Here is a 72,089-nt window from a genome sequence, read left to right as displayed (position 1 = left end):
TTGGCTAAAACAGGTGCAGCATGATGTAGTTCCATTTGTGTCAGACCTTTAACAAATGGTCATTTCATTGATTAGTTGATAGAAGAAAACACATTTTATTAACAATATAACTCCTTTTCATATGTGTTTAATCAGGCCATGGGAAGTCTGCGCTGGTGTTTGTCACTGCTTGTTCGTAGGCAAAATGATTAATCCAGAAAATTCAGAATTTCTTGAATTTAATAGAGTTTTTATAATGTGTTCTATTTAAATTTCTTTCAATATAATTACAGTGCGTGTCAACAGTTCAGTAGAAATGTGCAAATACATTAACTTCCCACGATAGCTCTTGAGAACAAGACTGTTTTTTAATGATGTAATTATTTTTTCCTTCCTATTTTCACTGTTCTCTTCACGTCTATTTCCCTGCCTCCTCTGCAGTGCAAACATGAGACTGACTGTGATCGCTGCATTATGCCTGTTTCTTCTTTTCAACATTCATCTTTCCATGGCCAAGAAAAGACTAGGGCTTAATCTGTTTAAAAAGACTCCCAAAACAAAAACCAATGTGGACACCAAGTCCAAGGGTAAACAACAGTTCAACCAAGGAGATTACCCCCAGCAGCCAGACAGACCTGGAGGCAATCCTTACCAAGGAGGCTACCCCCATCAGCCGGGAAACCCAGCAGGAAGCTATCCAGCTGCTGGTTACCCTGCACAGGGCTACCCATATGGAGGAGGTTATGGAGGGTATGGTGGTCATGGAGGGTATCCAGGTGGATACATGAACTACAACCCAAACAACAAAATCCCAAGCCCTCACTATGGAGGCAGCTTTGGATATGGGGGCCACGGCGGGAGGGGCGGCTCTCCCTTTTCCCACTCAGTTCAGGGGATGGGCGTTTATCCTCAAGATAGATCCAGAGGGTTTGGGCGCAGTGCAGTGGTGGCAGCAGCTGGAGGCGCCATGGCAGGAATGGCCCTGGGCTACGGGCTGGGGAGGTTCCCTCGTCCTCACTTCAACTTCCACAGCCCCCAGGAGGAGTACTACTACAACCACTACATGTACAGGAGATATGGAGTCAGGTCTACTGATACCAATGACTATGGCAGAGACTACAGGTACAGCCAACCCCCTCAGACCTACGACAGCTTCATGGACTCGTGCATGAAGAGAACAGACCTTCTGCCAGTGGAGAATCGAAAGCCCAAACTCAACCCAGCTGCCGCAACCACCACCACAACTACTTTCACAACCACCACCACAACTACTTCCACAGCCACCACCACAGCTGCTGCACCACATACTGGCGGCAGCAACACAACAGAGAGAAACAGCAGCACCGCAGAGAACACCTCGACCTCTTCACCTTCAACTCAAAGGCCTCTTGTTGAATCTGAAGCCAAACCTGTGCCTCCAGTTCCACAGGCTCTCAGAAAAGCAGCTTCTGATGAAGATACAGTCAGCATTTTGGAGATCGGCTACCCGGCACTGATCGGACAGATGAAGGCAAGGAGGTGTGTGGAGCTCTACATGGTTTACTCTGAGAAGTACTTGAAGAAAACGACAGAGCCCGGCGTCGATGATGGGGTGCAGGGACTGGAGAAGTGCTTGCAAGGGTTTTTAGCTCTTGTCACCAGTACCATAGTGATGCTACTGAACAGCAATGTGCTAACAATGCTGCACTTTTGAATTTTTTTATGTACTTTTCCCTTCAGTTTTTGTGTTATTTTTCTCTCTGTTGAGCTATAATTGTAAAAATGCTGAATTAAATTCAAAAGTAGCCACTACAGCCCATCGATAGGTTCACTGTGTACTTTCCCAATGACCAGCAGGTGGAATCATCTGAGCTCTATGAGCAGCTGGAAGCTTTCCGGATTGACTGGAATGGATAATGGAAATAATGTTGTCTCCTTCTTCCTTCTACCATTGACATTAAAAATGAATGAAAATTTCATTTTTTAAGACAGTAGCTAAGCATCCGTTAAGTAAAGGGCTTGAAAGTCGGTTATTAGAAGACGCAGCTGCACCCCAAGGTTACCAAGTTAGATTCAAGATTCCACTTTAAAGTAAAGCAAACAATCTGAAGTCTGCTTAAATATAAATGTGTTTTATTCTATTAAGTGGTAGAATTAAAGCAACGTGTCTGACGCATCATATTGTGTTTCAGCCGTCGTGTCTATTTAAAATGATCATTGCTATTTTGCAAGGGGGACAACTCTCTGTCCCTCTGACTCTCCACCCCTGTTGGTATGTACCTACATCATCTTTTGTACACTGCTACAGAAGAAAATACTCTACAGAAACCTTCTTGCTACACTGAAATCTCTGTCAGTGTGTGACTTGTATATCTTACGAACTTTTCTTCCTATCAGCTACACACATGTTTATTCAAAGGCCGATTAAAGAGCAGTTTTTGATTTTTGGTCCACAATCAATATGATTAAAAACAAACATTTATATTTAAAAAAAGCTTAATTATGTTTATATTTTATTCCTTTGTATTTTAGCTGTAAAACACACATTCTCCACAGCAGCACTATCCTTCTATTAGATTTAATTATATATTTTTGAAAGACACTGACAGACAATGTATCTACTTTTTTTGCTTATTATTCTGCATCAAAATATACAGAGGCGGTACATCACGTAATATCTCTGCTGCAGAGATCACATGGTTTTGTTGACTACCCATCGACACCGGCTTTAATTAAAACAAACTCTCTTTATGTCTTTCTCTGTGATTAAAGTCTGACGTTAAAGTTGTTCAAAGGAGGATAGGTGTGTGTTGTAGAATGAAACAGATCAAAGCAAATTAGCTCAACTATTTTAGAGAAATTTTTGTCAGTGGAACCACACACAACAAACTTTTTCACACAGCTACAGAAGGAAAAACTCTACAGAAACCTTCTTGCTACACTGCAGCACCTGTTAATCGACATGGAGAGGATCAATAGCTCAGGAGATGAGCAACAAGAGTGCAGCATGAGCAAAATGCTCCTCCGAGCCCTCCAGGACTCGGAGACGGAGAACCAGGAGCTAGATTCTGAAAACACCTCTCTGGCGGAGTTGGAGGCTGAAAACGCCCGTCTGGCAGAGCTGGAGGCTGAAAACACCTGGCTGAAGGAGATGGAGGCTGAGAGCGCCTGTCTGGAGGACCTGGAGAAGAAAGACAGGAAAAAGAGAGAGAAGGAGGAGCAGATTGAGAAGAAAGAAAGGAAGAAGAAAGAGAAAGAGGAGAAGATGGAGAAGAAAGAAAGGAAGAAGGAGAAGAAGATGGAGAAGAAAGAAAGGAAGAAGGAGGAAAAGATGAAAAAGAAAGAAAGGAAGAAGATAGAGAAGGAGAAGAGCGAGGGGACAACGGACAGGAGGCTCCCCTGTTTTCTCTTCAACTTCGACCTCTCTTAATCTCCTCTCCCATCCTTCGTCTCCCTCTGCCCTGTCAAGCATCCCCTCTTCCCAGCTCCCCCCACTTCCTGACACCTTAACCCCCTACTCTCCTTACCCACCAGATGGGAGTTTACATCTCAAGAATTGTTCTTCTTATCAGCTACACATATGTTTATTCAAAGGTCGATTGAAGAGCAGTGTTTGTGATTGTTATGATTTATATTTTAATAAACTTTGAATAAACAGACAACCAGTACTGTGGCTGATGTTTGGTCCACAATCAAAACGATGAAAACCAAACATTTATATGTAAAATTTAAAAAAAAAATAATTTCTATTTACATTTAATTCATTAATATTTTAGCTGGAAAACACACATTTTCCACAGCAGCACCATCCTTTTATTAGATTTTAATTATATTATTTTAAAAGACACTGACAGACAATGTATTCTTGACTAAGATATGTTTACTTATTTTTTCTGCTTATTATTTTGCATCAAAATATACAGTGGCGGTACATTACGCAATAACTCCGCTGCAGAGATCACATGGTTTTGTTGACACCCCATCGACACCGGCTCTAATCACAACAAACTCTCTTTACGTCTTCCTCTGATTAAAGCATGACTTTAAAGCAGATCAAAGTAGGATAGGTGTGTGTTGTAGAATGACACAAATCAAAGCAAATTAGCTCAACTATTTCAGAGATACATTTGTCAGTGGAACCACCCACAACAAACTTTTTCACACAGCTACAGAAGGAAAAACTCTACAGAAACCTTCTTGCTACACTGCAGCACCTGTTAATCGACATGGAGAGGATCAACAGCTCAGGAGATGAGCAACAAGAGTGCAGCATGAGCAAAATGCTCCTCCGAGCCCTCCAGGACTCGGAGATGGAGAACCAGGAGCTAGCATCTGAAAACGCCCGTCTGGCGGAGCTGAAGGCTGAAAACGCCTGGCTGAAGGAGCTTGCGGAAGTAAAGGCCCTACTGAAGGCGTTGGAGGCTGAAAGGGCCATTCTGGAGGAGCTTAAGCTTGATAACCCCTGGATGAAGGAGCTTGAGGGAATAAAGGCCCTTCTAGAGGAGCTTAAGGTTTATGACCCCTGGATGAAGGAGCTTGAGGGAATAAAGGCCCATATGAAGGAGCTGGAGGCTGAAAACGCCTGGCTGAAGGGGCTGAAGGAGCTTGATGCTGAAAACGACCATCTAGAGGACCTGGAGGTAGTAAGCGCCTGTCTGAAGGAGCTGGAGGCTGAGAGTGCCTGTCTGGAGGACCTTGAGAAGAAAGACAGGAAAAAGAGAGAGAAGGAGCAGATGGAGAAGAATGAAAGGAAGAAGAAAGAGTTGGAGGAGAAGATAGAGAAGAAAGAAAGGAAGAAGGAGAAGAAGATGGAGAAGAAAGACAGAAAGAAGGAGTAGAAGATGGAAAAGAAAGAAAGGAAGAAGATAGAGAAGGAGTGCGATGGGACAACAGACAGGAGGCTCCGCTGTTTTCTCTTCAACTTCGACCTCTCCTAATCTCCTCTCCCATTCTTTGTCTCCCTCTGCCCTGTCAAGCATCCCCTCTTCCCAGCTCCCCCCACTTCCTTACACCTTAACCCCCTACTCTCCTTACCCTCCAGATGGGAGTTTACACCTCAAGAACTGTTCTTCTTATCAGCTACACACAAGTTGATTCAAAGGTCGATTGAAGAGCAGTGTTTGTGATTGTTACGATTTTTATTTTAATAAACTTTGAATAACAGACAACCAGCGCTGTGGCTGATGTATGGTCCACAATAAATATGATGAAAACTAAACATTTATATGTAAAAAAAAAAAAAAAAAAATCTATTTATATTTTATTCATTAATATTTTAGCTGTAAAACACACAATCTCCCAGCAGCGCCATCCTTTTTATTTTATTTAATTATATTATTTTGAAAGACACTGACAGACAATGTGTTTACTTGACTAAGATATGTTTTCTGCTTATTATTTTGTATCGAAATATACAGAGGCGGTACATTACGTAATAACTCCGCTGCAGAGATCACATGGTTTTGTTGACACCCCATCGACACCGGCTCTAATCACAACAAACTCTCTTTACGTCTTCCTCTGATTAAAGCATGACTTTAAAGTTGATCATAGGAGGATAGGTGTGTGTTGTAGAATGAAACAGATCAAAGCAAAGTAGCTCAACTATTTAAGAGATACATTTGTCAGTTGAACGAGACACGACCGTGAGCCAACGTCTGACACATGAAAAAACGTTTGTCCTCAGCTACAGACGAAAATACTCTACAGAAACCTTCTTGCTACACTGCAGCATCTGTTAATCGACATGGAGAGGATCAACAGCTCAGAAGATGAGCAACAAGAGTGCAGCATGAGCAAAATGCTGCAGGCCCTCCAGGACTTGCAGATGGAGAACCAGGAGCTGGCTGCTGAAAACGCCCATCTGAAGGAGGTGGAGGCTGAAAGCCCCAGTCTGGAGGAGCTGGAGGATGAAAACGCCCGTCTGAAGGAGCTGGAGGCTGAAAGCGCCAGTCTGGAGGAACAGGAGGATGTAAACTCCCGTCTGGAGGAGGTAGAGGCTGAAAACATCCGGCTGAAGGAGCTTGAGGTACTAAATGGCCGTCTGGAGGCTGAAAATGCGTTGCTGAAGGCTGAAAACGCCCGGATGAAAGACCCGGAGGCTGAAAACGCCCGTCTGGTGAAGCTAGAGGCTGAAAGTGCCTGGCCGAATAAGTTGACGGCTGAAAACGTCCACCTGAAGCAGCCAGAGGGTGAAAACGTCCACCTGGAGCAGCTAGAGGCGGAAATAGTCCACCTGAAGGAGCTGGAGGGTGAAAACCCCCTGGAGAAGCTGAGGGCTGAAAACGTTGCTCTCAAAAAGCAGATAACCATGAAAAATATTTCCTGGGGAGAAGAGAGGAGGAAGATGGTCGAGAAGTTGGAGTCTTCTACCTCAGTTCTGTTGAAGTCCAAAAACGACCTGATCAGCTTGATTCAGCTCGTGGAGGCTGAAAAAGCCAAAGAGAAGGAGCTGGAGAAGAAGCTTCAAAACATGAACATGAGCTTCAAAGTAAAAGAGGAAGAGGTCGTCTCCCTGAATGCAGATCTGAAGCTCCAGGAGGACAAGCTGCGGCACTACATCCTCGAAAATGAGCGCAGGCCCGAGGAAATAGAGGAGCTGCAAAAAAAAATGAGAGAAAGTTGGTCCACTGAGCACGAAGAGTCCCTGGGAAAAAAAATCAAGCTGGAGGACGACATAAAACTCCTGATGCAGCAGAACATCGTGCTTCAGGTACGTTACAACAACTCATTCTGATTTGAATAATATTGGATTGTTGATTTGTTTCCGATTCAGACTTTGAAAAAGAAACGAGTGAAATTTAAGTTGTCTCTGTATTTTCAGGAACAGGCCTTGAAGACAGACAGCTTCAAGGAGAGGGTCAAGAAGGAGAAAGAGGAGAAGAAAGAAAGGAAGAAGAGCGGGAAGGAGGAGAAGATGGAGAAGAGAGAGAAGGAGGAGACTGAGGGGACGAGGAGGCTCCCCTGTTTTCTCTTCAACTTCAAAACCTAATCTCCTCTCCCATACTTTGTCTTCCTCTGCCCTATCAATCATCCCCTCATCCGAACTCCCCCCACCCATTACACCTTAACCCCCCACCCTCCTTACCCTCTTCCCTCCCCTGTCCTTTTCATCCTCCTACCTGTGTGTGTTAGAAAATGAAAAAAAAAAGATCTTTCAATAACAGTGACTTTTCCTCTGTCATATCAGCTTCACACATGTTTATTCAAAGGGTCGATTGAAGAGCAGTGTTTGTGATGGTTATGATTTTTATTTGAATAAACTTTGAAAAAACAGACAACCAGCACTCTGGCTGAGTCCATAATCAAAATGATGAAAACCAAATATTTATATGTAAAAAAAAAAAGAAAGAAATATCTATTTACATTTTGTTCGTTAGTATTTTAGCTGTAAAACACACATTCTCCACAGCAGCACTATCCTTCTATTAGATTTAATTATATTATTTTGAAAGAAACTGACAAACCATGTATCTACTTAACTAATATATGTTTACTTAGTTTTTCTGCTTATTATTCTGAATCAAAATAGGCGGTACATCACGGATGTGCTTCAAGCTTCATGGTCCTTCATTTGCTCCACTGCGCCATCAAGTGGACAATAAATGGCAGGCAGAGCTCTATATATACAGGTGCATCTCAATAAATGAGAATATCATGGAAAAGTTCGTTTATTTCGATAATTAAATTCAAAAAGTAAAACTCATATATTATATAGATTAATTACATACAGAATGAAATATTTAAAGCGTTTATTTCTTTTAATTTGGATGATAATGGCTTAGAGCTAATGAAAACCCAAAATTCAGTATCTCAGAAAATTTGAATATTACGTAAGACCAATAAAACAAAGGACAGGCAGTTTCTTTTTTTTTTTGCAGACAAACGCAATATAAATTCCCAAGTCCACAAAATGTGAGGGGGAAGGGGGGGGGGTCCATTGCGGCCGGCTGGCGATGCTCTGATCGTCACCACTACGTCATCAAAACAAGCCTCAATACGCATCACAAAAATGTTCGTGTATTAATCGACACTCGTTTCGAACCTTCGACACGAGAGGACGCATCAGCTCGGCTCTCATCGTGCCGCATACCCAGAAGCCCCCGCGCGGCGTTACGTCACCTGCACCAAGAGGTGGAATCGTCTCCGTCGCTTCAGTGACGGTGAGTTGGGATGTGAGGGAAGAAGAAGAGGAGCAGCCATCAGTGTTTCTGTGAAGGAACAGGCTGTCTGTGATTCAGGTCAGAGGTTTTTGTTGTTGTTGTTGTTGTTGTTGTTGTTTGGGCACGGACACATCTGTGGTGTTGTTGTTCAGGTTTGTGCACGGGGAGAAAAAACAACCACCTTTTAGTGTAAAAATTGTCCAATTCTAGTGATTTAATGATGCTAACAGATCGAGCTAAAAATAAATCACTGACCTGGGATCTCTTTTCAGATTTCTCATCACGTGATTATTATAACATCCCCATCTCGGATGTGATAATAATAATATAATGTAATCACAGGCTGTGTAAGGCTTTAATCAATGTCTTACTTTCTCGTAGCATCGTATTTATCTCTTTATTTATGTATGCGTGTATTCATTTATTAAGGACATTGGCAGGATTTACAGGTCCTGACAGATGGAAACACAAGTTATAATTCAGATGGGGAATATGTAAACAGAATGTATGGACCGTAAATAATCTACTGTTCAAACACAGAGCCCAGTTTTTATTGTTGACAGACAATTAGGCCTTAAACAGGTTGTAAACTGACTCCAGACTTTTATACAACTGAAAAGGTTTCTCTTCCAAATTTAAAAACAAGAGCTTCAACAGGGGTTTGCTCTCACATCCACACTAACAGAATATATCTGCAGGAAAGCATAATCTTAAAGAGTTTAAAAGGAATATTTGGGGAATAATAATAATTTTAACAGAGATCAGTTTATAACTTCCCATCAGATTTTATTTCAATCCTATAGCTTCAAAATATTCCATATGACCATTATCAATATGGATATCGATACCTTTTATTGATAATAAAAACTGAAATATCTGTGTGTACATGTATGAACAGGCTTCACAGTATATTTAAAAAATGCAAGTATGTTTGGTTTTTGGATTGATGGTCTGATCAAACTGGAGATGCCACTTTGTGCTCTGGGAGTTTAAATACTCTAATTGCATAGAAATATTTTCCAAATTATACTTAAATAAAGTACTTTATGTATATAATCATTAATTTTATTTAAAAAAAGCTCCAAAACTCCCAATCTAGGACTTATATCTATCATGTAAATGATAGATGGTCGCACCACATTTGGTTGCACCACATGATATTTTTCTAGTTCAGTCAAAATTTACAGCCACAGAATATCTAAAGAAAACAAACTAGGTCAGCACAAACGGTCCCTAACAAATTTGTAAACAAAATAAATATTTTTATATTTTTATATTTTTATCTTAGAATTAGTTTTTTTTAGGTCATACCACATGATATCAAAATGTGGCAACAACATACCAGCTGTGAAAAAGGTTATTTTTTTCCAAATTTGAGAGGAGTTACAAACCTGTTGCTGCTTCCATGGGTTCTTGGCAAAACGGTTAATGATGCAACTTCCTGTCTTTATTTTGACACTTTAAAAAACAAAAATTGAAATAACTAATGGTTTTGGAAGAAAACGCAGTCGGACAGAAAATATAGGCGTCACGTTAATGACCCTTATATTATTTGTAATTACAATGATTAAAATAGTTCCTCATCACCTCAAAAATGTAATGAATATGACGCTATGGTTTATAGTTGCCATATATATTGTAAACAGGTGAACGGAGGACCTGGATTACACAATATAAAAGCAGAAATGGTCAAGTTGATCTTTTTATCAGCTCAGTGTAACTTCTGAAAAGTGCATGTCCTTGAATGCGTTTAAGTTTGAGCTGCAACTTAAGGATTTTACTCTTTGGAAAGAGGCAGACAGCTCTCATCAAATGGCACAAAACTTTGTAAATTGATAGAAATGTAAGTATTATGACATATTCCTTACCCTTTCTTCCCCTTTTTCCAATTTTCCTTTTCTCTCCCTGAATCTTCCTGCAGGGCGAAGATGAAGCTTAATCCATTATCTGTGCTGGGTCTGTCACTTATTTTGTTTCACACCCATTCTTCACTGGCTAAGAGAGGAGGCGGCAGCTTTGGGAAAGGCTTCAGCGCCAAGAAGCTCCCATCATGGAACCGAGGCAACACTAATACAGGCAGCAAGAATAATCCGGGCTCCAACAGGGGGGGATACCCCAAACAACCTGGACAAAACAATCAAGGGGGCTACCCTCCGCAGTCAGGCAGACCTGCGTACCCGGGCAGTTACCCTCGGCAGCAGGGTGGAGTGGGCTATCCAGCACGTGGCTCCCCGTATGGGGGAGGTTATGGAGGTTATCCAGGTGGATATATCAACCAAAACCCAAACAACAAAATCCTGAGCCCTCACTATGGAGGCAGCTTTGGATACGGGGGCCACGGCGGGAGGGGCGGCTCTCCCTTTTCCCGATCAGTTCAGGGGATGGGCGTTTATCCCCAAGATAGATCCAGAGGGTTTGGGCGCAGTGCGGGGGTGGCAGTAGCTGCAGGCGCCATGACAGGAATGGCCCTGGGCTACGGGATGGGGAGGTTCCCTCGTCCTCACTTCCCCTTCCACAACTCCGAGGAGGAGTACCACTACAACCACTACATGTACAGGAGATATGGTGTCAGGTCTACTGATACCAATGACTATGGCAGAGACTACAGGTACAGCCAACCCCCTCAGAGCTACGACAGCTACATGGAGTCTTGCATGAACAGAACAGACATTCTGCCGGTGAGGAATCGAAAGCCAGAACTCAACCCAGCTGCCGCAACCTCCTCCACCACAGCTGCTGTCGTCACCTCAGCACCAGACACTGTCACAGATAACAAGACATCAGACACCAACAGCACCGCGGAGGAGAACTACTCGACCCCATCACCTACCACTCCTCACCCTACTAATCAGACTGAAGCCCCCCCCGGGCCTCCAGCTTCACAGGCCGTCAGTGACGATGAAGAGGAGGACGAAGACACAGTCAGCATCATGGAGGTCGGGTACCCGGCGCTGATCAAGCAGCTGAAGGCCCGCAGGTGTTTGGAGCTGTACCTGGTTTACTCTGAAAGGTACATGAAGAGAGAGACCGGAGGGGCGGAGGGACTGGAGATGGGATATGGAGGGTCTTTAGCACTGGTCACCAGTGCTTTACTGATGCTACTGAACAGCAACATGCTGACGCTGCTGCACTGAAGCCTTCATTAGCAGGGGGTGGGGGGGGAGAGGGGGGTGGAGGATGGAAAATGATTACAATTTTAAGTTCCATGTTTGAATTTCCAAAGTGAATGTAAGAGGCTAGATCAGAGATCCACAGTTTCTTTTTCATTTCCATAAGTTTGTCACAATATCTAGAAATAAGTTTAAATGTCAAGAAATAAGTTCAAATGTCCAACCTAATGAGAGTTAAAAAAATAAAGTGCATATGCAGAATAAAGTTGAAATGTAGATAATAAACGTTTTTGTTTTTTTATTTCAAGATTAAAGTGGAACTTTTGAGAACATATCAAACTACTAACGTCAGCACACACGCCCCTAACAAGGGTTTCTTTCTCTTGTAGCTCATAAACACTTGACTCCTGCTGATTTAGATCCACTTATTTTCAGCATTTCAAATTTACTCTTGAAATGTCAAAGGAGGAAACAATACTCCTCCTCATTTCTTTCTAACAGTGCTTTTTTAACATTATTCAAATATTAACTGAGGGGCCTCGGCCTCAGAGGAGCACAGATCTTTGTCTGAATATTTATATTTCCAACTTTTTCGTATTTTTTCTAGATACACTTCCTTCCCTCCTTCTTGTCATCTTATCTACCCACAACTTTTGCCTTTCTCTAGTGTCGTCTCACATTTTTTGAATGTATTGTCACCAAGCTTGGATATCAAAATATGCACAGTAACTTTTCTAATCTTGTAAAATGATTAAACAACTATTATATGTATCGTGTGAAGTTCTAATCAGAAGCAGTTCATAGTAGAATTTTCTAATTTTCTAAAACAAGCAGGCATCACAAAAATTTTAAATACTTTTCTTAATAAGCATTATTCAAGATTTGAACATAGACGATTTTTAAGAACCTACAGTACATAAACAAATAAGCTTTTACTGTGATCTGTGGGTAAATAAATGTGACTTTACTGGTCCAATAAAAACCATGTCCCCTCTGTTGAAGTAAAACCTGTTGTCACATGGAACTTGTGAGTTTGACATGACAGAGAAAAGATGAGGCTGAAGGGAACATCCACATTTTGCTTATGAGAAGATTTCTCCTCCATTTTAGATTATTCAGCCGAGTAGAAGCGGCACCAGTGACACCAGCCTTCGATTTTTCTGTTAAAAATAAAATCTCACGTCTCTCATCATTCATCACTATAATAACAATATACACATTTTAGTTTAAACAGACAAACAGTGGATGGGGCGAGTGGTGAAAAACTCCAGTGTAGCTTTAACGTGTTGTTAAATGTGTGTATCACGTGTAACGACGTGAATATCTTCTCCCGTGAGATGCGGTTATTTTTACTCATTTGAGTTTTGTCATATGACAGCAAGCGTGATAATGAAAAGCGTTTGATGAGATGCATTTGGTGACTGATGAACTCCTGTGAAACCAAAAGTGAAATTGAGATAATCTGAGTAAATTAGTTTTTTAAACGGCTCAAACTCAAAGTGTTTCACACTTTTTAACTGTATCATAAAATGATATTTGGTGTTTAATTAATTTATCTGAATTGATTTCCTTTGAAAGCTGAAGAATGAAATAATATGATGTTTTTACTTAATTAGTGGGTCTTCTCTTACTTAACTGTGTTTTTTACCCATCAGTTGTTACCCTGGTGCAGTTTATGTTTCGTGTGATTTTGTTCGGAAGTAATTCAACATGTTTATTGATGGGAAGGTTGATTGGGTCGTTTTTAATATGGTGTGAGCCCTAAAAATGTGGACATGTACAATTCAAAATAAAAACTTTCAAAGAAATTTGGCTCTAGTTTGAATCAGTGGTTATTTGCATTGTAAAACACATAGGTAGAGATGTAAAGTGGTAAACATATACAATAGCAGACATGTAAGTACTATTAGAATCGTTCTTATCTTATTTCCACCTCTGCAACCTGTAGTTCACATGTTTTCGGGAAACTAAAAGTCTTTCAGATTTTGCCAAAGGTAGAGTCTCATCTTCATCTGACACAGACGATAGCTCTTGGTTAAGTGGGAACGATCACAGATTCATAGGTCGAGTCTGTTGTGGCAACATCTCAGAATGAAGAACATGAGGGCTGTGTCAAAGGCCCTTTGTGTTTCAGGTCTGAGCCTGAAATAAAGTGCGAACATCAACATCAGAGATGATTTCCACTGTGCTTTAGAGGCGTGACAAGGAAGAAACTCTGAGCACATGATGTGAAGTCTGCAGTCTGTTAAAATTAGACTGTTTATGGCTGAGTCACGCAGACAACCCCCTCACCCTTAAAAACAAACTAAGTAGAAGGGCATATACCTATTAGTCCCATTGAATTAAATCAAGTGGCTCCAAATTTCACAGATTCAAAGCTATCAGTTCTCTAATTGTCCTTAATCCCTGAGTCATGAATTATTCTATTGAAAATATGTAAAAATGTAAAATTAGTAAAAGTGCAAAAAAAAAAAAAAATTCTCTACCCAATCTGTTTTTTAGTTTTTACGTAATCCTGCTGAAAAACAAACAAACAACGGGACAGGAGTGACATCAGCCTCATCTGTGGAGGTAAACCATGTGGATCTAAATGTGTGTCCCCAGTGGATCATTCATATGAACACATGTCCTCGTCTCATCACAATAGACACACAAAAACAATCAACAGAAATGTTTGTTCTAAGTTATTTTTTACTTTTACAACAGTTAAACATGGGACATTTTGCGCTTTTACATAATAATCTACAAAATGGCATAAAACATGTATTTAATTAGGTCAAATATACTGTAAATATACAAATAATGAGCTGAAAATGTAACATATGCAGAGTAGACTGTGAATCAGGAGGAAACATTGTTCTGTTATTAAGAAATAGACTAAGAGATGGTGGTTAATAAATTAAGTTTACAGCTGCTCTTAAACTCTGGTCCCTGAGGTAGATTTAATCAGATTACACAACTAATCTATTCTTGTTTCACAGTTTGTTTGTGGACAATGTGTTTGCCAGAATACACAGAGTCATCACCATCACTAAAATCCTCTTCATCATCACTGCAATCATGAAAAATTAGTATAAAAAAACACTGGACACATTAAAAGGAGAAACAAGAGTGTGGGATATAATGCAGATAATTAGATTACCTCACGACTCTGACAAATATCTACAGGAAGTGGTTTGTGAGTTCACCAGTGCCGCTGCAGACGGGAGCTTGGGGTCCCAGCGACACGTTGCTGAGGTGAGAGGAGTCGAACTCCTCTTCTCGTCTGTGTGGGGGGGGGGTCACCGACGACTCAATAAAACCAACTGTCCACAGATTCTCGTAAATCAAGGGTCATATTTAATTTTAAACCAGGAACAGTCGTCTTCACTCTCAGGTCATGGGGTATCTTTGGTTAGGGGTTCCTTGTCTGTTTTGTGAAACCTGCTGTCTCCATCTCTACATGACTGCCGCCCAGTGGCCAATCAGCAGGGACATCAGGGAGCCAATCACAACGATGATGCTGTTGTAGATGGGGCCACTAGATGCGCCAACGTAGTACTCCATATCTCCAGAGCCCTCAGGGTCATAGCCAGGCCTGCGGCCATAGCCACCACCTCCGTATCGTGGGTACCCTCCATACCCTCCACCATACCCTCCACCATACCCTCCACCATATCCTCCGTAACCTCCTCCATACCCAGGGCGGCTCAAAGCAGATCCTATCATTGATCCTCCAATGGCGCCTACTGCAGCCGCCCCTGCTATTTTCCCTGCACTGGGACCACTGCTCTGCACTGGTCTGTAGGCCTGGCCACCACCACCGCCCCAGCCCCGGCTGGAGCCTCCTCTACCTCCTCTACCTCCGCCAAATCCGCCAAATCCGCCGCCTCCACGCCGGGCCTCAGAGCTGGGTAGAAGTGTGGCAAGGAGCATCAGGCACAGGGCCGCTGTAAGGGGCATCTTCTGTAGGACCAACATCACGGCTTTCTGTCAAAACAAGACAAAGGGGACAGACATCATTGGCGGGTGAACATGTTAGAGGGACTCACTGTCCTCTTCGGGGTTAGGTTTGTTGCATGTTTGAAAAGATCAGCTGACTGTGGACAGTTACGGAAGACATAGGTTTGAGTAGTTTAATGTATCACGTGTACCATGTTCTTGATGAATACAATATTAAGTTTATGAATGAACTATTAACCACAGCTGTCAGCTCAGTGAAGGACGAGGACAATCTATCTCAGTCAAACGTAGAATTAAATGGACGTACTCAAGTGCAGCAGAAGTGCTCCAGTTAAGAGCTCGAGGGAAAGCACTTAATAATATTCCAGCCCTGGTTCCCGGGCCACGCAGCGTTCAACACGTTAACTCACTGAGGAGATGTTCTCATTGCAGCTTTTGTTCCTGCTGCGTTGTATTTTTACTTCGCTGATAAATTTAGAGCAGAACAGATCACGGCTCCTAATCCAGCTTTGACAAACACATCTTACACAAGCGTCATCACTGCAGCTGACCTGGGATCAGATAGCTTTCATAATCTCTAATGCCCTTTAATTGGGATCTGCTGGATTGAGACCTACTGCTTGAGATAAACAGTTGTTTGAACTGAATAAATGTTTCAAAGAAATACTTGTATGAAATTAATATAATAAAATATGAAACCAAGGAAGTTAGAGCCGTGACATAAAAGGTACAAACGTAATATTACATCTTAGACATTAAGAAAAATATTTGTGCAAGGCCATCAGCCATAATGTATGTGCCATTTACATTTATATGCATATGAATAAATTAGTAATATAAATATAACATATTACCCTATATGGTGTCACATACATGTACCCAATATGTAGAATATAAAATGTAAACACTATACAATTATAAAAATAAACTATTAAATGTAATATAAGGACATATGTATTAGATATAATATAACATTGGGAAATAATTTCGTTAAAAATAACAAATATTACAAATGTGTGACATTTTTGGAAATATTTTGCTCTGACCTTTTAGGGGACAGAACCTTTAAAGTATTTAGGTATAAATTAATTTCATTAGGTGTAATTTAAATACAAAGGTGTACTTCTGCTTGTGCTTCTTTATTCTTCCAAAATAAGTAATGAACTTTATATCCCACTAGATTTATTTAACAGCAGTCACCAATAACTTTTCAGATTAAAGTCGTACATTTTATAAATGATGATGCATTAATATAGATTAAAGTACACAATAGTTAATGAAGCAGTTAAACTGACTGCAAAGTAAAAGCAAATTATACATTTACGTAATGAGATGTCATATATACAAATACTCATGGGTTCGGTTTGTATTCTATTATGTTTTAAATACTTCTGTACTGATACATGGTTAAAACTTAAATACAGGATTTTTATACCTCACTTAAATAAACAATTTATATATCCCCCCCCACAGACCTCAGTTTATTTCCAGTAAGCAGCATGACATCACTTTCCCTGCCATCAACAAACTGTACAGTCTAATCTGCGTCCTCTTTAAAGATGAGTTAAGCTATAATTACACTGGGTCAGGTAGTTTGACAATAATCCAGTGACTCACGTACAGCTGCAGTAACTCAGAGAAAACCAAACTTTCCATTGTGAAATGATTCACCTCGATTCACTCGGATCCGTTTCCCAGTAAAAACTGTGCTTTTCAAGAGGTGGGGCCTAATTTGTGCCGGAGAGGCTTTTAAAATAACACCACATCCAGAATAAGGAGAAAACCACCGACATAAACAAAAAAGAAATATAAGACACATTTTAAACCTGCTGGAAATCTTTGCAGAAATAAGAAACAAATGATAAGATAGAGTATGTTAGAATGAGCGATCTCACCTGTTGAGCGTCTGTGTAAAGCAGAAGTGAAGCAGTTGAGCCTCTTTCACAAAGTTTGTGGGTGTGTGTGTGTCTGCAGCTCAGACTCCTGGGACCTTCTGTGGGGGGGTTTGTTCCAGGGACGGCCTGTTATCCTCCAGACAATCTCCATCAGGTGGAGTGGATCACTTAGACCCGGCCCTGCTCATTGGCTGAGTGCATAGTAAGCTGCTGCAACGGCAACATCACACTTAAATACCTGTGTGTGTGTTTGTGTGTTTCTAATTTTGTCTTGTTTTATATAAACCCCCCCGCTGGGAACAACGTAACACAAAGCTTCGACTACGACGAATGTCTCATCTCCTCTGTCGGGGGAAATCGTTTCATTCCATCATTTTAAATTCAAACAAGATTTAAACATCATTATGTAACAAGCTTTTCACCCACTGACCTGAGCGAGAAGATCACAGACTGCATCACAGAGTGCATCTTTTCTCAGGATAACCTTTTTTTAGTTTTTTTATTAAATAACAATAGTACAAAAAAAACACTACATTTTCTACATAGTGGCTTGACCTCGGAACATTTTAAAGGCGGACGTTTCTTCATTCATTTGTAAAAGTCACAATACAAAAGCAGGCAAGTCTTGAGAGTCACTAAAAATATAACATGCACACTCTCAGAAGCACGCGCACACACACACACACGCTTGATCACATGGTCCACTGTTTGCCGTAAGATGGGATTTGATGCTCGAAACACTCAACCAATGCACAGAGAAAAGCAGACTCATGCAAAGCTCAGTCACGCGTACATTTAAAAACATTCTCTATTTTAAGATCATCACTATGATTCACAGTCTTGTGTGATTTCACTGTTGCTTTGTGCTTTTTGTGTCATTCTCATGAAGCAGAATGATGAAACCACCTGTGAATATTATTACATGTTTTTTTTACAACCAGGCTCCTGTTTCAACACCTCAGAGGATTCACCGTTTAAGAATTTTATTTTACTGTGCTTGAAATGTCATTTATTTATTTAAGGCAGTTAAGTTTGGGGAGGAAAAACCCGACCAGCCAGAAAACAAAGAGGCTCAAAAGAGTTAATTAATTAATTATTTCAAGATTATTTCTTCTTTAAAGAATCAGTTTGACTTTTTGGAAAATGTGCACATTTGATTTCTTGGAGCAAGTTTGATTAAATGACTGGTAGCACTCTCGTGTCTGTATAGTACATGTGAAGCTACATATCCAGGAGATAGCTTCGTTAGCTTAGTTTAGAAAAAAGGTAAACTAATCCACCTACCAGCACTTTTAAAAGGTCTCTGATCCTGTCATGATATTGTGCTTGTTTAATCAACACAAAAATCAAGGTGTAAAAAAAAAGATGCTTTTCCATGTTAAAGCCGGTTACATCCTTTTATACACTTTGGTTTTTGTACAGAGATGCTGACAGGTGGCTTTCGTTTCCCTTGGACGTGTCTCCCCTTGTTCCTTGTCTCTAGAAAGACGGCAGGAGCTGCAATTCTTTTCTTTGACGAAGTTGAAAAACTGTATGTTTTAACTTAAAATGATAAAAATCTGAGATGTCGGGGGCTATAAACCATAATCTACAGCGGTGAGGGAACATGCTTGTTTGGTGCAGATCACATCTTCATAATTTTTTCATTGTATTAACTGAAGTTAGTACCAGTATTGTCAGATATGTGTAAACAAGAAAAACGAATGGCTGTTTTTCCAAAAAAGCCGAACGATTCATTTAACATTAACAATAAAACTAATGTTTACAACATATATCGGCTCACATGGTATTTAATCGTCTCTGCAGTGAAACTATCAGCTGCAGGGAAATGGAATGGGTCTAGAAATTCCTTCAATCATAATATTGAACACGTTCTCAAACAGCAAGGAGCATAAGGGCCCACGGTGCGACGCGGGTCTGGACGCTGTTTTGAGGACATGAACTTGTGCTCGTGGTCCCGTCAGTTTCATATCAACTGAATCTGAATGTTCTGGCTGCAGCACGGCCTGGATCAAACCCCCAGTGATTCCCTTCCGTCTTGCACATCACACTAATTTGATCATATCTCTACCAAACTGTGTCTTTGTGCTTGGAGAAACCTTTAAAACAGGCACTTTGCTAAATCCACATAATGGGAGGTTTGTGCTTTGAATTGATTTTGCGGGATCAGCTTTCAGTCTGTGGTCACATTTTAGGCCGAACCTGCAAAGTACTTTTACTGCAAAGACACTAACTTTACTCAGGGGAAGAGGAGCGTGTTGGCCGATAGGAAGAAAAGTAGAAATATAAAACTGGTTGGATCGAAATCAAGAGGCTGCGTGAGTCCTCATGACTCTCAAGACTGTTGCTGAGATGGTCACAGTTAACATGCGCACAACACGGCATGTCAGAGTGTTGTCAGCGAGCTGAATGACTCCATGCAGAGGCCGGAATTCTGAGGAGCAGGACCATCGCTCACAGTCGTACATTGATTTCTTGTCACTTAATTCGTGGTAACAGCTGAGCGGAGGATACTGAACTCTGGGAAATGTTTTTGACAGTTTGATGTGCTGGAGGGAGTCGTCACCGCGAGCCGATCACATGCACGTCGCCCCCTCTGGAGGACAACGGATCTGCTTCTCTAGTATACAACGAAGGTAATTATATCTGCAAGTGGAAGCAGAGGACAAACAGGCAGAGAAAGAAAATCAGTGTCAGTGAAATTACACCCAATGATATTTACAGTGAGCTCATAACAGATGTTGGACAGGATGACGTTTATAGACAAGACAGAAACAACAAGTCACAAAACGATGTGGTGTGGTTGGATATTTAAGTTCTTGTACCTTCTCCTGAGTTTCTGCACCTCTCGATCCTCCTCCTCCTTCAGCTTGGTGATGAAACTCTTCAGGACAGGCATCTCAAACTTGATATACTGCGCCACCTGGTGGACAAGAAGAGCATGTCATGACAAAAGAGAAAAAACTGAGTAAAGAGATTCTGGAGACACAGAGGCAATGATTTTGTGGGTCTCGCAACATCTGGATCTCTGTTTGTCTTTCTTTAAGGTAGCGGTGACAGTGAATGTGTTGATTTACATCATATGTGACTTCTTCCCCGAGGTCGGCTTCCATGAGGAAGACTTTGCAGACCTGCTCGCATGGACCCTGCATCACCCGCAGCACCAGAGGATAATCACTGCGCTTCAGCTTCATGCGCTCTGAAAGGAATCAAAGAAATCAGGAATGAAGGGCCACTGCATCGTAAGATCACCAATGATAAATCAAGTGAGTAAGTCACGCTCACCTCCACTTGTATGGACAAGGTAGAGCGCGAAATCATCGGGGCTGTTTTCAATTTTAAACTTGTTGAGGAGGACTCGCAGCACCTGAGGCGTCCTCATGCAGCTGTTGATGCGAACATTAGTCACTGAGCCAAAAGAAGGAGTAAACACTGCTGTCTGAGGAGGTGAAAAAAACAATAAAATTAATGATTTATGAGCATTTATTTATGTACAGATACAGACGTGCATGAGTCATTCAGTATTAAGCCAAATCAATTAGTACGTCACTTGTTATTCGTCAATTATACCCTCATTTAACAGCTGTTAGCAGCACATTAACATTTCAATAAATTATGACACACTATGATGTATTTGTAAATCACCACAACTCCTCCTGTGGACACTCTAAAGTGGAGCCTGGTGTATAATCAGATAATTGTACTTTACATTATGTTTTAACAGGAGAAGATAGAATCGCTGGTGAATACTGTGCATTAACAGCTTGTTAATAACAATTTATGAATTGTTTTTATATTCTGCTTATGTCTGCTAAACTGGTGCAAACCATCACCTTATGGTTGTAGAAGTGTCCGTTGATGGAGAAGCGATGGCGTCGTATCTTCCTCTGGTCGCTCGGTGAGCGCCGCTGGCCTCGTCTCAGGACTCCGGCATCGCTCTTTGTTCGAAGGAGCTGGGCGGAGCTCTCGTTCTCCTCTGTCCAATCAACAATCATGACTTTAGATCATCAGTTATTATTCAGTGTCCCACTCAAGGTGTTTAAATTAAGGACGTCCCAGTGACGACGGTTCCTTTTACGGTTGTCACATGTCGTATTTGTTTTTGCAATCTTAAAAACAGCTGTAACACTCAGATGTTGGATATCTATACACTGAATTAAACCATATTTGTATTTCTAAAGCTGTGATCAGGACAGAATGATGGTAATTTAGTCTTGTCTAAGTTTTTATCCAAATTAATAGAATTTAACAGTTAACTCTTCTAGAGGCTGGAAAACAAACTCTGGTGAAACTTAAAAAATAAGGTTTAATTCTTCATTCACCAGAAGTTGCCATGACGATCAGTCACGGTGTGCTTATATACAGCAGTGCAGAGTTAATTAGGGATGAGGCGCAGAGCGTTTTAAAGCCGAGTTCATTTGATCTCATTGAACTGAATCCAACATTTCTTTTTTTGTCGTAAACAACTGATGAGACAACATAAAGTGACACACCCTTGATTAGTAATTCAGTTGTTTGGTCTGTGCATACTAAGAACTGAGGTGTGATGTTGTTACAGCCATTGTGGTACGATACAGGATGTTTACTGTATTAACTTTATGCCGTCAGTAAAGCCACTCACCGTCTGTCTCCTGTTCCATCTCCCCGTTGTCCTCCGGCTCGTTGTCAGGTGGCGTCACCTCCACTGTGGGCGGGTCCTGCTCTAACAACTGTTCACCATCTGTGCTGTTGGGGGAACTTTAATTAGAAAACAAAAGAGAGCAGCGAAGTGAGAGACGTGCTGTAAAAGAAAAAGAGCCAATCTGTGCAGATGCAGCAGAAAATATTGTTTACAGTATATATTTAATAATAATTGGCCGTCCATGAAACAAAAGTGAGGGAGTAGCAGTAACTGACAGTTGAGGAAACCCTACATTATTTAAAAATGACCTTTTGGTTGATGATAAATCCTGCTAATAAAATTTTGGTGCGGAGTAAAAAAAATAAAATCTGCATCTCGTGTATTTGAAATTCACGAGGGGACAGATGGGCAACGGCGGAGGTTTGCATTCTACTGAGAGTCATTCTAGTTTTGTCTGTTTTAGAATAAAAAAGAACAGATATTAAGCATTCAATCATTTACCCATTCCATAAAATGTTTAAATGGTATTTTGTGAAATTCCTATAAGTTATTTACATGCAGGCCTTTATACTGAGAAAGAGAAAAGCTTCATTTAATGAATGGGATTAAACAGCTAGAAAAGGAGCTTTGGAGTTGGGAGGCTTTTGGTTAATAATGTTCTTTTCTTTATGGATCTTTGCTAATTGGTGCTTTATTAAGTGATTTATCAAACTTTGTAATTTCAGGATTAAATCTGCAAGAATAACTAATGTCAATAAACTTTATGACACTAATTTAAGATACATAAAATGTAAAAAAGATTGTTTCCCATTAGAAAAACTAGTCATAATCTATATCTGCCCTCATTGACCTACAGCGTCTCACCACTTCCGGTCAGTGAGGTGTAACTGGATCTGTCCTCTTACCCTTGACTGTCCAGATTACACCCAGAATGCCAGGATGTGGAAGAGGGGGGCGGTCGGATTCGCTCGTGGTCATCCTGCATCTGAAGCCTGATTGGTCGACGCAGGCCCCAAAAGATATTCAGCAGTCCCTCGACAATCAGCTCCTCCTCTTCCTGATGTGAAAGGGGATAGATGCCGTGATCAATGCACACACGCACACACCCACACACACACACAAACATGTACATATATACTCACTTCTCTGTGTCGGAGCTGTAGATTTTGTCCTTCATAGTAGAGATTGTACGTCTTCAGATGGGAGAGGACGGTTGCCCTGGAGACAGAGAGGCTGAATCACTGAGGAGTAAATGCTGTTTGAAGGAACTCGTTGCTCATTTTGATCTCATGTCAATCACAGTGATCATTTAAGTACAGAAGCAGATAAATTGTGGTCGGAGCAATTCATCTTTTTCAGGAAAAATGTGAAAATCCCTTCAAAACACACAACCAAATGCATTTTAGTCTTAATTTGTATAATAACATTGTGTTGTCACTAATAAACCGTGTTATAATCTTATCATTAATCCCTGTATGTCTGTTTGCCGCCTGTTTGCAACCTGGGTCTGACTTTCAAACAACCTTGTGTTTTGGTAGCCAACTCATTAATGTTGGATACTGGAGCAAACTGGTACTGGTTGTTTTATATTGGCTGGCAAGCCTGTAGTTCTCAGGGGTGTAAAACAAAAAACCTTGGCCCCCGTTGTTTGGGCCCCTTAGAGGGCCCCCTCATGGAGTTTCCTTCTAATCTTTATTCAAGAGTGACTTCTTCTACTCTTTATTTTACTTAAAGTCCTCTCTCTCCCTCAAACAGCACCTCTTCTCCTGTTCAATACAGTTTGTCTTCACTCAAATATACTGTTGCAGATCTTTAAATAAGTCTGTCCTCCACCTGCTCGTCTACACACATGAAACGTCTGCTCTCAGATTCCTGCTCTCGTTCTTTACAATGTTTTGTGAATTAACCTCGATGTCAAGTTGCAGGATTTGTGGGGGCTCTGCCTCATGCTGGTAAATTAGTTCCGGTGAGTTATACCCCTGAAAGTATTAACATAGTATAACTACTACGATCGATGAATCAGTCAATCAGTAAATAGATGTTTGCTTGGACATAAATAGACATGTTTTAAAACAAGGGAAATGATTTGATGATTAAGTTTATCCACTTTTTAAGACGTGTTTACAGGTGTTACATGTGTTCATATGACAAACAGCCTGGTAATTAATCCTTACTTGCTGATGAACTTGTTCTCTCCAATCTGAACCCCGTCCTGTGTGTCATTCATTTTCAGCGAGCATGAGAGGAGCTGAGAGACAAAGACGCGACACAGAGAGTTAATCACTTTCGTCCGTCTGATTCAGTCTCATGACTCCTCATGACCAGCACAGACGCAGAGAGAGCAACAGGGAGAGGAGCAAAGGGGCTGCAGGAAGAGGAGGAGGAAGAGGAGGAGGAAGAGGTAAAGCTCCAGAGAGCAAAACAAAAACAGCAGCAGATCATATCTACTTTCCTGTCAACGATTTCCTTCAAGATATAGACAGCTGATATCAAACTACTGCTATGTTTCTGGTGTGATGGACTCAGACGGCTGCTGTCCTCAATTTATTTAATATAATACATTTAGTCTTCACTCTTTTATTCATGTCTTCCTCTCTCTGTCACACAAAAACACTTGGAAACACAAAACACACACACATGCAGCTGTTATTAATGGCACGTTGCCAACCTCCCCCTCTGCCAAGTGTGTGTGTGTGTGTGTGTGTGTGTGTGTGTGTGTGTGTGTGTGTGTGTGTGTGTGTGTGTGTGTGTGTGTGTGTGTGTGTGTGTGTGTGTGTGTGTGTGTGTGTGTGTGTGTGTGTGTGTGTGTGTGTGTGTGTGTGTGTGTGTGTGTGTGTGTGTGTAGCCTCCTGAAAGAGATGCACAGTTCTAGGACACATGGGCCACCTGCTGCACCAAATCATTTCAGCTTCTACCCCACCTTTCCCCCCCAATGTCATCTTAGATTGGCTCCACCTCCACCCCCCCCAGTATGAATCATTGATCCTGATAAGTCTGCCTGATCCTCCTCCAACATGATGCTCATGTTTGTGAAATGTCTAAATCTTGGAACTAAAAGTTTTTTGCCATTATAGACTCATTCTTCCCTTATGGTGACAAAATCAAGTGGCAGACTTCTCCAGGTTGTGCAATCCATCGTCAATCAATAATCGTTAAATCATTTTCACGCAGAAGTTGAGTTTCCTCCTCACAGTAAATAACTCTGAGCTCAACATCAGTTCTTTATGCTCCTTGTGTTCGATCAGACACCTCATTCATAATGTATGGAAATAGATTGAGGAGGAAATCAATGGCTGCTACGAACAGTGAACAAGACATAAACGTCTCTAAGAAACAGAAAGGTTTTGGTTTGGGGTTGTGGCCTAAAACAACCACTGGTGCTGAGCTGTACATTTTGACTCCATATTATTCTGTAATAACACAGTCAGCAACTTTACACCCGCTAATAACACGTCGGTTACTGTCTGCAGCAAGAGGAGCAGGGATCTTACCGTAGTGTGGACGGAGGTACGTTGAGTCACCAGAGAGATGGAGCTGGAGATGTGGAGAGAGAAAGAAATCAGACGATCAGACACTGTCCCCGGCAGTTGTCCCCCTGGTGTGGATTTCAAGCGTCCACCAGGCCCCTTTCTTGTGAGTGTGACGGCGAGCAGACAGGGAAGTGGTGGGGGCGTTTAAAGGAAGTGCTCCCCTTCCGTTAAATCGCTTCCTCATTTGCTCAGTCAGTCACACAGGAAACTGACACTCGCCCTCACACGGCACAAAACTTCCTCAATTCAAGCAGCGCAGATGAGTTATCATGCGCACGCAGAGTTGACAAACTGTACATGAGCACGCGTGGAGAATCTGCTAAGACCCTTACACACACAGTCATCTTGAAAACATATCTGACGCACACCTACCAGCCGAGTGTATACAAAGATGCTGATAAATACCCGAAGGCTGTCAATCTCTGAAACAAAGTGAGCTCAGTTATTGTGAAACTAATTAAATATTAAACACCAATCAGCCCAGTCCCCTGCAGGCTCTATTAATATTTCAGCAACTATTTTTATGCCTGTAAAGCGCTGAACAGTCACCGCTGATCTACACAAAGGAAATCATTAGCCTTTAATCCTGTGGTCGTGGTCAAGGGCAGTCAAGTTCACAGTCTCATTAACAGGTGATGCCAGCGCTGGTGTGACACGGACATTTCAACCAAATGATCCGACTGATCGAACTAGAATGGAGCCTTCAGGAATAAAGATGGATTCAAACAGTCAACGCTCTAAAGCTGTTGCTCGACCGTCAGTCACCATTGAATAAAACATATAAACATAAACACAATAAACATGACATATTCAGGGTTTGGAACGTTCGTATTTTAGAATTTATCCACAGGGGATTTTAATGGTTTTATTTAGATCAAGACCTCAGAGTTTTCAAACCACAGTAAACCACTGGGAAACGTTTCTGATGATGTGATGTGACACTAGATGTTATCTGGGGATTGTGTTTATTGTAACGCTGTGACAAAGCCTCGTCCTTCCCAGACTGTGACGGCTACGTGACATTTAGGTTGGACCAGAATTACCTTTTTAAATGTTTCTTAAAGTATATGTATCAAAATATGTGAGCAAGTTTAAGAAATGCAGCCAAAAACCATAATTACACACACGCATAAATCAGTCCCCCTAAATCAGCCTGATTTTATTCATTAAACCCATGAATTATTCCCTGTGAAATTATTGAAAACACCAAAGCTGCCCTACTCACAATGGTTAAGAAAACAAAAAGCAGAAACTATCCTACTGACTCAAGATTAGGAATCTAATGAAGCCAAGTGTTGATACTCTTAAGATGCAACTGATTATTTTAATCATGAATTCATTTACAGATTTATGAATCTCATAAACCTGTGAGAGGCCAAAGAATGCGTATATATACCTTGATATTCTGAAACCAGTGAGAACTGCTCTCTGTTGCAACCACACGGACTCGTCTCTGTGGAAATGATCTTTACGACATGAGGCCGTCTTAGATTTTAGTTTAGCAGCCGTCAGCAGAATCTAAAGGAAGCCAGACAGATCCACAGACTCCCCTGTGCCTCGTTACAGGATCAGCCAATCACCCGCCTCCATCTCGCCCTCTATCTCTGCATCTTTATTCCCCTTCTTCTGCTCCCTTGTTTCCTCACCACGGTGAATTGGTGAATTCTTTCCTCTTTGCCTGATCTTCAGCTTTCTCCTCCGTCTCCTTCCCTCGCTCTTGTGAGGCCATCCACCAACATGCTATTAAAACTCATGACCACAACTTCCTGACTTTACTCCACCCCCCTCCACTCTCTCTCTCTCTCTCTTTCAGTGACACACATGCAAGCTTGTGTTCTGCCCCCCCATCCGTTTGCCTGTGAACCTCCTCTGTTAATGTCTTTGCCGGAGACAGATGATGAATGGCTCCTCTCCTCCTCCTGTTCCCATTCAAACCCTCCACCACCGGCACCAGCTCCTCGTCTTCAGCCTCCGCTCTGCCACCGCCGTCGCTCTATTGTCACCATCGTCATAGCAACCCCAAAAACATCTGAGGATCAGCAACTATCCCGCAACACTGAGCCAAAAATAGTTCATGTGTGTTTGTCTCTCCTGCTCATACTCGGGTTGTCAAACATGAAGCCAGGCTGCATCTATATCTAAATATGGTTTCCATGTTCTCCAGATCCAGCTGGAGCTGCTGCTGCCTCTTATCTGTGGACTCGTTTCCATAACCACGGAATCTATCGAGCAAAACTGTCAAAAAATCCAATGACTGCAGGTTTTAAAATAGAAATATATACACGTTTTGGTTTTCTTAGCTGAATATCTAGAGGTTTATGACTGTGCATGTGACAATGGGCTCTATTTAGGCTACCTGACCAAACCGTCAACTGAGAACATGATTTGGAGAAGAACTAGAATGGCATTAAAAGAGTAAAAAACAGTCCCCTTGTGAATCCACATTTAAAAATCGCTAAATGCAAGTTTTTTATTTGGATCTGCAGCAAATTCCACCCACTCCTCAATATCAGTCCCTGGAAGAATTCATCTAGATGCAAGAATCTCCAAGGAAAACGGTGTAAATGTTGAAAAATCTCACTGTTAAAGAAAGTGGAAAAACTAAAATCCTGGATTCGCCCCTTGACCTGGATCCACTCTGATATTTAATGGGTTCTTCCCTGACCTATATCGGGTCCAACAAACAAAACCTCCTCAGCAGTTAGTTTAGTTAGGAGCCGGCCTAGTTGACTAGTATCATCAGTGAGAAGTTAAAGCTATAGTTCACTGGGTTCACGCATGTTAAACCAATGCAGTCTGGCACAACAGCTGTGCAACAAATCAAAATGGGTAAAAGAGGAGCTCATTAAATTTGACACGGACCTGAACAAAGGGGCAAATGAAGGGTTTTTTAAATTCTCTTTCTTTAACAGTCCGAGATAGGGTTGTTTCTTTCATTCTTTTTCACCCATTGGCCAATAATTCATGGATCTTGATGAAAAGAATCTGGCTTGTTCAGGCCATTTGTTGTGGCTTGGTTGAGTTTAAGGGGAATGTTGGGCCCTGAGAGGAGAGGATGTTTTCATTGGCATCGGTTTGTTTAATACAAGATTAAATTCACTTGATGAATGAAATCAGACATATTTAGGGAACTGGTGTGTTCAGTTTGGATTGACTCTAAGGTGCAGGGAACATTACATCCTCCATAGACACTGGATTTATAGAACTACAATACCAGCTGAGTAGATCGAATTACAGGCCGAAACATTGGGTATTGACTTTTTGTCAGTGGGTCTGTCCTCCCTCTGTCTGTCTGTGGGTCTGTCCTCCCTGTGTCTGTGGGTCTGTCCTCCCTGTGTCTGTGGGTCTGTCCTCCCTGTGTCTGTGGGTCTGTCCTCCCTGTGTCTGTCTGTGGGTCTGTCCTCCCTGTGTCTGTCTGTGGGTATGTCCTCTCTGTGTCTGTCTGTGGGTCTGTCCTCACTGTCTGTCTGTCAGTGGGTCTGTCCTCCCCGTGTCTGTCTGTGGGTCTGTCCTCCCTCTGTCTGTCTGTGGGTCTGTCCTCCCTCTGTCTGTCTGTGGGTCTGTCCTCCCTGTGTCTGTGGGTCTGTCCTCTCTGTGTCTGTCTGTGGGTCTGTCCTCACTGTCTGTCTGTCAGTGGGTCTGTCCTCCCCGTGTCTCTCTGTGGGTCTGTCCTCCCTCTGTCTGTCTGTGGGTCTGTCCTCCCTGTGTCTGTGGGTCTGTCCTCTCTGTGTCTGTCTGTGGGTCTGTCCTCACTGTCTGTCTGTCAGTGGGTCTGTCCTCCCCGTGTCTGTCTGTGGGTCTGTCCTCCCTGTCTGTCTGTCGGTCTGTCCTCCCTGTCTGTCTGTCCTCTCTGTGTCTGTCTGTGGGTCTGTCCTCCATGTGTCTGTCCTCCCTCTGTCTGTGGGTCTGTCCTCCCCGTATCTGTCTGTCGGTCTGTCCTCCCTGTCTGTCTGTCGGTCTGTCCTCTCTGTGTCTGTCTGTGGGTCTGTCCTCCATGTGTCTGTCCTCCCTCTGTCTGTGGGTCTGTCCTCCCTGTATCTGTCTGTGGGTCTGTCCTCCCTGTGTCTGTGGGTCTGTCCTCCCTGCGTCTGTAGGTCTGTCCTCTCTGTGTCTGTGGGTCTGTCCTCCCTGTGTGTGGGTCTGTCCTCCCTGTATCTGTCTGTGGTTCTGTCCTCCCTGTGTCTGTCTCTGGGTCTGTCCTCCCTGTGTCTGTCTGTGGTTCTGTCCTCCCTGTGTCTGTGGGTTTGTCCTCTCTGTGTCTGTAGGTCTGTCCTCCCTATCTGTGGGTTTGCCCTCTCTGTGTCTGTAGGTCTGTCCTCTCTGTGTCTGTGGGTCTGTCCTCCCTGTATCTGTCAGTGAACAGATCTACTGCTCGTTACGTAACGTGTTGGACTGAAGCACAGACCGTCAGTCATGATGTGATCCGCTCTCATGTTGTGCTCATGATTCAGATGGATCCTCACATCCAGTGACGTGGATCTACTGCATGTGAAACAACTACACACACATGTGAAACAACTACACACACATGTGTCATATCGAACACATCACCCAGTGTAAATATTAATCAGGGATGTTTTTGGGTGTGAGGACGTTTTAGTCTTTTTTCGGTTTCAACACTCAGGAAAACAAACTACACCCCCACCAGTCCACCCAGTCCTCTCAGTCCACATCCTCACGACCACACTCACTCAGCTGCAGCGGGGCTCCGCTCGGATTCCTGCCGACTTTCGGGCTCCTCTGCCGGGCTTCACCGGACCCAGGGACGCGGGCTCTGCGGTTCTCCTCCTCGGTGTCTCTGCCCTTCCTTCCCGGTCCTTCGCATTCAGTCCTCCGGTCACAGTAACTCCTCTTCTCCTCTTCTCCTCTTCTCCCCGTTGGAAACACTCGGCCGGGCGCGTGCTCGTCCCCTCGCGAGCTGAGAGAATCCGGGAGGAGAGCGCGAGACGAACATCTGTTGTCGCGCGTGAGCTCGACGCACGGCGGCGTCGCGGAAGGGGCGGGGGGGGGCTGAGGGGGGTGGATGGCCGAGAGCCAATCAGAGAGCGACCCCGACGCCCCTTTGTTCACACTGAATGAAAACATGACAATAGAAGAGCCGGAGAATACTACGACTCTAGTACTTATACACAATGACCCTAGTACTTATACTATGACTGCAGTACTTATACACACACTAACACACTATGACTCGTACTTATACACACACTAACACGTTGGGACTCTAGTACTTATACACTATGACTCTTAATACTAGTACACATACTAATACTATGACTATCAGGAATACAATGATTCTAGTACTAATATACTATGACTCTAGTGCCAATGCACTAGAGTCTTATACACTTATACAGTACGACTCCATCACTAATACACATACTAATAGTGACTCTAGTACTAATACACACTAATAGTGTGCCTCTAGTACTAGTATACACTAGCAGTGAATCTAGTACTAATACACACTAATACACAATGACTCTAGAAATTATACACTTACTAACAGTATGACTCTAGTACTAATACACACTTACACATTGTGACTAGCACTAATACACTGACTCTAATACTAGTATGCACACTAATACACTGATTAATATTAATACACATACTAACACAATTAATCTAATATTAATACACCTTCTAACACGATGAATCTAATATTAATACACTGACTCTAATACTAACACTATAATTAATAGTAACACATACTAATACACTGAGATTCTACTAATAATCCACATTGACTCTAGGTCTAAGATCGAATAGATGCTATAGATGTTCTCAGATCTGACCTAAAGCGTATTCCTCATCTTATCAGGAACTTTCTAGGAAATGCTGATGGAAACTGACGCCTGTTTATGTAACACTTTTCACTTATTTGTAGAAACTACGATTTCCCAATTTGTCATAAATAGTACGACACTGCGTTGACCTCACAGAAAATAAATACATTTCAGTCGAGGAAACGTGTTTTAGACAGAGACTAAGACTTTTACTTTCCCCTTCATTCACCTTGGGTTAAAAACAACAAAAAATAAAGACAGTAGACTGCATTCATTCTGTAACATCATATTAAATAGTTTTAGGAACAAAGGATAAAACATTTTCTTGCTACAATTAGTTTACACAATTTAGTTTAGCAAACTTTACTCCATTAAATATACATTTCTTTTTGTTGTGGTTTTTACATCTATTTAAAGTTTGTCAGCTCAGTCTATTATATATACTGGTAATGTGTTAACATGGACAAAGCAATGTTAGAGTAAAAAAATACAATATGAAAAGGTTCTAACAAACAAACTAGACGATTCCTCCGAACCACAGATTTTAAAAGATCAAAACAAATTTACTCTTTAAATAAACAGAACAAAATGGTGCGTTTTACAGCTTGATTCAAGATTAAAAGTTATGTTTGTTTCTTACAAATATTCACCTGTAAAAACATAAAAATGATGTATAAAAGAACAGAAACATTAAAAAAGAGAAAACACTTGACACAATAGTATATTCTTAATGTAGCATCCCCTTCAAAATAAGAGGGACTGATGTCTGTGTTACACACCTGATGACCACCTTCTCAAGAGCCGTCTGCTGGTTAAACCGACTTCTCTGTTACTAAAGCTTGAAAAGCATCAAGGAGTCGTGACTGGCCACATGAAATCATAGGTCTTTGTAATGTAACTGAGCAATTTCTGTAATGATTGCGAAACACATATGCTTGTGAATAACATTTTGAAAAAGACAGAATGTAACATGACCGGAGGGTTAAATCAAGAGGAAGTTGTGTTGAGGCACAAAATCATCCAATGATCATCTTGGTATAGAGAAATAAGGCAGGTTCACACAGCTGCCAAAGACCGACAGGCTCTCAATAAAATGGCCAGCCGGTGTCTTCTCCTACATCCAGAAACGACAGTAAGAACTCCCAGGGACAAACTAGGTACACTAAACATGAGGTCACCAATATGTTTTCACTGCCGGACTTGAGACTTTAAACAAGTGTGTGTGTGTGTGTGTGTGTGTGTGTTTGTGTGTGTGTGATGTCGGTGAGATAAATTAGTGCTGGTTACACAAACATGATATGAAAGGAAACAAAGTCACGTGTTGTCCATGTGCTAATGTGTGCACATCATTTACAAGAGAATTGATAACAGGGCCGTCAGACCACCGGCCATCTGATCCCTCACATAGAGAGGAGGTGCAGGAGGTGGGGTCGGCTCTTCGACGTCTATGTGATCCTCATCGCCCCTGGAACAAGGTTAGACAGCGTGGGCAAGGATTTCAAATACACCTGCTGCTGTGGTAACGTTTAACACGTCTCATCTACAGCTGTCCAGCTGCCAGCCGACATTTACACGATGAGGTTTCAGATTTACAGGTTCCACACATATCGACGATCAGGAACTAGCCAAGCCTGATTTAAGACTCATCAGCATTTAGGTTTCTCCAGGATTTGGTAACGTCACTGACGTCAGTCTGCCCAGAATGAGAACACGTGTGGTGATACCGACATCAAAACAAATTCCTATTTTAATCTGTGACCTTAATAGGACTTTTAGCTGCAGCATCACTGTAAACACTTTCATCTGACTTCACTGCAACTGCATTCTGATAAGGAAAGCTGAAAATTGTGCTCACAATGATATTTAGTCAGGGTTGTCATTGTCTATTTGATCATTCCAGGCAGACACTAGACATTAGTGAGATCACACAAAATTGTCAAATCCTGAGTGTACCAGAAAGAGAGATGGGGGCTTAAATGTGGCTAAAGCTAACAATGCTATCAGAGACTAAGGCCCTAAATGTTCAGAACAAAACAGTTGAGTCCTCAGGTAACCAAACACAAAAGGTTCACACTGATGATGAAGGTGTATAAGGACATAAGAGGGTTTGAGGTCAGTGGGAATGAGTCACTCTGACCCCGATCATCTTGGCACCATTACATGTGCAAACAGTACGTGTAGTAAAAAGGCCCTGACTCTGAAATTTGAATAAACCATCCAGTTTGCAAGCGTTGAGTCTCTCTTTATATCAACAAGGTGATATAAATGGAATGAAATGGAAGCAGCATACTTTTTTAAAATTTTACAGTGGAGTCTGACTTTATGAAAGGTGGTTTCTCAAAGCACCGATCTCAGTCGAGGTGTCGGGAGGAGCAGTAAGTCATCAAACCTACTATTTTTCTTTCTTTCTTTTTAAACAGAGCATTAACTAGTGTAATAATAAATATATTTTCAACATTGTACAAGAGGAAAATAAACCTGCTTCAAGCAATCGTTAGACATCCACTTTTTTCTCATAAATAAATAAATAGCTTTGACGGACGAGATGAAAAGCTGAGAAGAGATTTCAAGCAACATTTGTTTTCTCGAAAATTAGTAAATTTGGTATATTGTTTAAGAACAATAAGAAGCTGTAATAAAGAGTTTTAACAATTTGGCTTAGTAAAAATCGCAATTAGACTAGGCTACTAATATTTAGTAGTCGATTTTCAGCTGTTATTTTATTCCTACATTTAGTCAAATTATTTGAGACTTGTTCTTCACTCTGGGGGTCGACAATGTTCCGGCTGCTGATGCTCTCACACAGTCTGAAATACAGGAGACATGAAGATCAGCAGTGAGCTAACTAAAGCGAGATGAGTGGGAGGGGTACGGAGCCCGAGGGGAGGAGGAATGTACACTATTAAAAAAAAAATTATATATATTATTAATGACATCAGTAACAGTCATGATTGGCTGCTTCAAATACACACAATGCACAATGTGTGCCTGGATTTAGAACAAAATAAATGAACTCTCCAAACTTCTGATCTCAAAATCACCACCCTAACTTCTGAGTACAATTATGTAAGGGCTCACTGAATGCGATGATGGAAAAACTACATGGGTGTGGATAGTGGCAGCGGGGGGGCGAGTTTATATTTCTGGTGCAGTTTTTGTAAACCCTACATTAACACACATTACTGTTAAACCAAGGACACGTGCCTGAAGTGAAGATATTACATTTTGAGGCCACGTGTCTGTTACTGTGGCTTTTGCGCAGGCATTATAAAAAGCTTGTTTCAAAATTTGCGTGCAAAGATTTGAAAAAAGCTAATTCAGGGTTATGAGATACAAATAATTTGTTTCTTCCAAACTGAAGTATAGAAAAACTCCAAATTGAGAGTCCGTTGATTCGCGGTTGTTCAGGTAAACTAAGTGTTTTGGTCTCGTTACTAAATTATGCATAATACTGATGCAGTAAGCTGGAAGGTTGGGGGATTTTTTGCCCGGTCCCGGGAGATCATGTGAATATCTGCACTTATATCTTTTTAATAAGTGAATTTCTTATGAGATGAGACGAGCTGATCAATGGGTCTCTGAGGAGTTTTACTGAAGAAATGGGGGAGCGAGTTGTGGAGTGACATTCTACATTTGAACTCAGGAGGCAGATAGTGCAAATAAAATAAAGTCACAATCACTTTGCATGAGTAAGGGCACCTGACTAAAAACTTCACTCGGTCTGCATGACCCCCCCCGACGTGCATTGCTGCACTTGGTTTTTGGTGAGGCTGTTGGTGGATGTGCATGCCTGTGTCTCTAATGCTGTTGCATAATGAGTCTTGAGGCAAATGATTTGTAACAGTAATTTTGCATAATCCTTAATTGACATAATCAAATCTACCGTCGCCGCTCAGTAGAATAACGTGTCAGAAACTGACATGGCCAGTAGTAGTTAGCAGTGATAACGAGTCAGTGAATCCACAAACATTCAGCTTTGATTGTTTGACAGCCATCGCTCTCGTTCTGGATTAAAGTGCCGATCCATCTCATGCTGCATATTGTGGACATATGCACAAACACCAAATCATCTGTGTGGTGATGACGTCTGGTAACATGCTTTGATTTGCTGTAGCGAGCTTTAGAAACAGCGTGGTGGGAAGCAGAAAAAGACAGACACAAGATAAAGAAAACACATAATGACGAAGGGGTCGGTGCGTCACATTTTCTTCCACCAAATCCTGCACAGCTTCCGTCCTCCACTCTCCCATCAGTTTATCCCAGTGTATCATCCCTTGCTTTCCATTGACCATAAGCCTGTTGGCTATACCCGACTCTCTCCTGGTGGCGCGCCTCCCTCCCCTCCCATTCCTCCTCCCTTCACCGCATCTCCATGTCCCATTCTGTTCCTGCAGGATTCCTGTAGCCTCCCCCACTGGTAGCCTGTGAATGTAGGGCTGATGGGGATGTACTTGAAGACTGGGTGTCTGCGAATGAAGTCCATTCCAAATGGCAAGTCATAAGATTTCATCCCTTCCAGTTCTGCTGTGCTGAGACCAGAGCCAAGCTTCAGCTTCTTGACGCCTCGTTCTTCAAGGGTACCTGACGAGACAAGAGGAGTGAATAAACAAAACCATGAAGGACAACATGAGTTAGAATCTTTTTTTTTATCCTTTTAAAGACACAAAGATACAAAAAGTCATAGATCCATTGTAACGGTTAATCTAGCCATGTGTCTGCCCATTCGTCCTCCAGGTTAAAGCTTGAGCCTTGCTTTAACTACCATTATAGTTAAAGCAAGGCTGTAAGAGTGCTGTAAGAATTTACAGCACAATTTAAATGTTTTTTTATGGTTTTAAATCATCAGTTTGACAAAGAGAAAGACAGAGGATTGAACACCTTACCAGGGATAGTGTTGTCCAAAACGAAGGCAACTGAGCCTCCAACAAACATGGCCGTGGTGAGCAGCACGTTCAGCACCTGGTCAATCTCAACAATGCCTGAGGAAGACAAAGAAAAGAGGATAATTCACGATGTGTACATTACTTGTGTGGGTTCAATCATAACAGAGAAGGTTGGGTCAGTATTGCTCATCCTTGTGTTCATAGTTTTAAACGATTAGGATAACCACAAGTCTTCGGTCTAACTTTAACAAGATAAATCTTTTCAAAGGATGGTGAGAGCTGCAGCTGGAGGTGATGGCGGTGATACAAGGTGATACATAAAAAGAACAACATCTAATATGTATTAACTGAATATATCAAACAAAGGTTACCCACAGAAATTGCACAAATATGAATTATTTGTAGGGAGCAGTAAACTCTCATTATCATAACAAATTCACTGAAAGGGTGGAGAACGTTGTGCACAAGCTAACTTTCCATTAACTGTTATCGATGTAAATGTAACGATGAATCTTCATGTTGATATTGACCCTTAATTTGTCGGGAGTCCCTCCCCCCCCCGCTCACCTGTGACCAGAGGGTTCTTTTTAAGGTAGCTCGGCAGCATCAGGCCGAAGAAAATGGAGAAGCCCAGGACAAAGAGGTTCCTGGAGGAGTTGAGGTCCACAAACTGCAGGTTGGAGAGTCCGACTGCAGTGATCATACCGAACAAGGTGCAGAACAGAGCTCCCAGGACAGGGTCAGGCAGAGAGGCAAACAGGGCGCTGAATTTACCCACCATGCCCAGCAGCAACATCATGGCAGCTCCGTACTGGATCACACGCCTGCTGCCCACCTGGAGGGGGGGAAGACAGTCTGTGAGCCCAATGCTGCATTGACACATTAAAGTGGAGGGGATTGAATATTAAGAGCTGAGATCAAACCATCTATTTTACAGTGTATGACAATTGTTCTGGCAATCAATAAAGATGCTTATTGTTTCAGATATAGATGGGTATGAGCAAAGGAGAATGCAAAGAGAGGCAGAAACAACAAAAAAGCTAAATAACGATTAACGGATAAAGAAAAAACATAGAGTGCAGGCGCCTGATACCTTTGTGATTCCCAGGACACCAATATTTGGACTGGAGGAGGTGGAACCATTTCCGGTGCCAAAAAGCCCATCGAGCACACAGGAAACACCCTCCATGAATATGCCCCTACAGAGACAGAGGAAAACAGACCAATTACAGTATCTGAAACAGTAAATTACTCGTTCTTTGCTTCCTGAGTAATAGAGCGAAATAAGGAACTAAAGAAACCGAGGAGTTACCTGTTGATGGCATGGACGGGAGGTGGAGGAGCGCAAGAGAGTCGAGCGCAGGCATAGTAATCTCCAATCGACTCGATGATGCTGGCCACCACAGCGCTCATCATACCGATCACCCCTGCCACGGTTACAGTTGGAAAACCCCACTGGACTGTGGAGGTGAGAGCAGAGAGAAACTGCATTTAAACAGAAACTATGTTTAATAGGATTTTGACTCATTGTTTCTGGCTGGGCTTTAGCTGCGGTCCATGTTTATAATGTTAATACAGTTGAAACACATACAATCAAAGAGCTTACAGAAACCGGCCCCTACTCATTCTGTCAATATAGAATATGCATGTTGTATATGGGCCTGAATAAGCGTTTGAAACGTGTCTTTTAATTGTTTTAATTTCTGTCAGAGCAAACCAAAACCTCAAACACTTACAGGGATATGGGATCTTAAACCACGGAGCGGCCTGGATGATTCCTTGTCGTGCATCTGTGCGGGCGTAGTAACCGTACTTGTCCTTCTCTGGCGGGAAAACGTCAGTCACGGTGAAAATGAAGCACAACAGCCATGACACCAGGATGGCCATGATGATCTGAGGAGAAAGACAAAGGGAATTTGTTTTTAATTTTGCCAGTTCCAATCCTGCTTTTCTGTGTCACTGGTTCAGAAATCTCTAGCAATTCAAATATTTGCATACTAATATATTTTTCTTTCTATTAAATACATTTTTTGGAACCTTTGAGTGGGGCTTTTTTTGCCAAACCCCAACCCGGGATCCATACTGTACTCTGACATGTAGAAAAATAATATATATGAAGACTTTCAGTCTGGGTTTAGAACCAATCACAGCACAGAGACAGCCCTGGCAAAAGTCACTAATGACCTTCTAATAGCTTCAGATCAGGGACTTGTGTCTGTCCTCGTTCTGTTAGATCTCAGTGCAGCATTTGACACAATTGACCATCAAATTTACAGAGACTAAAACAGTTAATTAACATTAATGGAACCGCCCTAAACTGTTTAAACCAATTCGTACAAATTAATGATGAGTCATCTGTGCGCACCAAAGTTAACCATGGTGTTCCACAGGGCTCTGTGCTCAGCCCGATTTTATTCTCATTATATATGCTTCCACTAGGAAACATTATCAGGACACACTCGGTAAATTTTCACTGCTAAGCGGATGACACCCAGTTATATTTGTCAATAAAACCTGATCAAAGTAATCAATTAACTAAACTTCGAGCATGTCTCAAGGACATGACCCGCAATTTTCTCTTATTAAACTCAGATAAAACTGAGGTTATAATACTCGGCCCCAAACACCTTAGAGAAACATTATCTAATGATATAGCTGCGCTAGATGACATTGCCCTTGCTTCCAATGAAACAGTCAGGAACTTGGGAGTGATCTTCGATCCTGATTTGTCCTTTAATAGTCACTTAAAACAAATTTCTAGGACCGCCTTTTTCCACTAATATCCGCGTAATATCTCAAAAATCAGACATGTCCTTTCGCAAAAAGATGCAGAAAAACTAGTCCACGCCTTTGTTACATCGAGACTGGACTGCAGCTGGTCCAAAATGCCACAGCACGTGTCCTGACGAGAACCAAGAAAAGAGAGCACATTTCTCCAGTAAAAAAAACTTTATCCCGATGATGTTTTCCTACACTTGACATCTATTGCACTTCTGTCCGTCCTGGGAGAGGGATCCCTCACATGTGGCTCTCTCTGAGGTGTCTACATATTTTTACCTGTTAAAAGGGTTTTTAGTAGTTTTTCGTTACTCTTGTTGAGGGTTTTGGACAGAGGATGTCACACTATGTTAAAGCCCTATGAGACGAATTGTGATTTGTGAATGTGGGCTATACAAATAAAATTTGATTGATTGATTGATTGATATACCATGTCTGCATATTTCATTCAACACTCTGTAGCCTTCATTTCATTAGGACTATAATTTTTTAATTCTTACTAATCTTTCAGCAGATTTTATCTTCCAGAGAAGTGAATTTTAAAAGTCACAGGAAGCCTTTTGAGGAGACGTATACAAGTCAGAGTCGCTTGCAACTTTGATGTGAATTTAAGAGTTTTTATCATTTTATTAATCTACCAGCAGAGGGCAGGAGAAGACTGATTCACACTGTACATGGAGGATCGCAGAGTGATAACCTCTTCACCTCCTACATAGGATAGATTAGATTCTGCTGAGATGTGACAAGAGGGAGAGTTGAAAAGAAACCAAGGTAAATTAATTAAGAGAAGAGAAGAAGTGGAGCCCAGATAGACTTGGTACAAAAGGCAACAATCTGAGATACATTTACTTTCATGTTTTAAGTCGTGTACTTACGGGGAACATTTTGAAGACTTGAAGTTTATAGGTCGTCCAGCCTTTCTTGGCTTTGTAGACTGGGAGAGGGAACTGAACATTTCTGGCATATTGAGAGAAGAGCAGCACCAAGAAGATAGTCCTGCAAACAGAAAAGCTCTTGAGTTACTAGCGGACTTTCTCATATTTTACATTCTGCCTCCACCTGCTGCAACACCCCTCACCTGAATCCTGACGAGACTGTTGTGAATGTTTTATACATATATTAAAGGTGGTCCCCTTCCATTTTCGTCTCACTATGGCCCCCACAGCCAATCAATTATCCCAACTGCCTGAGAATGAGCAAATCAGTGACAATTACAGGCTCATATCCTCTGTCCCTGCAGCTACAGTGTAAACAACCGTGAAACAGCATGTCACACCACCTGAATGTCACCGCGTTGATGAAGATCTTTGTTTATCACTTAACCCTCTTTATCTTTATATTCAAGGTGATACATACTTTTTTGGAGTAGAATAGGCTTTCTTTCTATCACACACTTACTCATATCTGCTCATTCTTGGGAAGCAAAGATATTCTGTGTAAAATGAAGATCTAGAAAGATAATTTTGCTGATGAAGTCACGATAAATGAGTTGCCTGAAAGAGCTCCACGCTACTGTGGAAAAACTCTTCGTACAAAAGCTTTACACTGTATATACCAGTCAAATTACATTAATATTTTTCTATATAATTTCTTATTATTCCTGATTGCATGTTGCTTGTTACTTGCCGATGTCTTTTTGACTCTTGCTGGTGTAATACTGCAAATTTCCCTGTTGTAGAACTAAAATTGATATCTTATCTTGAGGTGAAACTACACCCAAAATATCAGAGAACAATGGTGTTGCAGTGTGAATTCAATCAGTCTCAGGGGTTTTGTGGTTCTTTCACCCTTAATAGAGCCAAATGCACTGCTGCATTGTTGAAACACAAATGTACATTTCTTCTCACGAGAGTCTGCACTTACAGCATAGCAACGCCCCAGTGTTTCCCAGCCCTCTCGCCTGCGGCCTGGAAACCAGACAGGCCGATGAGGGTCACAGTGGGGGTGATGGTCAGGGGCCCGATGTACTTCAGCAGGAGCCCGGGAAGACCCAGTGCTCCAATACACACTTCAATTAGAGAGGACACGATGATGGCCCCCTGGATCTGACAGAGTGAAGGAAAGACAATGATAGTTTTAGGAACTATAGGAAAGAAAAACATTGAGGAGGTACCCACTTAAATAACGGAGGAGTTTAAAATGTTTTTTAATCTTTATTGTTATCAGTAACTCTGTGAAAGCGTGCAGGCTGAGGGGGACTCTGACAAAAGCAACTGTGGGTAGATTGTTACTGAACACTTACAATAAATTGGCATGATTATAATGCTGGATTTCAGAGAAAAAGAGCGGTAGCAGTAAACCATGCAACAACGTGCACGAATGACAAGATTGTTCGGACCATCCACTACACAGATCATGAGACTAAATGTGTTAGCACTGATCAATCACATTGTGGTTTAGCTTTGAAGAAATTAATATGATTTCCCAGGGGAACTCCTGTACAACTTTCATTTTCCGCATTATCCAAGTAATAAGTGGAACAAAACGTCTAAATTAAAAAATAAAGATAAGACATTTTATTTGTATCATAGTTGGAGGAGAAAGGGTTAAAGAATCGCCAGATATCGAGTTGTCATTTGATGCTTCTTAGTGTTAATCCCATTTGTCCTGCCTTATTTCCGTCTCCCTGTTCTCCATCACTTTTATCACCTGCACGTTCCTGCTGCCGGCGGCTCATCGATGTTCCATTCAACAATTTGATTCGGTCTGATTGAATTTAGTCTCGTTCACATGTCGCACAAAGAACAGTTACTCTACCGGCTGACGCAAATAGGAAAGGTTAATAGAAATGAACAGCTCGTCACACAAACAAAAGCCTGCAGCCATACACGGAGCAGTGACGTTAAATTGTTATCTTGAAAAGGATCTTTCCGACTACGGTTTGTGTATATATATATATAGAATGCAACAGCTTATTAAAGGGCATATTTGTTTTATGCCAAATCTACTTCTAATATGGCATATTTCATTATAATTTTTGCAAATAGACAATACTAACTTAATATATCTATTTATTTTTAGCAAGGCTGAGTTAATTTGTCCTTTGTTGCCTCACCTCTCGTATCCTGGGGTGCCAGATTTCCTCTGTGTTGAGGAGCTGTGTGCTGTTAAACATGGGAACATCTAGTGGTAGAAAAGGCGAGAGGTTAGAAAATAAGAATATGACCTGTGAATCATAACTCTTCCCATCCTTGCAATAAAATCTTTGATACCATGCATTTGGAGAAGGGAATACAAAAATGTAGCAATCCCCAGTTTCCATTACTTTGTTATAACAGATGTGGATGTCTGTGAGAGAGTGAAGCAAAGAGGAGTCACCTGTGCTGTTACACTTCCACTTGTCCAGCGACAGGATGGCTCTGGCTGGTGCGAGGAAGGCAAAAGCGCTGGCTTGGAACAAAGGCAACCTAAACACAGGGAAAGCATCGTTAGAAATGACGTTTATCGAGCCCAAATAATCAATCAGCACAACAGGGGGAGTAAGAATTAAGCAGCAAATAAAAGGGATTTTCTGTGTAGGACCACCAGGGGTCAGCACAGTTTTCTTACTAGAAAATGTTCCCATCTATCTTCATATCATTGTGTGCATTTTGTCAGTTAAATAAAGGTCAGGGATTTCCCTGCTTCTCCCATTTTCTTCTTTTCACTTCAAACCAGCCAAAACCACCATTTTATGATCACTCATTAATAACAAATTTGATATATTAGGTAACGGTACACTCTACAGTGTGGCTGATCTGCAATTTACAACTGTGACGAGGTGTAATGACAGTAGAGAAATATGATAAGATCCGATCATAGCTCCAACAGAATAAATGTACTGTAATGACGTCAGATTAGAGGAAATGGATTGGATCGTAATCAGCTTTTAAAAAAGGGAGGGAGGACATATTAAGAACGAGGAAGTGAGCATTTATAACGGTGAATTTTGATGGTACATAAATCAAACTTTAAAAAATGTTTTTAATCTGTGGCTATGAGAGTGTGTGCAATCATTAGTCACCTAAGTAATGTGAGTAATTACCTTTGCCTATAAGTCTGCTTTAAAAAGTTAAATATTTACAGAACAGATACTCTAGGAACAAGTTGTTTTCATGTTTAAAGAATGTAGGCGTAACACAGATAAGTGGTTTAAATCCTTGTACACAAAATAATTTGAGCGAGAACATCAAAGTGATTCCTTCGTTATATCACCGTCATAAAACACTTCTGCTGAGATACAATAAAAAAGCTTAAAGTTAAGCCAAGGTGGAGCCGGGCACTTTCATACGGCAACTTCAGTTCTTTTGAAAAGATTTGGCACTTTAGATGATTATTATACATCACGCTACTGACAATAGAAGGTGGAACCAGAGGCCTGATCTGAACATCATGGAGTCAGTCTGGGATCACGTGAAGAGAGAGAAGACACTGAAATGGATGGAAACCACAGAAGAACTGAGGCAAGTTGTCCGTGATGGCTGGAACCACCAACCTGCCTCGTACCCGGAAAAACTGTGAGTGTAATGACAACTGGTCTTTTTTTAAAAGAACTCTCGATGAATACTGATTTTAGTTAGGTTTTTATGCACCTTGTATTAAGTTAATAAATTAAAACTAATTATATCCGGGTTTTTGAAATAATTCTTATATGTTTTGCTGCCGGACACTAGTGCAGTGTATTGAAATTTCAATAAAACCCTGGAATAAAAATTTAAATAAAGTAATTGTAAAAAAGACTCACGATCAGTCAACTTTACTTTCTTAGTTGAGTTTGTTATGTCAACTGTAAGTTTCGACTGCAGGTAGCAGCTGCACAAACAAACAGGGAACACGTATGGACGATTTCATTCACACTGAACTTTTTCCTGGAAAAAACGCTGACTCACGAAACTGCTCAATGTTTACCCCCCCCCCCTCCACTATTGTTGGTTCCTGTAAATGCTCCTCACTACATTTCAACACCTCCTCAACATAGTTCAAAGCTTATTTCCAAATTAATCAGTGTTTGGCATCCAGTTCTCACATGCGAGTGTCGGAGTATTTCAAGACATTAGAATAACCAATAGTGACCTGATTTTTATTGACCTGCTGAATATACAATATCTTTACCTGCACAACATAAAAAAAAAGGATTGTGTCTTCTTGTTATTCACCAGGCAAAACTAGTCTTAGAACAAGAATCAGCTGTCTAGGAAAACAAATTATAAATTTGTCTTCCTGCTGCTGCTGTTCTTCCTGTTCATACCTGCCATTAAACATTTCCTTCCTGATAAACTTCCTCAAAAGGACTAAGTAGTTCACTGTCATTGTATCATTGAGAAATATTCAGAGGTTTATCTGAAGTTAATGAGACTTTAAACATCAAAATGTGTTAAATAAAAATGATCTGTCAAGATTAAACCATTTTAATTTAAACATGTCCATCTTTTACTACCATGTCTCCATTAAAGCTCAGATGAAAACCGAAGTTTATCTAATGAGCTCTCTGCAAATAGTGTGGATTTCTTCCCCATTATAACTTGAACTGCAGTCAGTTAAAGGAGAAATAAATGCAGCTCATCCTGCAGGCTAATGAGAGATTCGGCTGAGTAACATTATGAGTATAAGTGAGGACATTTAGGATGTTCTTGCAACACTTTTCACATTTAATCCCAATAATTTCCCACAAGTTCCCCTTTTTTATGGAAAACTCTTGAGACCATTTTTAAACCAGCCGTGATAACCAGCACTGAACCCAGTTTTCCTTGAGGCATGAGTCAAGAGCGCTGTGTCAAAAAGAACAGGAAGGGATTATGCGTTTCTGAGTTTGTCCCAATGAGGTGATTTGGCTGCTGTAGCACAATGGGAACAATAAGGAGACAGTGAGAGAGCGCAATGGAAAGATTAGGTTTATTTTCTAAAATGGAGTTTGTTGAACTGCCCCTCTTAAATCTAAATAATACCCAATGACAACATGATCTGGGTTTTATCAAAACATAGTTACGATAGTTTGGATAATATATATGACAAGAAGTAATGTTTCAGGTCAGTTGTAGTTTAATGATGGGGGGGTAAAACTGATAAAGCAGGTGATACACTGATTACGAACCACACACACACACAATATATGCAACCAATCAAATCAAAAGGCTAAAGGAATGTGAGTAAGACTGCACGGCTCGAGAAGAAGTGAGGACAGAGGGGGAAAAAAAGACCACAAGGAGGAGGGGAGAGTTTGAGCAGCAGCAGGGTGACATGAGGTGAAAACACAGATCTTAGATTGACAAATGTAATAAGTGTTTGAGAAACGAGGTCAAATGAGGTACTGCTGACTTATGACAGATCTGTGTTTAATCAATTATAGCTTCAAACTTATACAACCTGCTTGCCCAGGAATGATGCAATAGTTGGACGACAAGAAGCTCCCACTGACGGCATGCACTGGATTGATTTAGCTACCGCTTAAATCAGATTCTATCATCTACTTTTGAATTTTGTTCTAATAAATGCAACAAGAAAGTTTCAGCCACACAGGAAAACTGCAGCCATGAACATAAACACTTTTTATTTTCAACTCATGATCTTATAAAAAACATACATACAAGACAACTGCTATTGAGCAACATTTTTAAAAAGTCAGGGATATTATATAAACTGGCTTCTTTTAACGGTTAGCTACTTTCAAAACATATTCATGTTAAATTGTTAAATGTTGCGATGATGATATGACCTGCAATAAACAAATACAGGTACAACGGACAGCTCCACAGCCTGAGGTAGAAGGCGCACAGCCCGGCCACAGCGCCACCAGGTCCGAGGCAGACGTCCAGGGAGTCATACACCGCTCCACTAAGTCCACTTACAGTGATGACTTGGGCTGTTTTCATACATGTTCATACATGCTGCTCTATATCATTCGCGATGCAAACGGCGGGAAATTGTTTTGGTGCATGTGTGTCAGTGTGAAAGTAAAAGAGCGAGCTGATTAATGCAGGTGAGCTTTGAAGAAAGATTTAACTACTTTGAGAAAAGTATCGATCATTATGTGGTGATTAGTTTGGAAATTGCGGCGTCATTTAAAAATAATCAACGTTTTTACTGAAGCGAGTCAGACACATCAGTTTAGAGAGTGAGAGAGAGAAAAATTAGATGCGGCGTGTGAGCACAGTGTGTGTCCTAACACACACACCTATACATCTACACACCTACAAACACAGACCCCTCTCCAGAATGACATGCAGAGCAATGTTCAACAAGTAAAATATAGGATGTTTTTAATGCTACATAGAATAAAATTTGATGTCTTTTTCATAAGTATTCGTGTGTGTATGTGTGTGTGTGTACCTGCAGCCCAGTGTGGTCTGTAGCAGGGTGGTGATCCCCACACAGAAGAAGATGGTCCCTATGAGCTGACTGGTGGCCCACTGATCGAATCCAACGCACATCGCCTCAGCAAGGAGGAACGGCACCGCGATCGTGCCACTGAAACACGTCAAGTAGTGCTGCAGGGATAAGAAGTCAGAGTGGGTGTCTATTGTTTGACTTAGACTGTAAAATCTGCAAAGCAAAATCCATAACATTTTGAGATGTTACATCACCGTACAATTTTGCAGGGTAGGTTATGAGCTTAACAAATCATGAGAACACTAATACACACAAGCAAAATGAATAACTGCCTGGCACACTACATTCTTGTTTCCACTTCTTTAATTCTTGTGAACTTTTGACCACAGTCTTCCCCTGAGTAAACCACTTGTGGTTACTTGAATTATTAATTACCTACGCCAAGGAGGTTATGTTTCCTTTGCCATTTGTCTGTCTGTTAATCTGTCTCAGTCAGTCAGTGAGTCTGCAGGATTACTTAAAATCTACCAAACCAATTTCCAGGAAGTTTTGATCAGGTGTGGTGTGGATCCATGAGGTTGATTGGTATTCCCATATTATTTCCAGGATAATGGCATTAAAACAATATTTTACACTATGTCCAGATGTGCACTGACACTTCTGAAGATTCCTTTTTTTCTCCCTGATATTATAAGTGAAAAACACTTCAAATACCTATTTTAGTCAGGGAGACATAAATATACAGATGACAGAAAATAAATCAGTCTGAAGATTTACCTGCATGCCCAGGAACACACACAGGTACCAGGGTGGGGTGTCTTCAATGGTATAGATCATATCGTTCCTCCTTGCATCAATACTGTCTGTGCTGTCCAGCGTCTCAGACATCGAGCTCTACACATACAAAGAAACATATTTCACATCTTTCCTGACATATTTACGTTTTCCTGTGTTCTTTACTTCATGGAAAGGGCCAAAATGTATCTTGGAATATTATACTGATACAAAAATACAGCGCATCAATCGTTATGACACCGAACCATTATCACATGTTAACGTGAGAACAGCCTGTCCTGAGCAGATAAGAGAAAGGCTGAATTTGCTGAATGAAAAAGGTCATAAAAAAAACAAGGCAGTGAAAGGGAGAGAAGGAAGTGTGAAGTGAAGCACATGACATGATTTCATTCTCTCAACAAAGGAAAACGCACAGTCACAGTGACAGTGAGCAAAACTTTTTCTGTTAGGTTTACATTTATCTGAGATGATTCCATTTCACCTTAAACACGTGAAGAGGGCTGGCTGTTTCACAGTAAGGGACACACATGCACTAATTCACGCTCAGACAGATCATCAGAACAAAGAGACAAGTTTGGACCACAACACAGACCAACAAAGAGGGAGGGGGTGCGTCTTTGTGGCGTAAGGGAAGAAAAGTCAAGTCATTCAAACGGTGATGCTGACTGTGGATGAACTAAATTACAGGGTGCAGCACAAAGCCCGTTACTGTGTGAGTAAGCATGTTGAGTCATGTGACGATTTGTCAGTCGTTGCTTAAACTGAGGGAGTTAACAAGTACTTTGGATGATTAGAATTAATATTACAAGGATTATGATTCATTCGTTTTCTCTCGTCTTACCTTTTCTGCGGCCTGATTATCTTTACTGTATATCGCCATCAGCTCTGTATTCTCAGTGTCCTGGTCTCCACTTGCAGCACCAACTCCGTTGACCACCACCTAAACACACAATCACATGCAATTTAGACTTTTAATAGGCCTACACATAAATATATATTTACAAGAGAATATCTGTGCAGAGAAAAAAGAAATCCACATATGTAGAGTTCAAAAGAGGAGTATGCAATCCTGCTGAATTACAAGTGTCTGAGTATGTGTGGGAGTCTCACATGTACACGTCATGTATAGCATATCAACAAATGGAAGTTCATTAAAACATTATAATGAATAGACTAAAAAAATAACTTACTAATTTTAATAATTTAATTTAAATAGATTTATTTGAGTGTTTCTGTGCCCAGAGAACAAGATCCACAGAAACAGACGCTGCCACATGTCTAATTACTGTGTTGTTGAAAAGTGATTTTTACAGCCCAGTTTTTACTGCAGAGTCCTGTGATTCCATCTGATAAAAACCTTAGGTCGAGGACAGATGTGTGTACCTGCGAGGAAAAACAAGTCTGCTGAATCTACATGCATCTATAAAAATACTGAGCAGCAGGCTGTATACATGTAAATGAATGGTGGGGGTGAAGGTCTATATTGTTGGAGGATCTGTTCACAATGTGTCAATGGGACATAATAAAAAGGCAAAGGAAGTTTAAGTTCATATCATATTTTCTGCCCTTTGTGTTCCTCTTAACAGCTTCAGAAAACGACATTGATGACGCCTTGTGATTATTTTAACAAAGTGGATCGGGATTATCTTCGTTTACAAAAGGAACCTAGCAGCCTTCAGGGTCAATGTCATAACTCTCTGGGAAGTTTTATCTTAGGGGTTTTGGAAACAATATGTAAATAAAACACCAACATGACCAACTTATAAAGCAGATAAAGTGAATGTTGTAGCAGTGGATGTTAGCACATGGAACATATACGGTACCAGTAGCATTTACTTAGAGCCTTGTTTATGGAAAGCTGATGCTATTTAGTTCCGATCTCCCCTAACTTCTAACTATTAAATGCTCCACTGTGCTTGTCAGCTGGCTGCTAACTTGGACAATGTCCCAAATTGTTGTGGGCAGGTGTCACACAGTGGGTTCATTAAAGCGCTGTGATGAAAACTGCAGTTTGCCTACAACACTGTAGAGAGCAGCGACATTAAACCACTGCTCAGCTGGAAAAAAATAACATAAAGAGAGTTTTATGTTTTATTAGCAAGTGAGTATTTCCTTTAACAGAGATTAGTATCCTTATCAAAGTACTGTACTTTAATGTAGTAGCATGCAGCAAAATAAAATATAAATACTCAACCAAAAGTGAAAATTCATTCATCTATTTTTGTCTGGCACTTGCAGTGGCATCAGGCTTAAGGCAGATTTATGGTCTCACAGAAACAAGCTTTTAAGATGTGCTGTCTCTAATCAAGTGTTAGTAGCTGTTCTTAAACTGTCACGTTGGAGGATGGAGTGACAAGGGGGAGGTGTGACATTGTTTTAATATGAATCATTAGACAGCCTCTCCATTGAGACGCTCAAAGTGTTGTCGGTTGTTGAATGAAAAGTACCACAAATAATTCTGTGAAATGCAAAAATAGAAAGATGGATACAGAAGCCCAATCCTTGGCTGCTCTCCCACCTTCACAAGGCTGACCAGTCAGTGTGATACGGGTGTCTTTGTCATATGGTCAGTTTGACATTCGCCCTCATCTTCACTGTTATCTGTTTTGATCACCACCAACAATCCATGACCGCAGGTGAGGTTAGGAATGCTGAAGGGGCTCAGGACATTCTACCTAGCAGAAATCCACCACTGGATTTATGGAAAAACTGTTATAATAAAGCAGGGCTTTGTGTCTGCGTGTGATTTATGAATGGACTCATGAATACATAGCCATTGTTGTCATTTTGCCTTGGACCTACAAACAAAAGGGAATGGATGGACAGAGCCGCAGCAGCAGACAGAAACTGGCCATGAAGAAGACAGCTTGTGTGTACCAACTCAGCGTGTGTGTAAGTCAAAGAAAGAGAGACTGGAGGAGGTGAAGGAACAGAACAGTAATTATATGTTTTCATGCACATTGACCAAACACTGTTTGTGTCATTTGTTCATTATGAGCGTTCATGATGAGTCTGTGGAAAAAGGAAAAATGGTTTACAACAATAAAAAAGGCCAATAAACAGTTGTGTACCGGAATAGGGTAGAAATCAGCGCCATGTTTTCCCTCCTCTTCATATTTTCCTCCCTCACTGCTGCTGTCCATCGTCTTGGTGGTGGTGTTTTTCCCCACGCCCATCCTTGTGTATTCAATGTCGTCGTCCTCCTCTATCTTTGTCCCGCCTCGATCTCGCTCTGGTGTGAACAATGCAGATGAAGTCTTCAGTCCGATTACATCGTCCAGGACTGCGTCATCTGCTTGGAGACATAGGAAAGATAAACGGAGAGATCAATATCTCCATTTATGACGCTAAAAGCTTCTAATATCCTGGCTTCACTATGACGATCTCATCTCATCAGAGAGCCTGAGGCTGCCAGGCAGTACGTCTTGTTGATGAGAAACTTCTCAGGTCTATCGTTTGTTTTTGTTTTTTTCACCCACTATTCTAGACCATAATAATTGTCAACTGTCATTTATCAAGCAAATAGACTTAGTTAGCTGGTTACACATTTACAAATCACAAAGGTTTCAGCTCTTTGTTTGCCTGCGGTAGGTAATTTTTAAGACACCTTGTTTGTCTCTGGAAACTTGACAAGAGGATTATCTATCTCCTTAATTGAAATTATTTTATTTATTTTATTAGTAAACTCTACATATTTGGGTTTTGAGTCAACTATGAATCTGAAGTCATCGCATTGTTATTTTAATTATTATAATTTCATTTCTTCACCATTTGACATTTCACAGACCAAATAATTGACAGATTAATGGAGAAAGTAATCTCAAAATAACTGATAATTCCAGACCTACACTAAAATAATGATACAATAATCATCATTTTAATTCAGAAATAACGCACAACGTGATTTTTGAAAGAGGAACAAATGATCAAAGTGAAAAGATGAGGAGAGAAGCAGACCAATGATTGACAGCTCTCCAAACAGATGTGGTCCTTGTGTCTTTGTGAAATGAGGAATTTGAACCATGTTGCTCCATATCTGACTTTAAGCTGACACTGGAAAAACCTATTGGAACATCGGTGCACTTTATTCACTCACCAAATGTACTAGAATAAAAAAAAAGTGAAATGGAATAGTTGCCAAGATCTTAACTGGCATCGAGGTCCCTGCAAAGTTCAACAGAGAAACAAGAAGTTGTGAGCAGATTAGGTGTCTCTGCCTTTCTCTGAACTGAAAGTGCTGAGAAAAATGTTCCTTCATAAAAGCTATACTAATATATATATAATATATATACATATACTCTATATACATATATATATATATATATATATAGAGTTAGGTATTGATGAGTAAAAAAAAGTTCTTCACCGAGCATGAGCAATATAACTGCACTCCGCAAAGTCAATTTTAAGAGCAACTCTCAAGTGATCACAGGCATGTTTTGGAGTCTGTCAGAGAAATAAGCTATTCTGCAAGAACGTGAATATTTATGTTCTTTTATTTATAGTGGTTTATAGAGTTTGTTTCATTTGTGTGATATCTCCTTGAATACATGGCATGGGAAATTAACAACAATCTATTAGTTCATGTGAAAAACGGAAATGGGGAATGTGCGGCCACCAGGCTTTAAAAAACCCAGGAGAAAGTTTGATCCGGGGAACAAGGCCAAGAAATACAAAACAAATGTTTTTCTGTGATAAAATAGTGGATGGGTCCTTCACCGAGGTCCATTTAGGCTGCATGCCTGTCAAGTCCCAGTCAGGCTGAGTGAAACACCCAAGTAGCAGTTATGGGTCATTGCTGAAAAGCATCATCGCGACCATCACGGGAAAAAAAAGAGAGACAGAGAGAAATGGACCAATGATAATTTTTTTGTTTTGGGTAAAAGACAAGTCAGTGTGATTTGTTAGTGTGGTCACACTTATAGTGATGAAAAAGGCTGATCATGAGCTTTTCACTCATTACAGCTGAAAAGGACTAGCAAGGACGCCGTGCTTGCGGTGTAAAATGTTGGGATAGCTGTTATACCTAGTTGACACATCCCATCACTCTTGTCAAGCTGGGCGGCTTGGAGCATCTGTGTGGAAGGGGCAAGAGAGAGGGAAAGGAGGAGGTTGAAGAAGTAGAAAGAGAGGAAGAGATGGGGAGGTGTGAGGTAGAAGGGTAAAGGAGGAGGAGGGAGGTGAGACATAAGTCAAGTTAAGTTAATTTGACAGACAGCATTTAATCACAGCCAAACGTTATTAGTGTGACCTATAGAGGGTCTATGTAACTGTAAGAACTAAAAAAAGGAAGCTGTTCACTGGTGATAACCACGATAACACACTGTTCGTAAGAAAGCTTTTAATAAGTTTATTTGAAGTGTTAGTTGGAGGAACTTGATGCACATAATCCCAATCAGTTTCTGAATCTGAATTGTGACTTTCTTCACAATCTTTAATGAATTGTATGTTAAAATGTGGAGTTGTTTACAACCTGTTGAACTGGCTGAACCATTAAATATTTCTCTTTTTTAACCAGTATTGTTTCCAAACGATTAAAATGATGGCACATCAAATGTTTTCAGCAATATGATCAAACTACAAACAAAGGACTAAAATCATTAGGGCAGCTGACTAATGATCATTTTCATTAAACCATTTGCACAGACCAAATTTGTTTTCCTGGTGATAATCATTAAATCACATCCAAAAATATAGAAAACGTGTTCCCAGATTCCGTGTTGACATCTTCAAATGTCTGAGTTAATGTGAACTGTGGTCCAAAGCTCAAAGATATTAAGTCCACCATGATATATATATATATATATATATATATATACACATACATACACAGAGAAAAACTGTAAATCTTTATAGACTTGAAAGGTTGTAACCAGTGAGTATACATCTTTATATTGTACTGTAAAATACCTCAATGCTGCGGCTCTTCACATAATAAAACTAGAATCATCCTGAAAGAAAAGGCCACATGTCTAGCTGGTGGATACTGCTGCAGTGAATCATTGACCTGAACATTGTCCAGCCTGTGGCGCCCTCGGTGCTGTGAGTCAGTGTGAGATGGATTGTGACAGAGTGTATCCCAGCAGCCTCTGGGTGACTTAAGGTCTGATGAGGCATGTGCTAACACTAGCAGAGCCATGCTTCTGCAGGATGACATCCTCAAATGCAATTATCCACTGTTGCCAGAGAGACAGAAACACTCATCCCTTCCCCTGTTTTTTCTGTGCGTTGGGGTTGACTGGGAAACCGTCAACACATGCAAGTGCACAGGGGATCATAGGGAACTGGAACAGGAGACAAGAGAACTGAAACTAAGTTCATGTGATTACGTTAGAGAATACCTGAAGTCTCAATGACAATAAATAGACAAAAAAAAACAAGAGTGGGTAGAAACAAAGACAAATGCGATGTTAATTTGAACTAGTCCCAGAAAAAACAGTCTGGTGTCCAGAGTTACCCATTATAACACGAGCTGTGGATCCTGTGCAGGCTGGTTGTGCTGTGGCTTCGCACCAGATGTTTGTGTTGGCGGTTTCCTCTCCAATGCTAAATATGTGTTCGTGCATCCCGTCCACATGTTAGTCAGCAGTTTACTCTCATTATCAATTAACCTGTAAAGTAAATCCTTGATCACTTGTTTAATGAAAAAAACTGCCCTTGAATACAAGTTTGCTTTGAGCCATTTGTTCAACCATTATCTATGATTGTATTAAATACAAAACAAAGGGACTTCCTGGTTCCAGCTGCTAAAAATCAGTTAATTTTCGTTGATAAACGGCCTCATCAATTCACTTTTAATAAAACGCAAAACCGATAAAGCCATGTACACGTTGCATTATTTCATGAACAGTTCAACCCATAAACCATACATTTTGTAACTGCCTTTATACAATTTTAAATAAGAAATAAATCAGAGTAAAGTCGCTGAAATGATGTAAATACAAGTATGTCAGCGGCTCTGCTCTCGTCTGACAGCAGGCGACACTTTGCATTACAGAGCACACGAGGTGAGGGGTTCAGATTTCACCATGAGAGACGAGTGAGAGGGAGATTGTACAACACTTGCAAGGACATGTTTACATTGGTCAACTTCCTGTCAGCAGAGGAGAAGTGAATGGCAATAACAGAATCAGTGTCTGGCTGTAGCAGTGCAAATATGAAGCAGAGCAACAAAAAATGACATTAAAATGCATCTAAAATAATTTGGATAATTGAATAACTCGCCTTTGTAATTTTTAAGCTAAAGTCAAAAATGTTTGCTTAAATGTGCTTTGTCATTTGATGATATACTGAATATCTTTGGATTTTGGATTGAAGGTTGGAAAAAGTTGGGACAGTTAAGCACTCTTGCTTTTTAAATTATACGTTGTTTGACAAGGCTTTTAATTGTTTACTTCCTTTATGCAGTAACTTTTAAATGTCTGCCTTTGGTCATTATCACACATCACCGCACTTGATGTTCACAACAATCCGGCTGAAGTTAAGGGTTGGGTTTATCATCCAACCCTTTGAGATAGGTTTACTTAAAACAGTTCCTTGTATTGTTGCATTTCATTTTGTTGTTTTAATGCGATTTGTAACATTTCAACAATCGAAAAGGTGTCCATTTTCTGAGAAATGTTTGTGCACTCTAAGGTCAATCTTCAGTCTGGTGAAGCTGAAGTTAAATTTTGTTTATTGCGATTGTTACTTTTATAAAAAAAATCTATGATTAATCTGCAGTCAGTAAGTTCCTAAGAGATATTAAGGCTCTCTCTGAATATGCTCATTGGCTCAGGTGGGACTACACTGAAGAGGCTGACCGATTTTTGGAAATAAAACATTTTTACAATGCGGACATGTAAAATTTGCCAATGATTTATATTTCTTAGGTAAAATCATCAACAGAGGAACATCATTTCTGCATTGTTTGTTCTGTAGTATATGAAAGTTTTTATATCAGTGCATATCAGCAAACAAAAACCCTGATTGTGAAGACGGAGAAGTCAGTGAAAGGCTCGTATTGACTGATATCAGCCAATATGATAAACTGGTCAAGCTCTACTGCACAGAACAGATTTTAGCTTCTCAGTCTGAATGCAGGTCATGTCCTCTATCTTGGCTTCAGCATCTGTGATTGCACACCGCCTTTTGAAGGGACTTTCAGAAGCAGAGTTTGGGTTTAGCCCATCTGAGCACCTTCCCACTGAAAAGAGGAACCATGTAAGAAAATCACCTGGTGAGGTGCGTGGCTGGAAAAGAAATGTGAAGACACTACAGAGCCATCACGTTTTTCCCACGACAAGCAGAAACTTCAGGGAGAAGCACACAACAGATTGTGGTAAAGCATCAGATTTCTTAGTCAGTCGTCAATGCTAATAACAACCGATAGTAATCAGTCACGCAGACATAGCTCTTTGCAAAACATTCTTTAGACAACAAAAGACAGACGCACCTGTGCGAGTTATTCTGCTTTTCAACTCAATTATGATTGAGCAGCTCTGTGGGTTGAGTGTGTTACATAGGCTGGATTCTTCTTGTTCTGCTTTTTCTTCAGTTGATCCCAAACCGGTGGAATGGTTCCAACACAAGGCGGAAACTGAACACAGGTTCACAGGCAGCTCCGCACATGGCAGTTGTAAAGTAAATCTTTCTGCTCGAGTCATAGGCAGGCCACATATTAAAATATTTAATTATCGGTAACAGGAATAGTCTTAGGATCCAGCAAATCCAGTTCCCAAAGGTAGTTGGCATGACAACAAAGGCCATACATATCACAGAGAGAGAATCTAGACCAGTCATAACCCAGGACCTGTCCACACTTCAGATTTGTGATACAGCTTGACCTATGAGTAATGCTTCTAGGCACCCAAGAATTCTCACCCATGTATCGATGTTTTTTTAAATACTCCCTACAAGCAGGACCAACCCATCAACTGGATGGCATTAATACACCGTATCAACTTGTATTGCACATCCACCTTCTCCCCAATGGACTGAGTGAAAATAAAAGCTCTGCATATGAGATCTTGGTCTCTTCCATCACAGGAATGACTCCAGTACTTATTGTATTGAACTTTATTTTCGACCATATTTAATTACATATCGTTTTATTGCAGCAAGTACCATAAATATGCCAGATTTTTTTGTTAAGATCCATGGATTATTTTCTGACAAATCAATGAAAACGTTTTAAATCTCGCAAAAAGGAGAGAGAACTGAGCCCCGTATCGTCCCCCTTATCCAAAACACACATTGACTAACGAATGTCATTATACTTTGGGTACTTTCCTTCCAGATAAAAATGAGCTTGCACTGAGCAGTTGCCATATTTAATACAAATATTTTTGTACTTTTCAGTTCATGCTGTGCTATATAAACACATTTCTCAGTAAAAGAAACAAAAGCAGCAGGGAAACATTAACATTTAGAGCAGGGGAACTGTATTTCTATCCCTTTCTCAAAGCAACACCTACTCACACAGCATATCAACCAAGGCACATGACGGGGCGTTAGAGGTGATATACAATACAAAAGTAATATGCTTTTGTTATAGGTGGTTTCCCCACCCACAGGCTCAGCCATTATTTTTTCATCAAGTCCAGCAGAGACAAAGTGAAGGTATTCAATGTTGCTTAAAGCTTATGAAATCCCTTAAGCCTGCCTGAGGCACATTCCTGCTGTGGGGCAACTAATTTTACTTGCTTATACAGCAACTGTGGAGGCGGATTACCTTCCCATAGTCCCTTAACAGTTTCGTAATAAACAGTTAAACATATGTAATCTGACTCAAAGTGTTTTTACAGCAAACAAAGTTCCTCAGTTACATTTAAAGTGGGTCATCACAGAGAAAATGTTGTGATGGTACTATTATTACACTTTAAACAGGTTGGCGCTGTGCAATATGCAAAGTCTAAAAATGTAAAAATTCGCAAAACGTTATCACTTCCAATGTCCCAAAAATGAATGTGGACCTAAAATGTTTGCATGACAGAAAGAATTTGTCCTGTTTATAATTTTGATCCCTGAAAAGAACACGTGAATATTTAAAAGTCATTTGTAAAATTGCACTATCAAAATTATTTTCCTGCCCACAGGTCCTGGGTTCATCTCTGTTGTGTCTTCAGTCGACGACTTCTTAAGGCTCCAGTATGCTTCTACGTTCCTCAGAGAGGGCTCCACGAGGGGCGAAGAGTCTTTTTGATTTTTACTAATCCGACCACTGTACGTCGAAAAAAAATTAACCGCCAAACCCATAGGTGGCGCAACGGAAGACGAGCTCAGAGAAGCCTACCCCATTTGGGAAGAAGAAGTCCACGTGTCTCTGTTTACATCTGTTAGCTTTCATCCCACACACTGAACCATGGCAACTAACAGAACTAAATAAAGTGACACCCAGCGGGTCAAGATGCTGATGTTATCGTTTCTTAGCGCAGCGGTTCTCCGGTCTTGTTTCCGAACTGTGTTGCTGATTCCACAGCTTGAATCTGCTTGAGGCTACATGTAGCTAGCTAGCTCCCCTCCCAGCTAGCTTCAAGCCCAGCTTCCACACACAGTCAGCAGGGAGTCCCGGCACTAACTATTACTATCCAGTGTTTGCTTCTAACATGACGGTATTATAAAAACAGTGTCATGATAGAAGTGGAATTAAAGTCGTGACGGCGGGTTTTTGCACTGTTACCACCGCAGTTAGCATGGTGGCTAGCCCGCTAGCCTAGCCTGCTAGCGCCGTTTTGAAAGCTCGTTATAACCGTATGTGACCGTGCACACATGCCGTCAGTGCTCGAACGAGCCACCGTCAGCCGGACAACTCCGCTGGATTAACACACACGTCACATTAATCGTAGAATCATAGTTGTGTTTGGGTTAGCTGTCAAGCAGGACGTTTGAGGCCGGAAATGACGTCGAACAGAAATTACGTCGTATGGAAATGATGTCGTTCGCGGACCAATCACAGCCAAGAGCTGTCCGTGGCTCTCCGACATAAACACGGAGAAGTTAGAAAAATCAGAGGTGTACGAAAAGCTCTCCGAGGCGCTCGGAGAGAGCGTTTCACGACGGATAGGGCGGTCTTATCTGTCCGTTTTACAAAATACGTAAAAGCATAAATTGGCCTTTACTCACAGACACATTGATCCTGATATGTTGTTAAAGAATCATGCACAAACTTTCCAAGCTAAAGGGGCTGACGAGAATGCTTGCGAGTCGATGACATTGAACAACTAAACAAATATCAAAATAGCCGATTACTTTTTTGGGCAACAGACTTATCAAGTTTATAACTGTAACAATTAAGTTTCTTTGGAAAAGAAGACTCGCCACAAAAAAAGTTAATTCTTATTTGGTCTGACAGTTCAAAAACCTCAAAGCAGTTTTCACACATTATCACGAGGGAGCAGGGGAATCCCCATTCATACCCGTTCACGACAACAAAGAAATCGCTGGAGCGTTCAGGTGAGTGGTGCTGCAGCAGGCAGAGGCAGGCAGCAACGCATCAATTCGGCTGCGGACATTACATGTTGTTTACAGCACATCAACCAATAGCTCTCTTGACATCATGTGTCTTCTATGTATGGTAGTGCTTTTTCTGCAAAGTCTGCACAAAGTCTGGATAATCTCACTTTAACATTTGCATTCACACAAACACACAGCCCATCCGGATACTGTTTGCAGGTTCTCCGAAGTTCAGTGCATGTCTAGAAGCAGCTAAAGGCACTTATTATGAAGACAACTGTCAAATTTGATAAGCTGGGGGAATTTAAAAAAAATATCTTTTTAGAATATATATTTTTTTAAATGACTGAAACTATTGAATAGTTGCATACTGTGAGACTAGTGTCAAATTAGTTAATCAAGCGATTGTCTAACTGCTAATTCTCAGCATTACATCACACTTTCAAAAACCAATCCAACTCTGCAACATAATCACTCCCACCACCCAAACACATTTACACCGTACAGGATCATTTGTGTTTGACTCGTGTGTGTTTGTATAACAGGGGACAGGACAGACAAAATAAATGAGGTCTCAGAGAGATAAGGAGAAACTGCTGAGGAGCGATATGAAGGCTCCTCTCAGACTTAGCTGATACGAGAGAAAGAAGAAGGTGGAAACCAAGAACCGAGACCCTGAACAAGGTTTTCAATGTGCAACAAGGTCACATTGATGTTAAACAGGTCATTGCATTGAAGGTGAAAAGCAGCTAAGCCATTTTTAATAGAACGATAGACTTAAGTGTGTGAGCAGCACACACAGAACAGCAGTCAATTTCCAGTGTTTCACTGGAAACAGGATTCATGCCTGTGGACGTGCTGGTAGGAAAAGCTGGTCATTTCTACAACTGTAAAGATTACTTGATTTAGAGAAAATTAACTATTTTGATTGCATTAAATTATTGAAGTTAGTTTTAATTGATCTGCCTCTTTTATAATTTGCATTTGTTTTAAGATTGTTTGTGTTATCTCAGGACTAGAAGATAATAAGATCAATAAATCATAGACATGGAAAAGTAGCGAGAAGTGTGTGGCCCAATGTAAAAGAGAACTAATTTTTCACCCTTAATGTAACTGAGGAGTAAAAAGTATTCTGCAAAACAACTAATCTCACAAGTACAATTTACTGAAACAACTATTTAAATACATCTAACAGAGTAAATGTAACACTACTACCACCAACAACAACTATTACTACTCACCTCTTCAAATGTCCCATAGAAATGTTCCTTACAGGATAGTTGTGAAAAGCCTAATATGCCAATTTTGGATTTATTGCTTCTGTTTCTTTCGAGTGCCCCGTCTTTCACCCTGTGTGATGCACATTACATCACTTCACATTGTGGAGCTGAACATGTGCCTCTGGGCTCAAGTTATGAAACGGTTAAGTAACACGTTCTACGGTCATCATTATTAAACACGGTTACAAAACCTGACAAGAGGAAACAATTTCACTAACACACACACACACACCTTGGATAAGCATGCGGAAGCTTTACTTCTTCTTTTTTTTTTTTTACAAGACAAACATTTGAATGTGCACCAAATTCCTTGATTACAAATACATCAATAAGTGGTTCCAAAAGGTCTCACACAAACACACACAGAGGTGGATAGAGAGAACATCTTTGAAATCCAAAGCTCTATTGAATGCTCATTTATCCAGTTACTTATAACACCAGGCCAGATGTGACCCATTGCAAACACAGATAGATAGATCCTGAACAAAGTGTCAATGTCATCCTAGGAAACCTGGGGCCTGTTCTACGAAACAAGTTCAACATACCCAGGATATCAATCTGATATCCGGTGAACTCAACCCAACAATCGCAATAAGGCAAAGCGGCCACACGAAGCTGGTCAGCTACAATATGTTTTTGGCTTCACGGATGTCATCACGTGGCCCTTGGGCAAGAGCATAGAGGCGCAAGCGTGTGTCCGCAAACTTGAACGCGGCTGAGGATTTGAATGTCTGGGCTTACAGGCAGGTTTTTTAAAACATTCAAGGACATGGTTTCTTCAATTGCATTGTATTTGGCTGCAACGCTGTTTACTCCTGAAATTCCAAAAGTGTTTTGTGGATTCAAACTTTTCAGCCACCCCTCCAATCGACATAGTGCCAAGTAATGAGTGAATTTAAATTTTTGGGTGAATTATCCCTTTAGGCTGCTCTGGAGCAGGTTGACCTTTCAACATAAGTTAACATGGTGATTTATCCCGATACAAAGTGAACAAGCTTTGTAGGACTCAAAACCCTGAAATTACCCTGATAACCACAAATCCTGCTTCGTAGTGCTGCAAATAACTAGAAGTTAATGTTACTTAAGAACATACTATTCAGAGCCACTTACTAAACTCCAACAGTTTACCACCCACCATGCAACCACACACACGCCTTGACACAGTACACTGGATAGGCAAAGCCTGACCCAGCAGTACAGTGATATCTTAATCGCATGCTGCCTTCGGCAAACAGGGCCAAGAATCCATTTCTGGGACCCAGTTTGTCTCAGTGAGACAGTTTCTGGTCCAACATCCTGTGAGGTGATCTCTGTATATCCATTTACTGCCCTTAAGTCAGAGCGAGGAATAAATGGAAAAGAGTTCTGTCTCCTGAGCTGTCACTCTTTAAATTACTTCTTGAATTTTATCTTTTTTTAAAAGGCTATTCCTAATGTCATTACATTGTCATTACTTCTAGTTTAAATTGCTAAAATCTGTCACCAAGACGTCTGTGGACACAAAAGCTTTTGATCCAACCATTACAGTATCATCCACTTCCTTACAGAAAATACTAATACAGTTACTGATAAATCTGGATAACTGGGACAAATAAAAATCCCAAACAGATTTCTCTGTTGTGTTTGGTTACATTTTTAAGACACATTTTACTTTCCGAGTTTTGTACCTACTTAATTATAGTTTGTTTTGACTTTGTGTTGGTTTTGACCATAGAATACTGCATATAAAAGATGGACAACCTGACGACTCCCAAAAAGTGAAGCCAAAGTGTCTCGATTGCCACCAGATGGCTGGCTTCTGTTTGGACTAACAAATCAGCAGATGCGACATGGGCCAAAATAAAAAGTCTGGGTACAGATCAAATAACTGCTGCTCTTTGAGAATCTTCCCTCATGCTATAATACCAGGGGAATCATCAAGACTAACTTGCGTTTGGTTGACCGCATGTATAGGCAGGACCTTGACACCGCAGCTCCATCCATGGTCAGGTCGTGAGGGTTCTTGCCTCGAGTCCCCAAAAGTAACATCGGGATCCAGACTGAGAGTGCCGATAGATGAGTTTATGGATTCCAGTCCACTTGATGGCAGTTAAGCACCTGTGAGCTGGTTCTCTTAACAAACACTAAATACAAAGCAGCAGCAGAAAGCTGCTTCCAACAAAGAAATGATCCATATTGGCACAGTTTAAATTATTCTACTGTTTTGGACTACAACCTCAGGTCTCCCGTTCTCCTCTTGTTGCCTCGGCAGTAAATTGTGCTAGTAGGCTTCTTTTTAATATGCCAGAACCTATCATAATGAAAAATGTTGGTTCAGCTGGTGCACAAAAAAAATGTAACAACACAGAGTTCAGCGCCTAGTGTATGGACATGGTGTATGTCTAAATACTCAGCATGCAAAACCAGCACTGGGTGCACACAGACTGTACTAACACAACTAGCACTATACAGTCAACAACACTCATCATGCCATCTATTATTTCACACTCTGCACTAGTCGATTGATATGTTAAACAGACCAAAGGATGTTTGTAAAAAATAACCCTAACACCCGAATTCATAGGATCATAGTCCAAGTTCAATACATGAGAAAAGTTGGTTGCAATCCTAGTAGATAGGCAAACAGTCAGGTTCCCGAAATGCCTTGGGGGTATAAGGGATAGTCAAACTCGTTTCCCTAAGTACAATATTCCATCAAAAACATCCTGAATAAGCAAAGACAATGAAGTTGTTTGCGTTCACTCAGATAAATGTCTAAATATTCAAAAGAAGAGCCTCATCTAAGAGCTATGATAACTATATGAGATGCCAGAACTTCCTCAGTTAAACATCTGTTAATCCCAGTTTAACTGCTGAAAATGTCAGAATTTCTACTGGATAAACAGAGTCAAGAGGCCTTTATCTGGGGTGGAATGGTTCGATGACCCTGAGGATGAAGGCCTCAAGCTTAAACGCACAGTGAAGTTACTCTTCATACCAAAACTGCAGCTGTAGTTTTTTTACCTCCTCAGACTAGTTTTCATTCTTAATCAATCTTGGACGATGGGTCAAGTTAAGCTAGGAATCTCAACCCTGACTAAACTGAGCATAGAAGAGTCAGAAAAATTGATTTCACCGAGTTCACGAGCTGGGAGCTGAAATGCTTCTACGTCAAGTATCATGTCTGATCAACCTGTGGTTGGCCTGCCTTAGAAGAGGGTGTCTTGTGATTACAAAGGCCGAAACACCTGAATATGCCAAGGTACAAAACTGAAGATATGTCCCCAACATCCACTGGTGGCCACTAACATCTGATAACATCAACTCGCGGTCTTCATAAATAGGTGCGGCAGAACCTACAAGTCCCATCTAGTCAACAAATCTAGTCCCATGTTCAAAAACGGCAAAGCGTCTGATCTACTGAGCAGGCCACATGGCTTTCATAGTAGAGCCATACAAGCCAGAAGCCAGTCAGATCTACCTTATGCCTCATACCTTTTGCATACCCTCAAGTTCAGCCTTTATCATTGATTACGAGGCAAAAATGATGAGGCCAGGGTGCTAAGGAAAGTTATGTCCCCAACATCTGCTGGTGGCCTCTAACACCTGCTAACACCTGGTGGTAGTTGGTTACCTAAATTGTGCGGATACATTCAACCATACAAGGGAAATTTGACGTCTTGTCCTATATTCATAACAGGTATGAAAATAAAGCCATCATTCCATAACTCAAGGGATAAAGATCATCAGCATCAGTGAGCCAATAGGCATGTAGGGTGGTTGTACCAAGATTTAACCATGCTTACGATTTACTGTCTAACAAAACACATTATTATTACACATTACAGAAGAAATGCAGTAAAAACGCTGTGCTTAGAGACTGGATGCATGTTATGAAAGGTAACTAAGTACTGACTTCTAGTAACCAAACTTATCTCTTCCTTACTTTTTCAGTTTTACCTTTATAATGTACAATGTGCTACTTCAGCCGAAGGGGGGTCTCCCAAAAAAGGATCTAGTTTGATGATATCGTGAAGCAGCGAGGGATCAGGAGCGTTGTTATCTCCGGTTGTGATTCAGGTGCAAATAATGTTCACGTGGTAAACTAACGTTTTAAAGTTTTATTCATGTTACGCAGCAAACAAGAACTGATCCTGATCCATTAAGAGCGACAGAATCTTGAATAAAATTGGGGGAAAACATTAAGGATCGAGTAAACATGTCGGCACAAATAATATAAAGTATGTCTTGTTGTTTTTAGACATTTTAAATGAAGAATTGTTACATAGTGCATCTCAAATTGTATGTAATTAAAAGTAGCAGTGCTTTACATTTTTAAGAATGCAGTTTAAATATTTAAACCAGGGCTGCCCACACGTCTGCATGGGATCAGGGGAATGGATGTATTAAAGCTCATAAAGAGTCAAAGGGAGGAAGCATCTCTACCCAACAACATCACACTGCTCCTTCCATCCCCTGCACATTGGAACTGAACCTTTGTGATGAAGTGTGGTTGCCTCTGACAAATGCCAAGCTCATCACACACACACACCTGCCCCCAAAAGATACACCATGTTCCCAGCACACCCCCCCCCCCATCCCCATCACAAGGACCCAATAAATCCCATGCAGCCAAATAGGCTCTGGTGGGTCTGTGGTTCTGCCTGGTGTGCGTAGCTTCTCCCCGGCTGCACTTGTGAGGTCTCCTCGGTGTGAATGACACAGGACATTGTGATCCAGAGACGCGAGCTGAGCATGTCCAGCTCTATAGAGACACGATGGAGATACAGCCTGTGTGAGATGTCTTTCTCCACGCTGTCTTGTCCCGCTAATTAGGAAGCAGCAGAGGCTCCAGCGTGGAGGAGGACCGAGGCCGGTGTGTGTGTGTTCCGAGGCCGCTGTTGAGCATCAGCAGCCCCGCAGCCACGCCGCCGGGCCTGTGGAGCTCCAGCTGCCGGAGGAGCTACCTCCACATCCCGGAGCCGTTCACCGGCTGCTCCGGCGGGGAGAGGAGGAGGAAGAGGAGGCGGAGGAGGAGGCGGAGGAGGAGGCCACCCGGAGCATGGCTCTCTCTCCCTCCCTCTCTCTCTCTCTCTACACGACCTACTTTCTCGTATCAGTGAGTGTGTGTATCGCGGGATTAGGACAAATACAAAGGAACGGTTCTCGCTCACCTGTGCGATGAGAGGCAGCCCGGAGATCCACTTCCCTGCTCGGCTAACCGGTGGCTCTTGCCCCCGTGGGTCCGGGTTGTCGGAGCTCAGCGGCCGGAGGGAAGCAGCGGACACAACCTCTACACGAAGCCGGAGGAAGGAGCCCTCACACGGGGGAGGAGAGAGCAGAGAGCGGGCAGGTCGCTTCTTCTCACCGGGGGACCGACGGCTGCTTCCCGGAGGCACAGACTCTCATCGACGGACCCTGTGTGTTTCATAAAGGGACGGGGGTCGACCTGCGTCATCACGCAGCTTTCACGTCGAGCCGTGACGTCGGGAGCCCGCCCCTTTTTCTGCATCCCCGGCCAATCAGGAGCTGCCCCCTCGCGCTGACGTCAAAAGACACGGGAGAGTGAATTAGTGTGACTGGTTTTGACCTGTGGTTTTGACCTGTTTTATTTAAAGTCCAGTGGTTTTTGATGTAATCTGGATCGTGACTGGTTCAGGGTGAGGGTCAATAGACTGGAGGGAAGAAAAGAGCTGGTCATGGAATCTAGGTGTCCCGTTCTCTCTCTGCTCATTTAAAGGTTAGGTATGTAAGATTTAGGGGAAAGGGATCTATTGGCAGAAATTGAATATAAAATAATCCTTGTGATGTTTTCACTATTTTGCCTAGTCTAAATTGTATTAATTGTTGTTTTCTTTAACCAAAAAGGGCAGATTTTATTTCATTACTTTATATTTACGTCAGGAGCCGGCCCTCTTGGTGACTCTGTCTCTGTACTGACCCCTTGGCACCACAAACTGTAAAATGGTTGCACTGTCAGGGAACTAAATAAATTGTTTTTAAGTTAAAGGATAATCTTAGTAATATTAGGAAAACATTTTAAGAAAGGAAAAGACAAGATTGTGTCCTTTATATTCATATTGTCCAGGATGTAGACATTTAAAGCTTCGAATTATCACCAGAACTATTTACTCTCTGTTTCAAATGTCCACACAGAAATGAATCAAAGGGCTTTTGCTTATTCTGCACCTGTGACTTGGAATTTATTGCAAATGGACTTTAAGCTGCAGCGTATTAATCTCACAAAACGCCTTTAAAACCAGAATAAAAGAATGGAGAAAGGAAGGTCAAACAAATAAGGTTTTTAATTGTCAATAGAAAAATCACAGGTCAAATGCTTCTCCAAACGCCATAAGTCCAAATTCACTCATATGGACAGCTACTGGAACAGGGTGTCGTGGTCAGATTTCTTGGAGTTTACTTTGATGAAAAACTTCACAGGTGTTCACATATAGATATAGTCAAAAATAAATGCAAAAAGATTAATAATATATTACTGTAATGGAGGTTTTTCTGGAAGCTGGTGAAAGGAGAACTCTGGCAGCAGCTGGTGTCTTATGCAGAAGGTTTTAATGTAGAGTTGATGCATCAAGGAGACAAGAAGGTTAAACAATATACAAACGTCAATTGTCACCAGCAAGTCTGAAGATGTCTCCCAGAGCGTCCCAGTGTATCTCCCTCTACTTGCGTCAACCATTCTAACAGCACATCCATGAATGGCTCGAATTGCTGTCACTCTCTATGTTACATGTAGGTGTTTGCATCCTATTGGACAGTTAAGCCTAAAGCATGCATTCCTAAATCACATTATGTCCTTACGTCTTGCCACTGGTGTAATATGCAAAAGAGTTAAGGTTGGTGAGATTTAAAGTTGGTGACTTTCTGTCTGGTGCATCTGAGTTGGATGTGAAAGTCCCTCAACGTAGACACTACAATGTGCTGTTGGTTGGGCCTTTATCTATAACCTGACCTTGGGTACTGCTTAGAGCAGGGTCACCAACCTTTTTTAGACTGAGAGCTACTTCGAAGGTACTGAGTAGTACGAAGGGCTACTTGTTTCCAGTGGTGGGAAGTAACAAAGTAGAAATACTTCGTTACTGTACTTAAGTAGATTTTTCACATATTTGTACTTTACTTGAGTATTTATTTTCCTGACGACTTTTAACTCGCTACATTTGAGCACAAATATCTGTACTTTCTACTTCTTACATTCTCAAAACTGGCTCGTTACTTGAGCAGCGGAGGTTGGCGCAACGTGCACCTTTACGCACTCCTGCAGGAGCTGGGTTCAGTCTTTATATTAGGGCCAGAGCACTGACAGGCACTGACCGGCACTGACAGACGTCAGGCCCTATTGAAATTGTAAGGATTATTATTCAGGCAAATTAATTAGCTTTTTGAGGGCTTTTATTAGGTGACTTTACATAATTTTTTGAAGGTATTCCTTTTTCAGTTCACATTCGTTTTCCCTTTCCTGCTTCGTGTTTACATCTGCACATAAATACATAGCTCAAAGCAGCAAGTGGTTAACTTTTCTTAAAGAAAATATTGGAAGTATTTGGTTAAACAAAAACTGTTGGTAAATAGATTTTCATTGGTTTGCCGTGTCTACTTAGTCTTACATGTTCAAGTAAACAAAACAAACAGATTTAAAACAAGTCGAGATGGAAAACAAACAACACAACCATTTATATAAGCAAACGCAAAAACAACTTTCAGCCAACACAACCAAAAATAAACACTCTGTCGTGGACTACTGCATATTTACGCACACAATTCAGGTTTTTTAATGGACCTCGCCAAATGGAACCCTGGGTAATCAGGCCCAGTTTTCCACTCACTATAATGCCAATATAATTTTTGCAAAGATATTATATTATATCTATATATTGCCAATTCCAATCCTGAGTCGCCCTTTGTGCTGACTCAACACAACTTAGAAGCTGTTGAGTCCTATATATGTATTGTACAAACTGGCTAATGTGTACAACTTCAAGCAGGGTTGTGTCTTCACTTTGTCATCCCTACAGGCAAGATACCCTACAGGTGTATTGTCACCCTGCTGGAAACAAATGCAAACACAACCCCAGGCCCATTCAGTGAAGATAGTCTAATGATAAATAAACAGGCTTACATGTAGATGCGTGGACAAGCTGGCGGGCAGGATTACAGGCAGGTAAACATCCAGGCAGTTACACAATACAGCTAATAGACACAAAAGGTTCATTTGGTCTATTAGTGGCAGGTCTAGTGTTCTTAGGTAGAATCAAGAGGCACTTGTTTATTCAGTTGTGTTGATTCTTTGTTGTCTCTATAAGTTCAGATGCACTTGTCCAATACTTTTTTAACCTCAGCATCTCGGGTTCAAAATTTGTAAAATTATACAATATATATATATTGTTGTTATAATTTTTCAGTCAGTTGAAATAAATCCTGAACTGAACAATTTTGGGTTGTTTTGTGTCTGTATAGGCCTACTATAAAAAGCACTTAGCATTTTTAATTTTGGTACTTGTACTTTTACTTTTGATACTTAAGTACATTTCAACACCAGATACTTTTGATACTTAAGTACATTTAATATGAGCAACTCTAAGACTTTTACTCAAGTCATTTTCTGACAGGTGACTTTTACTTTTACCGGAGTCACTTTCAAGTAAGATATCTGTACTTTTACTCAAGTATGGCTTTCAAGTACTTTATACACCACTGCTTGTTTGATACAAACGTCCTGAATAACAGAGTTGCACAGATCACCTTTTAATATTATTAATAATATATGTGAAGAGACTGTCTGATCAAGTTAATGTTAATTATTCCTCGAAATAATTATTAACAATGATTTCCACAACAATGATTGTAGGAAACAGATATATTAATACATGCAACATTTATTTCTGTTAAACTGTTTCAACTTTGCTTAAATTCAACTTAATTGAAGTACTTTTGGTGACATTTATCACTACATGCCTCCATCAGTCTGTTCCTTTTCAAAAGTAGATAAAAAATAACCAAATAACCACTTATAAGCACTTTGTTACAAGATGATAAAGCTCAACCAAAAATAACACATGCATATGACTGGGGTGTAATGTTTCTAAGTGTCTTCTTAATTTTTTGGGTCTCATTCTGTCAGCTGCCAGAGTTTTCAGACCTAAAATCCATACAAGTCTCTCCTCATGACCTCCTTCATTCACTGTGAACCCAAGAGCAAGACAGGCTTCATCTTACTTTCTTTTCAACTTGGTGACATTTATCACTACATTCCTCCATCAGTCTGTACTTTTTAAAAAATATAGAAAAAATTAATTCAATTAAAATCACTTTGTCACAAAGATGATAAAGCTCAACCAAAAAGAACACATGCATGTGACTGGGGTGTAATGTTTCTTAGTGTCTTCTTAATTTGTTTGGTCTCATAGAGTTTTCAGACATAAAATACACACTAGTCTCTCCTCATGTCCAACCACACTGACTGTGAACCCAAGAGCAAGACAGGTTTCATCGTACTTTCTTTTCAACTTGGTTTTTGAACACTGTCTCTTGTTTGTCCCTAACCGGCTGCTTCACGTAAACCATGCTCTCCACTGTGTGTGTCTCTGAGCGAGTGGGGGGGGGCGGGGCGGAGCCCCGGGCCTGAGGCCGGCTACACACCGGACGCGCGTCGCGTAAACGCTAGGCGACGCTAACGCGTCCGGTGTGAAGCCGGCGTTAAGGCCGATTAATACTCGGCTTTTTACGGACGCACGCACGCGAGCGACGGCTTGCGTGCGTCAGCCAATTTTTCTGACTATACGACAAAGCCACGCGAGCCTCACGCAGCCCGCAAGGCTTGTGATTGGTCTGCTTACTACATCCCGTCCGGAGTCGCATTTCCGGTTTCAATCCCGGAAACTGCGGAAGCCACGGAAGATTTAGAAGAACGAATATGGACCAAATAGAAGAGCACTTGGCAGAAAAGATCCGAAACCATGTCCACTAGTATAACCCGTCACTAACCGGCGGATTTGTCCGCCAGAAAAAGGCTCTGAGGAGCCGCTGTGGCGATGTCAATAAACGTGTGCCACACACGAAGAAGAGCCGACTTCAACAACAAACATTACGCCGCCTAGTGGTCTGGCGGTGAATTGCGTTGCAACACGCGCAACTCTGGGGGAACTATAAACCAAAACGAGTCCGTAGAAGCTGCGTGCGTGGGTGCGTGCGTAAAAAACGACTATAAATCGGCCTTTAGTGTGTGCGCGACGTGCACAGGGAGCCGCTGCAGAGGGGCTGAAGCCGCGGGCTGCCGACCACTGGCTACGGCGAAAGAGCGATTTGTTTACTGCTCCGCCGTTAAAGAGCTCTAATATTAGTTGCGCCTCACATTTCCTCCTAACGGTCGCGCGCCCCACACAGTTTGAGAATCACTGCTCTGAGCGAATGATTGGGGGCGGAGCCCCGGGGCCTGTGTGTGTGTGTGTGCGCTGTCTGGACACACACACACACACACATGTCCCCCTCCCGGTCGCGCGCCCTAGCTGTTTGAGTATCACTGGCATAGAGTGAGATGGCGGTTTGACTATTTTTTAAATTTCAAATGTAATTATTTTTTCGGTTTTTTTTAAATTTTTTTTTTTTTTTTTTTAAATTTAGAGCATGCCTTGCGGGCGACTCGCGGGGTCCCTGCGGGCGACCAGGTGCCCGCGGGCACCGTGTTGGTGACCCCTGGCTTAGAGGGAGAAGGGAGTATCTGTGGAATTAGACAGGGACTACTCTCCTGTACTGATATAGTGTAAAATATAATATACATAATATATAGTGGCATATACAGTAATATGTGAGGATGGTCCAAAATTCCTCAACAATTACGATGTATGTCAGGGTGAGATTGGGTAACTAGCAGAATAGCATTGTTAAATATTTACAATATTTATCTTATGAGGCCATAGGGTACATAGTTTACATGTCTGCTGCCAAAACCAATTAAAATAAAATACAGGTACCATTAAGCTAAGCAGAACTCCAAACAATCATTAACGAATACAGTCACAAAACACAGAAAGAATTCTGGGATTTGAATGACACAGGAAAATATTTTTACAGAATTTAGCAAAAACATAATGAAAAACAGATGGGTAAATCATTACCCATCTGAAAATTGGTCATACAGGATTAAATGATACGCTTAATGATAAAATAGGCAAGCCCCCAACTGGACTCTGCAAAAAATGAAAAATGATCTAAGAAGGGAATTAATATCAGGATCAAGACAAAAAGCAAAATGGTACATCCATAAATCTGTTGGAAAGACATCATGGAATATAAATCATCTTCCAATGAACTTCTTAAGAGAAACAGGCCGAAAGAAAAAAAATGTTTTGTTAATTTTGTTTGCTGCCAATCCACTGATCCACACTCCAGCCCACACGGTGGCGGTAATGCGCCCCATAATTGCCAATAAACACAAGAAGAAGAAGACCTTCAGCGTCTTTTTCATTGCCGTCCTGCCTCTAGGCTCAAATATTCCACAACACTGCCATCTGCTGTGTGTTCAGCTGCACTGCCTTTATCTGAGTGCATGAACGAATGGCTGCACCATACAGTGATCCTGGTGTAACCTGGCTGGCAGTACCAGTAAATCTGTGAAATTCGCCTGTGTTTGTACACACGTGTATTAGTACATTTGAAGTCACGGAGAACAATGATTGTGCAAACACAACAGGTAAACCTTAAATTTGTTAATCAAAGGGGCAAAAATCCTGTTATATATTTATTAAAATTAGAAACATACACTAGCAACATTCACGCAAAAAATTGTACTTCCCTACAATTTTGAGGTGCAATAGATAGTTAATCAAGACTGCATTTGGCATGAACCCAAGTAAAAGTATTGAAGAGTTTTGAGTTTATCATCATAGACGACTAATTCACTGATGCAGCTGATCCACGTGCAGCTGGTTTAAACTGGACAGTCTGATATTTTAATCCAATGATTCCCAGCCTCGGGGTCGGGTCCCTTCAAAGATTCACAGGATTAAAAAATAAAAAGTTCTGCCCCACGTTTTTTCTCTTCAAATCTTTGCTTGGTGTGAACTATGAGATAACCTGACCTCTTTGGGCCTCACTCTCCTTCAAACAAAATCATCTAACAGGGGAGAGATGTCTCTTCGTTGGAACTAACCACTCAGACGAGTCTTGAGTAAGAATAATGTCACCTGAAAGTTTAAGTATGAATTAAATCTTCTTTATGACACTTTCACACTTACAAAACCAACTTATTTTTGGTGTTTTGGTTGTGCTGTTGTCCTCTTGTTGGTTCACTTACTCATTGTTCACTCACATGTATGCTGCTTTCTAATGCAAGTGCAGGGGGGAAGTAGCGAAGGGACACATGAAAAAGGAGAGGTTGCAGCTTTCGGCAGCATCTTTAATGAACTGACATCACAAAGGTCTTACTGTACTGTACATAATACTGTGGCACTTAAAGTCAGCATGCTCATAGATACCCAGGAACCAAGATAAAGCCTTAATTCAGCAGGTAAGATCACACTCTAACAGTCCCTTTGTGTCTTTACTGTATCGCACAGACTCACTTTACTTCATCTGACCAGCTAAAAATAATCGGACAAAATACAAAAAAAGAGTAA

General features: G+C 41.1%; 4 protein-coding genes across 8 annotated transcripts; 1 reads left to right on the top strand and 3 right to left on the bottom strand.

Annotated features, from left to right (window-relative positions):
- The first annotated feature begins 487 nt into the window (after positions 1–487).
- On the top strand, positions 488–1,672 carry LOC133002149 (uncharacterized). The gene has a single exon (XM_061071912.1). It carries the CDS (start codon positions 488–490, stop codon positions 1,670–1,672), a length of 1,185 nt encoding a protein of 394 aa, XP_060927895.1.
- A 12,996-nt stretch (positions 1,673–14,668) lies between these two features.
- Positions 14,669–15,190, bottom strand: sprn2 (shadow of prion protein 2). Its single transcript, XM_061070911.1, has one exon. The coding sequence runs from the start codon at positions 15,188–15,190 to the stop codon at positions 14,669–14,671; it is 522 nt and encodes a 173-aa protein (XP_060926894.1).
- A 2,357-nt stretch (positions 15,191–17,547) lies between these two features.
- rassf2b (Ras association domain family member 2b) lies at positions 17,548–30,171 on the bottom strand. Of its 3 annotated transcripts, none has more exons than XM_061071272.1 (11): positions 29,910–30,171; positions 25,180–25,222; positions 23,863–23,936; positions 22,831–22,906; positions 22,594–22,745; positions 21,689–21,804; positions 20,901–21,043; positions 20,353–20,506; positions 20,145–20,266; positions 19,893–19,990; positions 17,548–19,713 (listed from the first exon to the last, which is right to left on the bottom strand). In XM_061071272.1, exons 3-11 carry the CDS (start codon positions 23,913–23,915, stop codon positions 19,644–19,646), a joined length of 984 nt encoding a protein of 327 aa, XP_060927255.1. In that variant the 5' UTR covers positions 23,916–23,936; positions 25,180–25,222; positions 29,910–30,171; the 3' UTR covers positions 17,548–19,643. The 3 variants fall into 3 exon arrangements, with proteins under 3 accessions (XP_060927255.1, XP_060927257.1, XP_060927256.1); XM_061071274.1 differs by having other exon boundaries at positions 21,689–21,792; XM_061071273.1 differs by lacking the exon at positions 29,910–30,171 and adding an exon at positions 26,615–26,936.
- Positions 30,172–31,277: 1,106 nt separating this feature from the next.
- Positions 31,278–64,887, bottom strand: slc23a2 (solute carrier family 23 member 2). 3 transcript variants are annotated; one of them, XM_061070983.1, is made up of 16 exons: positions 64,635–64,887; positions 51,795–51,843; positions 49,840–50,063; positions 47,610–47,708; positions 46,751–46,867; positions 45,974–46,131; positions 41,987–42,075; positions 41,724–41,791; positions 40,532–40,713; positions 39,544–39,664; positions 37,627–37,783; positions 37,203–37,350; positions 36,984–37,089; positions 36,458–36,725; positions 35,891–35,986; positions 31,278–35,588 (listed from the first exon to the last, which is right to left on the bottom strand). In XM_061070983.1, exons 2-16 carry the CDS (start codon positions 51,841–51,843, stop codon positions 35,311–35,313), a joined length of 2,160 nt encoding a protein of 719 aa, XP_060926966.1. In that variant the 5' UTR covers positions 64,635–64,887; the 3' UTR covers positions 31,278–35,310. The 3 variants fall into 3 exon arrangements, with proteins under 3 accessions (XP_060926966.1, XP_060926967.1, XP_060926968.1); XM_061070984.1 differs by lacking the exon at positions 51,795–51,843; XM_061070985.1 differs by lacking the exon at positions 51,795–51,843 and having other exon boundaries at positions 49,840–50,060.
- Between the last annotated feature and the right edge of the window lie 7,202 nt (positions 64,888–72,089).

This window comes from Limanda limanda, chromosome 5, assembly GCF_963576545.1.
Source record: "Limanda limanda chromosome 5, fLimLim1.1, whole genome shotgun sequence".
Classification (NCBI taxonomy): domain Eukaryota; kingdom Metazoa; phylum Chordata; class Actinopteri; order Pleuronectiformes; family Pleuronectidae; genus Limanda; species Limanda limanda.
Note: the sequence above shows the minus strand (reverse complement) of the source record. Positions and strands in the feature narration are given on the sequence as shown.

Bases quoted from the DNA above. Each gene is read 5' to 3' on its own strand.
- LOC133002149 (XM_061071912.1), top strand. From the start codon at position 488: ATGGCCAAGAAAAGACTAGGGCTTAATCTGTTTAAAAAGACTCCCAAA.
- sprn2 (XM_061070911.1), bottom strand. From the start codon at position 15,190: ATGTTGGTCCTACAGAAGATGCCCCTTACAGCGGCCCTGTGCCTGATG.
- rassf2b (XM_061071272.1), bottom strand. From the start codon at position 23,915: ATGAATGACACACAGGACGGGGTTCAGATTGGAGAGAACAAGTTCATC. The intron at 22,907-23,862 runs GTAAGGATTAAT...CTCTGTCTCCAG, and splicing joins GAGAACAAGTTCATCAGCAA to GGCAACCGTCCTCTCCCATC. The intron at 21,044-21,688 runs GTGAGTGGCTTT...TTGATTGGACAG, and splicing joins GATGGAACAGGAGACAGACG to AGGAGAACGAGAGCTCCGCC.
- slc23a2 (XM_061070983.1), bottom strand. From the start codon at position 51,843: ATGCTCCAAGCCGCCCAGCTTGACAAGAGTGATGGGATGTGTCAACTA. The intron at 46,868-47,609 runs GTAAGACGAGAG...TTGTATGTGTAG, and splicing joins ATAATCAGGCCGCAGAAAAG to AGCTCGATGTCTGAGACGCT. The intron at 37,090-37,202 runs GTAACTCCTCGG...CTGTCTCTGTAG, and splicing joins CCCGTCCATGCCATCAACAG to GGGCATATTCATGGAGGGTG.